The 60,948-nt window shown below is 39.6% G+C and overlaps 2 protein-coding genes across 2 annotated transcripts; one reads left to right on the top strand and one right to left on the bottom strand.

Annotated features, from left to right (window-relative positions):
* Positions 1-7,229: 7,229 nt before the first annotated feature.
* On the bottom strand, positions 7,230-26,199 carry stxbp1b (syntaxin binding protein 1b). Its single transcript, XM_076165159.1, has 19 exons — positions 26,163-26,199; positions 19,560-19,609; positions 19,299-19,380; positions 18,960-19,036; positions 18,608-18,686; positions 18,127-18,230; positions 17,069-17,217; positions 16,149-16,233; positions 15,928-16,058; positions 15,745-15,852; positions 15,170-15,230; positions 14,745-14,810; positions 14,209-14,289; positions 12,410-12,548; positions 11,327-11,436; positions 9,783-9,887; positions 9,514-9,599; positions 8,461-8,615; positions 7,230-7,339 (listed from the first exon to the last, which is right to left on the bottom strand). The coding sequence occupies exons 1-19, from the start codon at positions 26,197-26,199 to the stop codon at positions 7,230-7,232; spliced, it is 1,815 nt and encodes a 604-aa protein (XP_076021274.1).
* A 3,891-nt stretch (positions 26,200-30,090) lies between these two features.
* niban2b (niban apoptosis regulator 2b) lies at positions 30,091-58,302 on the top strand. Its single transcript, XM_076165136.1, has 14 exons — positions 30,091-30,413; positions 39,261-39,391; positions 39,897-40,025; positions 40,279-40,384; positions 42,769-42,936; positions 48,679-48,794; positions 50,292-50,396; positions 51,020-51,182; positions 51,654-51,841; positions 52,724-52,879; positions 55,125-55,238; positions 55,448-55,555; positions 55,823-55,934; positions 56,370-58,302. The coding sequence occupies exons 1-14, from the start codon at positions 30,359-30,361 to the stop codon at positions 57,284-57,286; spliced, it is 2,568 nt and encodes an 855-aa protein (XP_076021251.1). The 5' UTR covers positions 30,091-30,358; the 3' UTR covers positions 57,287-58,302.
* Positions 58,303-60,948: the final 2,646 nt, after the last annotated feature.

Here is a 60,948-nt window from a genome sequence, read left to right as displayed (position 1 = left end):
ATGTGGTCAGTGAAAGACCCGGCCCTTGTTAATGAGGCCGACTGCAGAAGGGAAGCCTCAGCCTCCTGCCAGAGGGGAGGGTTGCAAACAGTTTAATATGTAAGAATAATAGTGTTAGTATAGTATATTAGTTTTAATATGTGCATTGTGGTAAAACATATAACAATTATGTTACCATTTTATTATTTTGCTTTCAGGAAAGTGTGATTCCTCCCCATTCAAAAACCTTTTTTGGCTTCATATTCAACCTTTAAGTCTTATTTTCCTGAAATGATTCTGTCAATGCTATGATTCTGGTAATGAGTGCATGGTTTTTAAGTAAGAAAATATCAAAATGTACCCCAAATTATTATCTTTACGTCTTGTCAAAGACGGTGACAGTAACTCACGCAGCAATGTCTTCCAACCATTATTTACTGTAATATCAGATTTTGTTCTTCAAGTTATGCACCACAGGTCAAAAATTTGAAGTTGGTATTAAAAAAATAAATAAAAAATGTGATTTTAAATAGTAAGAATAATGATCATGCTGCACCTGCATTAATGGGACAGTGGCTGATAGATCAATGTTATTTCTGTAGCTTTTTGCACTCACAATAATGCACATGTTCAAGTTCCACATCTTACCCCACCCGATTCATTGTTACCGTATCAGGCCGTACTGTTTGCTAAATATGTCGAAATGTTTTGGTTGTAGTTATGTATCTGCAGGATGTAGTGGTATACAAATTACTGCTGCTTAAGTACAGATGATAATAACATAAAAACCACAATTGATATTTTGTGACCTTAGTTTTATCACTGTGGCTAGCTGACTTCTTACATAGAGTGACTTTTCCAAATAATAAACCCATACATCTAATCTGAGTAATTCATTTTCAAATAGAACCTTATAATTCGGATGTCACAGTTTTTGTTAGCTGCTTTTCATCAGTAACATTACTTAAATGATGCTACCTGTGATATACAGTACAATGTTAATTTAAGTCTTGTTCAGAACAGTGGTTTTCAACCTGTAGTCAGGGAAAAGACTGTAATATCATTGTAATATCTGTAACCTTGTGAATTGTGAGATGAATATTATGTGAAATTGGAAAACAAATATGTCAACACTTGCAGCAGAGAGTCATACATGTGTGTCAGTTAGTTTTTAGCTGCTGTGAATGTGGACCAAAAAAGTTGTAAAGTTGAAGGGGGAAAACATGCTTTTCATTTAATCTATTAATTTGCTCATTGATTGAGGTTGAGCCGATATTTTAGTATCACTTTTTGTCCTATTTGTATAATACTCCAAAGTCATACAGTTAACCAAATAATCAAATTCAGATAATAGTTGTAAGATCATACAATGTGACATAATGTATTTTGTGCTGATTCTATTTATTGTGATTATATTATATTTTTGTAATCGAATGACATATGCCCGTTACTAATACTAATACTTAATCCTGGAGAGTCACAGGATGTACTACATTACTATTGCAATGCTAAAGTGACTGGACTAAGAGATGACTACAGTTATTCTAGTTTACACCAGATGTGGTATTATTAAATGCTGTGTAAAAATGCAAAGTGTTATGAAATGATAGATTCTGTACAAAACAACCTGCATATAGATTTATAGAGGTGTATATAAATGGTGAGAGGTTATACAATTTTGTTAAACAGGATTATGTAATCCCTTTGTGGCTGATGTAACTGCTAACTCTTGTGTATTTTTATCTTGCTAGAACGAGTCATTTATTCATTTATCCAGTGGTTCCCAAAGTGGGGGGCGCGCAGAGCTTCTGCAGGGGGTGGGGGGATCGGAAAAGAGGAGCGATATGACTGAAGTGCCGCCCCAGGTAAATGAATAAGGCGATACTTCTTCATCTCGCTGCAAGAGAATGACCGTCCAATGGACTGGATTTTATTTCTAAATCTCCCACTTCAATTTATTTAATATGGGCCAAAAAACACTTCAGCTCCTTCTTTTGGTTTGTCAGAGACATGTTTTTGATACAAACTTAAAAAAGTAACCACGATGTGTGATGAAATGAATATAAATATGTGCAGCTAGTAGATATACTGAGCTACCAGAGCTACTGTTAGACATATTAGACAGACAGCTAACTGCAGAAGTCAATCAATCTAATGAATCATTCTTGAATAATTTGGTTGTAATGTGGCAGTAATGGGCAGTTGCACAGCACATTCTGGAGTCCATGTGAAATTGTTGCTTATTGTTGCTTTTTTTTAGGTTTTTGTTGGGTATTTGAGCAGGAGGAAAGATAGATTTTTAGCTGACTTCTTTAGATTCCTGCTGCATAAATAAGACTTGTCAACACTGTTAAAATAATGATTCAGTAATGTTCTTCGGTCAAGTTCACTTGCTCTTGAGCAGTTGTTACACTTTACTATCTAGCCTGTTGAACTGCATCTCATTAAAATGTGGTTGCAATGTGGTGTCTGCATGATTCAAATGCTGCCCATACACAAGCATTCTGCTGTGTCTTAATTCCTGCAGAAAAGCTCCTTTACACTGAGCTGACTTTACCTTTTTTCAAACAGGAATGTGCTGAGCTCACCAAATGCATTGCATGCAATTTCTGTTTCTCTTGTTAAGGAATAAGAAACTGCATTGATGGTATTCTATTCAACCAGCACTAAGGACAGCGCTCTTGCTTAGCGGTTAGAACTGTTATGTTTCCATGTTCTCCTTAGGTTTGTGTGGGTTTTTGGTTTTCTCTTACCTCAGAAAACATGCAGGTCGGTTGAAGTAGAAAATGTATATTGTGTGATTGACTTCGTGAGTGCGTGTGAGCTCTCTGATCAAAAGGTTAACCTGCTCACTCGGGATGGTGAACACGCGGTATCCTCACACATGCATTTATAATGGAAAACAATTACTTCATTCTCTCTGTGGCACACACATTTATTATTTCTCTATTTTATCTGCAGAGGCACTATAGCCAATGAGGGCAGAGTAATCGCAGGTGACCTTTCCAGGATGCATGCTTCCTCTCACCCAATGATTTCTAGGTGTGAAGTGAATGCAGAGAATGGTAGAAAGACAACAGACTACAGAGAGAAAGACTTAAACGTGTTTGCTATTTTTAAAACTCAACATTGGTAATAAGATTTTAGTACAGTGATACAATGTAGTGAGGATGACAACTCGGACACAAGTAAAATAATGTCCCTGTTTGATGGATTTACTTACTTACTCTGTGAAAAACAAGACCCAAGTAATAAATATCATCTATGTTAGTATATTTTGTGTCCTTTAATTCTTTGTTCAATCAGATAAAATGGGCCATATGTTGTAGCATCTACACCACAATCTTATATTAATTTTCACCATTAACACCTAAGAATCAGATGTAAGGGAAAGAGAACGCCTATGGCAAATTCCTAACATTGGTTTCCAGTACCAATGTATTCAGAGGAAAGGAACAAAGAAACGGAAGAATGATGAAATTCCCTCTTCATGTATTCAATGGGGTACCTGTTCCTATGTTATGTAAGCTGACTTGTAGTCCACTGTGTGTTACCTCAGCAGAGGCGTACACGTTTCTGATGTTACATGGTTTCTCTGTAGAAAATACAGGGCCCCATAGCATTTAAATGACTCAGAAGAAAGTGCCTCTCTGCCTGTGGCTTTGAACGCACAACAGTGTTGCATAAATGGAGGTTGTACCAAATTGATAGGAGAGCACTTTTCGCAGAAGATTTCTAAAGGGAAATGGAATAGCTTGGCTGTAACTGTTTAATCCTCAGGCTAAATAGTCGCTACAACAGTAGAATATAGGTCTCAGATTGTGAAAAACAACACAACTGTACCGGCGCCCACTACAGAATGAAGCAACATCCTGGTTGACTGAAAGCTTGACAGCTCAAGGCCCAACTAATTTTAAAGGTTTTTTTTTATCAATACCTTATTTAAACATCAACACAGTTTTTTGTGCAAAACTACTATTTCTAGTTCTCTCAGTCATAATGGTCATCGTCTGTGTACCAAAGGCTCTATCTGGTGGCTGTATAAAGTATTACATCAGTCATTTTTCACTGGTGACAGATATATTTACTCCATTCAACCAAAGCAAATTTCATCAGAAAAATAAAAAACCTGCATTAGAGCATTTCCCTGAAGAAATGTCCATAAACATTCAGTACGTGTTCCTCATAGAGTCTATAAATCCAATTTGTCCTTATCTAAGAGGTGCAAATTTGAAATAAAACACACAGAGTTTAAGTTTAAGAAGCCACTTTATTAGTCACACACACTGCAGTATACTGCCAATATTGTTCATAGATGTACATACAAGCACATGATAATACTGAGATCTATCCTCACGCACTGTGGGTTAATAACAATCACTACATAACTGGTCAATGATGAATCCAACTTAACATTAAAACTAAATCATAGTCAAACACAGAAAACAAAATCTCTGGAGGACAAAATACAATGAAAAACACGCACAGGAGATAGGACATACAAATCCTTATCTTTAAAATGAGTATTGATAGGATAAATTTAAACCTAAATTGACCATCACTTAAAATGGCTTTAGATTGGCATGTCCAAGGTCAGACACAAAATTGTAAATCAAATTATTTCTAAAACAAGACAGAGTTGCATACATTGATATGAGCCTCAGTTTGCATAGAGTGTAAGTATCAGAAGGGGACAGATTACAATGTAAGTTTTGTTCCTCTATAATTCTAAAGCACTGCAGCAGTCATAAAATGAGCTTCATAGGATTTCAACAAAACCTTTAATCTAATCCCTATAATATCCTATACATTTAAAAAGACAAAAACAACGGGTGAAAGTCCTCCATTCAATGCAACACAATACAATTAACATTCAACACAAATCCAATCTCTGCTTCCAATAAAGTTTGATCAACTATTCAAAGAGACCTACACACTCAAAAGATTCAACACATGGTGACTTCAGTCACAATTTGGAATCTACAGTCACTGAAAAGTATATATCATTAACTCTAAATGGTTTATGACTGAAATACATTTTACTTGATGTGTGGTGCAGAGGGAAGGGAAGCACAGGACTGTGTGCACTGCACTGAACTGTATGTATCTGTTGTAGGAGTGATGAGAGGAAGTGGGAGCTTTTATGCTGCTCTACTCTGTTTTCTCCAAGTCAATGAGGGCTTTTAGAAGGCGAGGAGGGCTGATGATTTCAGTCGATCCTGAAAGATGGAAAAAAATGTATCGTAAGAACATGATAGTCATACTTAAAGGGACATCTCAAGGCTTTCTGGTGATGTCCTGTTGGATATCTGTGGTCAACGTAAATATTAAAATTATCCATGTGTCCCTTGCTCATCAGTTACTCCACCTTTCCATTGTAAAATTTTAGTATACAATCAATCACGTCTGTGGATAGCAAAATTTGTGAAAGTCAAAACCACTGCATGAAGCTCACAAATATATAAAGAGGCTTATACCATCAAATGAATCTGGCAACAGTCACATTGAGTTTGTATGTAATTTTCAATGAATTTAAGATGATGTCGTCAAAACCTCTTGGAACTTCTTCCAAGTAAAAAAATAGATAATAGTGTCAGCACTCATTTCTGATGTTTGCATCAAAATTATGATTTGTCGCACATCATTGCAACTCGAGTCCACTTGTACTCTACCTCAGGGTCTATTCAAGTTCAACAACAATAGTAGGGACAACACAACCTTCCTCCCTTCTCTCTATCTCTCTCTCTCCTCTTTCCCCTCTTTCTATATAAAAAAATTATCTCCAAAATACCCTACACCTGTATGCACAATGTCATGTACAATGTCTGCTTCAATAAAAACAAATTGCAAAATAAAGTTTGGCGTATGACTAATGATTTATGCTTCTTTGCATGTCAGATTGCCAACTTGTTCTGTACAATGCAAAGTGCACACATTGAGGCATTCTTTGCACTTCGTTTTTATGACTTAATATTCAGATCTGCTCACTGTTTAAAGCTCAGACCTGCAGTCTTAAAATAGGTTGTTGTGGGTGATGTGAAGCCTTGAAACTCTAAATATATCTTGTACCTGTCATACATATCTATGCTCAAAATGTGACACACTGTTAACTATTGGCATGTTGTTCAGCACCATGGAAAGTGCTCCAAATATAGTTAAGTCAAGCACTATGTTGTTATTTGATGTGTTATAAATGCAGACATCAGTGGTCCTGGCAGAGATTTTACCAAGGTCAGGGTCCAGGGTCAGTTACACATGGATAACAAGGATGCTAATGGAAAAAAGACAATGTACCAAAAAAGTGGTTGAAGTGTCTGGAGAATTCTGAAAGCACTTTTAGTTCATCCCTTTCATTCCCAACAGATGAACATGAATGATAAGCCATTAGACAATAGGGCTAAGTCATTAAACATCATGCCAAGTGTCAGGCTAAATCAGAATTGTGATAAGTGAAGATTAATCATAAAATTCCCCTTAGTGCAGTGGTGACTGGTGACTGGTGTGAGATCAAATCCAAACTTAACAAAATAAGCGCGCTGATATAGGACATGTATTGATCAGTAACAATAGAGAGCAGCATAAGACATCACCTACATGTCATGAACTCTACCATCAAAATGAAACAGGGCTGAATTTCTCAATAAATCACTTACCCTTGTCCTTACAGACAAGTCAAATATGCAGCTGTGAATTACCCAAGCTAGTCATCTTTCAGGAAATTCTCCAGGTATATAGATGAATTCATTTCAATGAATTGTATCTGTTTTTGTATTTTATATCTTGATATAGCTGTACACAATAGGAAGGAATAGGGGTGGAAAGGTAACTGCTACCATACCAGATACATCAAACAATAAACAACAGAAGAAGATGAGCTGGGGGAAACAAATCACAAGGTTGGTCCAGGAGGAAATGGAAAGAGTGTGAGGTACAACACAGGACCACAGGGCAGACAGGAGGCTACATTGTTTACACAAGACAAGCCACTGCAATATGAATCACAATCAAAGTCATTGTGCTTTGTGACCCCAGAAAGTAATGAGGTAATATTAATGTTTTTTTCTTTTCACATCAATGATTCACAGGGGTAAAGCTCAGCTAGTTTACAGCAGTTTTAAGTTTCACAACAAACTCTAAGAGGTGCGATTAATTTTTCGCTGGTGGCACAGTTGGGAGGAGAGGCTGATGTTGGGGGAATGTACACAAAATACAATCACACGATAGCCTTTATTTACTTCCAAATGTGTTTCTCATTCTGCAGGCGGCTCCTCAGTGCCTTCTGGTGCAGCGTTGGGGTCCAGGAAGTCTGGGTGCTGCAGTTCCTTGAGATACTTAGGTGGAGTAAGTATGTGTGTGGAACCTACAATGGACAAAAGCCTCGCCTGTTTACAAGATGTCCTATATAAAGAGATATGCAGTAGAGTAGTTTTGATCATATAACAATTATTCACAGCAGAATTACACACTGATCGAAAACATCTCCAAAACTAGGCTGTGCTCAACCGGCGCACCCCTTGAATGAAATGCAGCTGAATTTTGTAGTGCTTCTTTATCCTGATACTTCATAAAGTATAGGTTTTCTTGGAGAATGTGATTTATGTTACACATAAAGCAAACTCTGCTGAGTCAGCTGCAGAGGAATCATAAGTTTAAGATTTCCACTGGAGCTCAACTCAGCAATCAGCAAACATTCAGGGTGGTCTATGTAGCTTTTACTGCTTTATTACAGCATAATATTGATGTTGGGTGAGTCATGACAAATGGAATTATAATACTAAACCATAATAAATAATAAATAGTGATAGAGGAAGAAAGTGATATATATGTTAAATCAAAGAGGCATAAACTCAAACTGCAAAACATTGATTGAAGATTGTTACCTGCTGACAGCAACCTGAAAAGTCACTTACAGCTGCAGACATCCGATTAATGAGTAGTGCAACAGATCAAAAAAAAAGTAGCCAGAAATACCTGCAAATTGTACTTAAATGAGTGATTTTCCACCTCAGATTTGATGAAAAACTACAGAATATCAGTCAGTGTGGTTAGCCTCTGATAAGGTAGAATATGACTGACTGCCTTAAAACATTTTGCAGATTTAACCGAAACCTTCTACTGTTGTCTATAGGAAGCCCTCTGCAAAACCTTGAAGTAAGTATAACAAAGGTTTTAGTAGTAAGATATTATTATCCAGAGCTGCAGTGGCAAGTTTTAGTGTTCCAGAACTGCCTAATTCATCTTTCCACAAACCCTTTCTACCATTTAGAGCTTTGAATTATGTATATATATATATAATATATATATATATATATATATATATATATATATATATATATATATATATATATTATACTGGGAAAACATTAAATGTCAACAAATGGTCAATTTAAAAATATTGAACATTAGTCCAATCTATCAGATACTAACTTCTTCACTAAACAATAAACAATATTAATCACTCTTGATATACAGGGAACTCACCAATAAGGGCCTCCCACTTGCCATTGGTTTGAGTGACCTCATAGACACATCGCATCTCACTGTATGTCAAACCTCCAATAATGAAGACAATGATCCTGGGCCCAGTCTTCATCTCTGTAGGAGCCCTGTTCTTGTGCCAGTTCCCATAGCGAGCACTGCAAGGTGACAGAGATTGAAAGACTCTTGTTTTATTCAAAATGTATGTGGTGATCTAAGTATAAAACACTACGGTATATCTTTTTACTTTTCTTTCCCGTAAAGTTGTATCTATACTATAAAAAAAACAACCTATATTATTTAACGCAGTAAACAGGCCGTAGGGGTACAGAGGATGCAACACCCCCTGGTTGGATGATTGTCCCTGTAACACTGTAGCACACAACATATCTGTGTCTATATGTGAAGCTGCAAACATTACAAAACTATGCTCATATTTGCACGTCAGCTGCTCCATCTTTCCATGTGTCAGCTAAAAAGTTAACACAATTGTGCCACTTCTTGCTCTCCTGCATGTTCATAGTGAAACTTTGGACAGTCTGGACACACCAACCCAGAGATAAAAGAACAAATGCTAAATTCTGGCCGAAATGTTCCAAATCGTTGCTGATTGGGCTTTGGCTAAATGTGTTATTTTTTCTGGTTTACAGCTCAAGATAGATTTGGATCAGTGCTATTATCCTTCATCTATTTTCCTTCAGCTTCATTCTGCAAGGATATATTGCAATTCATTTTGGATCCAATATTTACATTAGCCTTTCATTAGGTTTTTGTGGTAGTTGATGACAAATTTAACAGACACATATATTATAGAGAACTCTGGTATAATTTATACATATGTGCTTGAAATTGGCCCCTGTGTCACATAGTTTTCTGTGGTCAGTAATCAACCGACTAGTATATTTTATCAAGCCTCTTCATGCACATGTAGTCCTGCTTCAACTACAACCAACATCCCCACACCTTATTTTTCCAAAATACCCCTCTAGTTTGAGCCAACTATATAGCTGTTTATTATGCTTTAGGTACATTTGCACAATATGAGTGATTACATACCTGGAGGGTGCACTGGATTTGGCTGAAGCTTGTCGCTGGGAAATGTAAGGGTACAGCTTTGAATCAAGTTTGTCTTCAATTGCATCCTGTGGAAACAAATGATGGCTGTTAGATTAGAAAGGGATTTGTATGCATTAGAAAATATACTGCAACAAATGTCTTCTAACAAAGCATTTGATGTTATTTTTGTCTCTGAATGTTACTTTTCATTTAACAAGTGAAAAATGTCAACAATGTTGTGCGGGTGTATAGCAGTAGATGAGAAGTACTTCAATGAGATCCTTGATGACTGGGGTCCATCTGGAAAGCTGGTAGGTCTGCTCACTGATTCGCTCTTTGCGGTCAGGCTTTTTGGTTTTCTTGATGGTGGTGCCCTGTGGAGAGCAAACGCTGAGTACTCATTGTTTCACTATTCACAAACCAAACTTCTAAGCCGGGTTGTTTTTAACAATTCTCTGCTCAGTAGTTTGGAATAATTTTTCTTAAATGAGAGCAGCAGACGACAGACATGACCTGATTTTCTAGCACTGTAATTACTCAGATTAATAGGTGAGATATACAGTGGAGAGATATTCTGTCCATGCAAGTGTTATGTGATGTATTGTAAAGTTTAAAACATCTAGCACAACATCTATGTTCTCGAAACAGGTTGCTGATTTTTATGCAACAGATCATTTTCTGCAATCCCTTCATTCCTGTTCCTCCAATGGTTCTGTTTGTGTGTCTGCATTGAAATAAAACCTGGAAAATGAATTTCAGGTCCATTCAAAAAGCATAGAGGAGAAAGAAGAGAGGTGACATCTGGTGTTACTAAGAATAAGACTGGTGGCAACATAAATAAGGCCACAAATGTAACACATGAACACAGGATAATAATGCTGGTCCTGGCGCCACCTAGTGCTTGTGCAGGTTTTCAGATGATTTTCCTGTTGATTAATGAACTCAACCAATTGTTTGTTCACACAATGTGCCAAAATACAGCAAGAATCTACTTTGATTGTGCATTTAAGGTGGTGTAGGTTCATAATAAAGGAAGAGACCCAGATCCCAGAGACTGCCTTCTGCCAGGGCTGGATGTGAGTCAGAGTGCTTATTATAACTCATGGCCACACGTTATTTAGCAGCTCAAGATGTCACCTCACCTGTCTCTCTCCTGAGAAAACAATGCAGGCAAACGTGATCCTTTTCCTAAAAGTTAATTCAGGAAAGTTCTTCAAATATAAATTGTCAGCATTTGAAAAGAAACACTGGGAAATTAATTGTGAAGGATCATGAAGTCAAGCAGATTTGATGCACATGGTGTACTAACTGTTCAATACTTATGCTTCTTTCACTGCTAGACAGAATTGGGTAAAATTTAAGATAAACTTAGATTTATTAACAGGAAAGACACAGGCAAATATTCTTATCGTTCCTGTCATTCCATATTTCAAATGTATTTCCTATTTATCACATACCCTTGGTTATTTTTTCGGTCATCTGGTGAGAAATAATGGGGATTTTTCAACATTTCATTACAGCACCAAGAACTGGATTTTCAAACATTTCAAAACATTGGAATGTAACTTAATTAGTGCTTCAAAGCTGAATAATTGATTTTGTTTTTATACAGTAATAGCACAGTGTTACACGCTGCACACAGAGGAAATTACTTCATTTGTATAAAGTATAAGAGCGGAAAAATTCCTGATACTTGAATTGTATATGCTACTGTATTATTATTTATTACACAAAGTTTGAAAAACTGGAGTAGCCAGTTTATGGTTACAGCTACTCATGAGACATTGAGCCTGTCTTGCTCAGGGTAGCTTACCTCTGAGATAATGGGCATACCCATATGAGCCATGTTGGAAATGATGTCACTGTCCTCAGGTGGTATGTTTGCATGCTGAAGGAGTTTACACAAATTCTCCTCAGTCACACCTAACACACACATGTAGACACACAGGAACATTCTGCTTATATTTCCAGTTAAGACATGCAAAACACATCAAAGGGCACACTCAGCACAGTACACACATACATGTGATGCCATGTTTGCAGCCATGAAGACAATGGGGACTAGCGTAAGATCATTTCTGTGTCATCTGAGGTTACTAAACAAACAAGTTCTGCATAATGAAATAGAGTGTTTACTTTACTGATTATAAAATGTAGAATTTCAGAGTAGCCTGCAGTTATGCAGTAATGGCACAGTAAGTTAGAAAGCTCCATGCAACACAAGTGTTCTTTTAATTGGCCAACAAGGTGATTGTTGGCCACAACCTTTGAGAACATGTTTGTGAGGGTGCATTTATGTTTACATGTTCAAGTTTCAACTTTCTTTAATGTCATATGCTCAACAATTACAGCAGCAGCTGTTGGCAACAAAATTATTAAGTCTCAGGCTCCATCCAACAGTGTAACAGGTCTAATAATGAGCAATCATTTCTACAATAAAAATACAATATAATAGTAAAATACGAAATTTAAAATGCATTTTTTAGTATTATATTGTTGGGAAACTCAGTGAAGTGACTCGGTCTTAGCTACACTAAGTACATGTCACACATATAAGATATGAGCATGTAAACAAAACGCACAGATTGGATGGACATCTAAACACATTGGAAATTCCAAGCCATTTGGACTTGAACTTTGAACTTGGGTTTCTCATAATAGAAACAATGTAAAGATATTGGATGTGTGCCTCTTACTGTACGGACTACTGAGAAGCTAAAATATAAGGGTAAGCTAAGGATCAGAGGTTAAGATAACAGTGTCTAAACAGAAACCGTTTATCTCCATGTAGTCTAATTGTAATTGCATAATTTGTATTCTGACTGTGCTACTGTATATTGTAATGTGCTTTCCAATGATGTAATGTAACAGTGTGAGATGTAAAAAACTATCTTACCGTTCTTAAGGAAGATGTAGAGCAGGATGATACGGATCTTGTCAGAAACAGAGACATTGCTGTCCAGTAGAACAGGTACAATGAGCCTCATGGGATCCTTGATCTTCTCTCCCTCTGCATCTGTGCCCATGGCAAGATCCTTAGAGACAACAACCACAACAACAACAGGAAAGGCCAGACAGACTAATGGTGAGTTACATTTTAACAACACACAGAATATGATGCAACTAGCTAGAATGTGAATAGTAGCAAGTTAGATCCCTGTAATCTGTTAGATCCCTGTGATTCCATGACATTATTTAGGTTATTTATTCTTTTAATGCTGATTGTTTTAAATTTATACACATACAGAACATGCTAGAACAAAGTCTGCCATACAGCCACACAAACACAGTTACTCCTCTGATTCATACCTCTAAATATATCTGTGAAACTGCAAATCATGAGCTCTGACACAGTGTTGAAACATGACACTCCTGCCATCAAATGCCGATTTTTAGGCCCCATTCCCACTTTGCACCGACATGTATCTGCATACATTACGCCGACAATGAAAAGCACATATTAATGAAAGATGTAAAGATACAGGTGTGGTCTGGCTCATATTGTGGTCAGATCTCTGACATAGCCAGTAGCAATAACAGCTAGTATCCACGAGCCAGGTGTGAATGCAAATTGGGACACATTATGTCCACAATTTGCAAACATTATCCTGTCTTACACGTTTAAATCTTATTAGAATAGAGGGATTCAAACAAATCCATCAGTGAACTAGTTACACACGCACACACAAGTTCAGACTATGATTTCTTCCAGCAATGTGACAGTGTTCTGTACAGTCTGTGCTGTTGTTCCAGTTGCCGATTCAGGTTATCACAGTTGTTTTGAAAGAGGATCTGCATCTTCAGGTACCTTTGAACAGATCTGTCAGCGTTTCAGAAATGAATTGTATCAGCACACAGTGAGCTTTATTATAGACATAAGACAAGTCCAAGGTTGTATGCTTGCTCAATTCTTCCAACAATCAGACCAATGACCTAGTTTAGAACTTAGAACTACCTGATAACGAATTCCCAATTCACTTAGGAAATTTGTAGTGGCTGTAGTTTCACTCAACATCACTCATAGCTGGCTCAGCTTCTCTTTCCATCATACAGTGAGATTCATAGCTTATTCAGCATTCTACCACAACACAAGGGGAAATAAATCATTTTAGGAGGTTGGCTGAGCTCCTTTAAGTGTGTTCTTCTCTGTGATCCTACACCAGGGGTGAGGAACCTCCGGCCTCAGCTGTTTGGTCTGGTCCGCGAGACAATTTCGGCTTTTTCGATGATGGCATATAAATAATTACACTGTGGTCATAATCCCACCGTCAGACCGGCAGATCGCAGCGCAAATTTTGAAGTGCACTGTTGCAGCGCAGATTTCGAAGCGCTTAAGTGTTAGTATGGCCCCTGAAGTCTAATGGGCAAACTCAAATTGCCCATTAGACAATGATGGGCCTGTGATGGGAAAAAGGTTCCCCACCCCTATACTACACCAATCAAATAATTCATCAACATCTTATAAAATTTAGTGCATGTACTATATACAAATGTCTTCTTTAAGGCAAACTCCATCCTTGTTCTGCTCGGGGTGGCTGTCTCCTTTCCTGAGTTTTTGAATCCAAAAGTATAAGCATAAAGATTTTGTATCAAGATTCCATTTATAATCTCACCTTGTAAAATGAAAAAACTAAAGGTGATTTCAGAGCAAAACTCATCACTTTTGTAGGTGAGAAAGGCTTCTTGCTGCTTTACCTGTTCAACACGACAGAGTTTGTCCACAGTGCCCTGGTAGCGGTTCATACAGTCCTCAGCCAGGTGGAGGTGGGTTGAATACTGAGATCAGAGAAACAGACACAGTCAGTGATAACTTTATTAGCCCTACCTGTACTTATGGCCAAGAGGTCAAATCTGAGCTCTTTTGCTGATCTACTCATCTCTCTCACGAAATGAGAGAGACAGAAAGCAATGTTCTGTCCTGTATAGCTCTGTGAAGATGCACAAAAGGCCCCCATACCAGAAGCAGAAAAGATAAAATCCGAAATAGAAAAGGTTCTCCTTGGGGGCCTTAGAAAAAGAGTTGCATCACTGTGTGTTGAGATCTTTTTACACAGAAAGTTCATCTTCTTATTGGGGTCTCTGCCCTGACAAAAGATCTACTCTTGTTACTCGAATCATCAAAATTGCAGCCCTCCTTTGCAACCCAAATGAACACATCAGCCAACAGTAGAGATACCATGATGTGCTAAACATTAAGGATTAAAGATGTACAGTAAAACTTCACCTCCTACCTTGCCGAGCTCTTTCTGATATTGTGGCATCTTCTTTAGCATCTGTGCCAGTTCCTTCATGGTGGTCTGAAACACAAATTAAAGAGAAGCACCGCTTATCAGATGTGATGAATAGCTCTGGTTGGCATCATTGAGTGTGCTTTTTTGGAGCAAAATTTTTGGTAAGGCAAATCCACTTATTTGACAGTTATTTTTCAAGTAACTAGTTATTTTACTCTTAACAAACAGTATATTTTAATTGACATATTGAGAACATCTCATGATTCCTTAAGTCCTATAGATGCTCTCATCAAAATATAAAGTAGATTAGAGTAAAGCACAGCACTTCTGTCTGATATTGTGGTTTTCCTTTCACCACTGAGTGAAGGGCATATGGGTAACGTAATACAACCTGCAGCATGAAACCAGAGCTCTATGCCATCTACCTTTTCTCCAGTGTTCATCTTTTTGCTGGCAGAGAATTCTTTTAAAGAGCGAGTCACAGCCCTGTTGAAACAAATGTGTCAGCATCATAAGCAGAGAGAGAAAATGGCGTAATAATGAGACAAATGAAAGAAAAATAGAAATCCATAAATGGAAAGCACGGGCAAGAGCATATAAGATACTCAGTAAGACATAATATGATTCTGTCATTCGCTGAATATATATCAATTATTGTGTAATTGGTTCACGAGAGGAAGTCGGCAAGTCAGCATTTACATGCTTGAGTATATTGAAATAATCTCGGCCAGTTTGTTTACTGAGAATGCGAATGTCAATTTAAGCAGATTTCAATATCATTATGGAGTTTATCCAACATCAGCTTGTATAATACTTGATATTTTATTTTTAAGTGCAAGTAAACATACTAAGTGTGAGGTCACAGGGGGAACGATTAAGCCACATCAATGTTAACCATCTATTATATTGTATTGTAATTCTGGTTCAAGTTACAATTTGGGTTAAGGTAGATACAGAGGGTTTGAATATGTGTGTGAGTTCAACAGTTCAGTCCACTCACGTTGATACTTCAGCGATGTGTTTGTGTCTGAGGCTCAGCCACAGGTCGTCATCCTCATCCAACAACACCTCCTTTGTCCTCACTTCGCCCATCCCACTGGTCTCAAAACTGCCCACAAAGGAGAGTGCTCTCAGAGACGTTGAAAGTCCTACATGTTAAGTTCGTTTTTGTGTGCCTGTCTACCTGTAAACATCATTCTCTACACCCAACAGGTCGTAGGCCATGGCCTGCAGTGTGAGCTCATGGAGGAGAGGTGAAACAGGATCAAACCCACGATCCAGGATCAGAAGCTGTGAACGAGACTTGTCTGGACCCTGGAAGCATTTGCAACAGAAATTTAACACTGTAAATACGAGTTGTTTTCACAAATCCACTAAAATCCCCATTACAAATATTCCACTTACTTCTCCCAAGGTTGGGTCATCAGCTTTGTAGCCATCCATCTTCTCCTGAAGCATTTGGGCCATAACTGCACAGTCTTTGTACTCCCTGATAGAGACATACACAATAACACGTCAGCTTTTCAACCCTCACAGTTTGCCGGTCATGGCCATTTCTGATGTGAATAGTTTCTCAGAAAGCAAAGTGAGCAAGCAAATGACTCAGAGTGAACACAGGCTGAAGCTTGTAAGAAACAATTTTGATTCAATTTTTGAGTTGTTGAAAAGTTGTGTGTGTAAAAGGACTAGTCAAGGTTGACAGCCAGTGATATACAGCATTTACAGCCAATCAAAAATATTTAACATTGTAAAATCAATTTGACGTGGAGCCCCATTTACACTGTGCAATAAAACATGATCCCTGTATCTGTATGAGCTTCATTCATTATTTTTTTAAATAATTAAAAATATGTTTACATGAGTTGTTGCTGTCCAATTTCCACACGCACCCACTTTATTAACTGTGTCTAAGCTGCATTGTCTGCATTTACATCTGTTTGGTTGTGACCGAGATCAAACCAGAATGCAATGTTTGTGGTCTGACAGGCCAGATTACATTCCAAATGCAATGCATTCTGGTCTAGCCTAGTGAGACCAGATGGCTGGTAAACCTTATCTCACACCACTGATATTGCAAGAACACTGACTAATAACTAATAACTATCAGCCTATTTAGAGTTAGTTTGATTTAATAAAGTCAAATTGCACATTTCCATCAATTGGGCAATGCAACATAGTGAATGACATCTTTCAGGGTGTTGATGATGACACAACATATTAAACAGAAAGGACTACGCTGTGTTCTGCCCACACTAACTAAAGGAAACAAACAAGGAAATCAGTCAGAATTAAACTCTTAACAGTGGTTGAGCTGCTTGTCTCACCCTCTATATCGTATTCCAGGATACTCTTTCAGTGTGGCACACAGGGTGGCGAGCTGCTCTGCACATCGCTCCAACATATTATTCTTCACATCAGCCTTGAGAGGGCTGTAGAAGTCTTGAAAGGCATCCACTTTATCCAGGGAGAAGACCTTAACACAAGGAAGGCCATAAAAACACATTACAATTTACAATTGACATACACACACTATATGCAGTTGTCAATCAGATGTCGGTTATGACTTGGCAATCGTGTGTATTGTCTCTCTGATATGATATTAATTATTTGATTGAGAACCTGAATTGATCAGTGCACTCACTGTTTCTTTCTATATGATATCTTGGGTCTGGAATTCACTGGATATCTTTAGTTTCCCGTAATATTTTAAAACCTGTCACAAGAAATATCCGATTCTAGGTGGAAGAATACTTTCTATAGTGAAAATTAAAGAAAACAAAAACTGAAAATTGGACACCTTCCAAACAAAAATGGCTATTGGCAACGTTATCAGAAAACTCATTGCCACAAAGCCAATGTTAACTGAGCCCTAATACACGCACACACTCGTCACAACACACTGTATATATGGAGCCATCTGTTGCTGACTCCGTCAGATAACAATCCCTGCGCTTTCTCTTGAAACACATCCAATCTGCATTCCCATTGGCTGCAGAGCATGAGCATCAGTGCCATCAGCCACTGAGATGAGGGATTAGAGGAAGGCAGGGAGGACGTGATGGTGCAGCATGCCCCACCCCCTCAGGATTAAAATCACAGGACAACAGAGGATTGAAGACTAAAGCTGATCTGGAACACTCCAATACAAAACACAGTCCACTTCTCCTCTTTATCACCGTTCCTCCCTCCAGCTTCATTTTTTCAAAGTAAAGATGTGTGTCAGATCATCCAAACTCATATAAAAGCTATATTATTGAAATCACTTAAGTGTATAGGGCAGGTTTTGCAACATGCTTTTCACACTGTGAAAGGAACAATGATAGTGTTTAATTGAGTGTGGTATTGGCCAATTGCTCTCTTATCCCAGTCCATAATCCCTTACCTGAGATTCGTAGGGCAAGAAGGCGATGTGGATCTCAGTCAATGCCTTCATGGCTTTGGAGGCTCGGGAATTGGTCAACAGGCCAAAGAGTGAGTCTGGGATTGCTGTGGACACAAACACAATTATAACAGGCTGGGATACTATGATCAATTGCTAAGTGACCATTTTGTAGGATTTTATGCTGATCTTGAAAAGTATTTACGAAGGAACAACAACAACACGTTTCCCTTGTAAAAGTCTGAAAAAAGTATTTTATTCATTTAGTCAATACCAATTCAGTGTTAGTCAGTAAACAACAACTCTGATGCTTCTGTAGACACTGTTGGGGTATATCTCCAAACAGGATTCATGCAAGCATGTACACTTTGGCTGCCTGTTAGGAAAAATTGTGGTTACTGCATAAGTTAAGAACCTGCAGACTACTTTTGCATCTGCAAATGTCCTGTTGTGTGTTTTGTTAGTGTGGAATGGAGTTACTCACTGTCTGTGAAGAAGACGTGAGCTGCTCGGTACCTTGGAGACTGCGGGTCTCTGAAGTCATCTATCAGACCCTCCACAGACTGGAACAGAACACAGAAAAATATTATACCTCATGAGTGGATGAGAAAGGGAACAACAGCTTGGGCTGGATAACGAGACATCCATATGGCCAAAATAATGTTGGCTCCATCCCATGTATAGTCTGACAAATTACGAAAAAGTGACATTCTTCAGTTGTTGGAGAAAAATGTAACTAGAGCTGCACCCCAAAATAGCAAACAGCATGTGATAATGGGAGATGAGAGACTGGATGTTCTGTACCACAGCAACAAGAGGAGCCCTGTATCAGTTACCTCATCTGAGGGTGTTATCAGATAAATGGCCTCCATGGTGGGCAGAGGCTCACGTCGCTTGGTTATGTCTTCTACAACTGTAGGAAACATTAAAACACAATCATAATCAATAACTAGCCATGCTGACAACAATGTGTTCTCCACGTAATACAGTTATAGAATAAAAATGTCTTTGACTGAGAAAACTAAATTCAACTTCAAAACTTGGTTATATTAATACTTACCAGAAGATACATCTAATCCTGTCTTCTATTGAGCCGATAAACATGAAATTTATGCACCTGATAAATGTAAATAGATACATTTTGCAAGGGGTGAAGGTTACTAGACGGTACTTACTGGTGATTCCTTCAGACATGATGTCTGTCATCTTGCAGCAGGAGGAAATCATCCTCATGCTCAGCTTGTCCACCACCAGCACCTACAGGAGCAAAGGGGAACACATATCTGACTTTAGCTTGAAATTGTTTGTTTTATTAAAAATTTGAATCAGGACAAAAGAAAGCAATAAGCCGTATTCAGATCAGTGGGGATACAACATATACACATACAACACCAACCACACCGGTTGTGTAGGGCTGTAAAATAAAGGGGACTTACCTTCCATTTTCCCTTTTCTCTTGCCTTCTTTATCACATTATTCATTATTTCTGTCAAAAAGGATACATAACATTTAATTTCAGACAAAACACAAAACATTTTCACAAATACACATACAACAAACAATAAACAGATAATATAAATTCATTTCAAAAAGAATCATTGATCACTACGGAATGATTTCTATAACACTATGTATTTTTTTTTCCTCGACTGGATTGCCAAATAATGAGCTTTGACTGTGCAGGACCTTTGCTTATCTTTATTGAAAGGAAAACAAATCACCATTGTAGTTCAGTCACAACAACAAAACTGAAATACTATAGCATCAAAAGTGTATGCGCTTTGTTCCAGTTTCTAATTGGCTATAGATAACTTGGATTTGATTGCGTAGTTTGTGTGTATGCAAAGTTACTGTCACCATGCTTAATCTTACAGTAATTGCACTGTGAACATAAGCTGAGTCAATGATTATTTTATTGAGGAAAGCATTTGACATGACAATGAGCATACAGTACAAAACATTTTGCAGATTGTTGAGCTGATTATGATTCACGACTTGAGACTTGAGTTTGGGTATATAAGTGAACAAACTTCATATGATTTGTGTTAAATATTTAAGAATCGATTAATCACAGAATCAATGAATGTTCTCTCGAGAACCTTTTCTAGCCTGTCCCTCATTCTATTGGGCTGAGCAGTGTGATCCTGCTGCTCAGACACTCTGGGTGCTGCCGAATTTCAGTGCTACTTCAGTCCAGGGAAAAGCAAAAAAGATTTGTTTGTAGTCTGTGTGTAGTTCCGCAGCTACACCTTTGAGTGTTTCCAAACATACTGCTTGATCTACTGTGCGTCTCCAGTAGCAGATAGAGATGGTAGACTATCTGACCACACACACATACTGGACATCCCACACACACAATGCAGCCATATATGACATAAGCACACAATCACACAGACTGTGTAAGTGCTTTTCCACCAGGGAAAGTTGAACATCGCACTTATAGCTGCACTCCCAGGAGGAGGGGGGCAGAGAAAGACAAACGATAGAGAAAGTGCAATGCTGCCAAAAACAGACAAACGAAGGAAATATATGTAAATATTGGATTTTTGTGGCAAGGTGATAAAAAAAGGAATTCCCAAACATGTATTGGGAACATACTTGGCCACTTACTGGTTATGGCATCTAGTCTTTTATTTCCCTGTTGAGCATGGCAGATATGTACAAATGCATGTATGTGTGGACTGAGCCTATTTTGAATTTAGGAAACAGATGTTACAGACTGAAAGCAGCAGAGCACATGAATGTGTATATCAGGAGCTGCATGACAAATGTGCTAAATGAAAGAGTATGAATAAAGACCTCAAGAAAACACTTCCATCCATTATGTTTTTTGGATGGAAATATTGGGACAACAGCCAACAGGTATCTTTGTCAGGATGAATGTTGATGATGTCATGATGATCATTTAGCCAAAACAGGGCATGAGACTCAGCTGCCTTTCTGTCCATCCGTGTCTCATTTAGATAGACTTTAGTATTAAAAATAGTATTATCTTGCCCTATACAAGCTCTCCTGTGCTGTTGGAAGTTACCAGCATTTCTGAACATTTGGTAACTTGGTTTTTGGTGCTTCCTTGTTTTTCCAACTCAGCCTTAGCCTAGTGATTTTCCTACCTTCTTGGGAGAGGTGACAACAAACACTTGTTTTTTTTCACATTCAAAAATAATAATAAGATTAATACTAGAACACTGTTATTAATAATAGAACACTTTTTATTCATTTGGGTTGGGAGGTTACATGACTGAATTATGTGATTGGGCCGAAAGTGTCAATCCAAATCTTTGCAAAGGCCAGTTATCAGTCTGAGAAACATGAGCAGCAAAATACATTTCCAATCAAAGCATTGAGTACAATGCTCTTCCAAAACTCACATTGCCTAGAAATGCTTTGTGAGGCTGTTTGTGTGCAGGTAAGAACTGCTTTAACAGCAAATTCAATTAACTTTCTCAGAATTCAATACTAAGGAGACAGACAGTGGGGGGGGGGGGGGGGGGGGATTCCTTTTTTAGACAAAATGATCAGCTTCATTTGGGGTGCAAAGCCTCCAAGGATACGCAAATCACTGCTACAAGGATGTAAGTCAGTGGAGGTCTCGCCTTTCCAAACTTCCTATCCTATTACTTGGCAATTCATACCGATTAATTGCTCTACTGGAATCTACTGTATCGTCACTTTAACTCGCAAACGCATCTCCCCTAGGTCCAGTTCGCAAAAACCACCTGTTTCCTCCCTCATTCTTGGACTCTTTCTTCTCAGTATGGCATCATAAAGGCATAAGACGTCTCCTTGATCTGAACTCAGACGGTAGTTTGAACAGGTTCTCTAGCTTGTCAACACAACACAGATTACCTGCAACTACTTATTTAAGTACCTCCAAATCAGAAACTTTGCCTTTACCTGCTTACGTTCTGCACACCCCAAAGAGGGACTGTCTCTGAGATCTACCGCCGCATCATACACTATGCTACACAATACACTATGAACATGACCTAACATGGCATGACATAATATGGACATTTATCTTCAGGGTTTCAGTTCTCTTCTCTCTCTCTACCTCTGCCTCTCTCCCCTCCTATATGTTAGTGTTTCGGCCGATATTATTAGTCTCTTCGAGGGTCTTCTTCTTTGGGTGGGTGTCAAGCAAGGCACGGGACTACTTCTCCTTCTTTTCTCTTTATTAACTCAGCATTAACAGTGCTCCATCACATACATCCACTCTCACCTTTGCGCCACTCTCCTCTCTCGTCCTTTGCCTAAATCATTCCCCCATCCTTAGCACTCTACATGTAACGTTCCCTATGGACAGATAACTAGTTCCTATTAAATGTATTACAAACTACAATAAATATTGTAGAATAGAATAGAATTTAGAATATCAAATGAAATACCACCATCAAAGATGTACAACTCAATAAATGAAAAAAAAACTCACATTAATAAGTAGTAAAAGGAAATAAATAAAAACAAATAAATAATCTTTATATGACAATGTGCTACACACATGTGCTACACACAAGGACCCAACTGACAGAGCTGGGACAATGTGTCGACCTCGTCTCTCGCCGCCTGCCCTCTGATCCATTCTGCCTGTCCCGGACGCCGCCTCCAGCCTGCTCCTCCGGATACCTCTGTCATTATTAATAAATCCTGTTGATACTGTTAATCTGTGCTTGGGTCCTCTGTTCCCTCAAATCCTGACAACCTCTACGTATATTAAAAACAATCTCCAAACTGTCCCATACCTGTATGCTCATTGTCATGTCAAATGCTTTCTTGAATTAAAACATTTAACACAAAATGTGAAAAGTGTCTGATGCAAAAGTAAGAATTTGGAAATTTTAAAGATATTGAGGAAGTGCATATTCTCTGATAAGAGGTCTTTACGGAGTTGGCAGAGAAGATCAAACGGATGTTCACATAAAGGAGAATGTTAGGTTAACTTGACACTGAAGAGTGATTTTAAAATAAAATAAAATAAAATGTTCTGGTGTTCTGTCACTTCTATGAAAGGGAAAAACCCAGAGCATTGTCCATCTTTCCTTCCCTGAGAGTTTAATTGTCCAGTCAGAGGGACTGGACATGAACGATGGGAGTAAGAGGCCCATCGCAATCACCAGCTCTAATCTCTTCCCAATCCTCTTATACCACAGCCACCCAACCACCTCCACTATTTCTGTGCTGTTTCTGTGTCAGCGGACGTGGCATCACAGAGAAGCGTCACACACACTGAGCCTCCTAAATATGTCAACATGTCCCGTTTCCACAGCAGGCAGGGTGACATTTCTCTCTAAGCGGTGCTCATCATCAGGTATCATTACCACCACTTAAAATGAAATGTTTGTGCATGACACTTATCACAGGAAATCCCCAATACCAGGAGTCCCCTATTCTGACGGAAGCATGACAAACAAGAACAAATATCTCTGGATCCAAATTTCAACGATAATCCATGCAATTTCTATATACTGCACATCTGATGCTGGATTCATGTGATGATTGTAGAAGAAACACACCAGTCATTATTGCAGAAACCACAGCAGATGACTGCGGACGCAATACCAGATCATTTCAACATATATTTTATATATGTTCTGTAAAGCCAGGAATGCTATGGCTCTCACAGGCAACAAAGACAGGTATGCATTTTGTAAGAGCACAATTTCTAGGAGAACAGTACTCGTCACGATAATAAGTAATCCTTTTGGATGCAGCTGTACCAACGTAAGGAGACACTCAAAATCCATCTTGGTAAATGTTGGGGGCCCAACCACATTATTTTCCAAGATCCAAAAACAGTGCTAGCAGTGCAGCAGTCCTGATACTTTCGAAGACTCAATGTTGATGCATTTTTAGAGTAGAGGTTAAAATTATTGTTAGGGTTAGCTAGATTCATGCAAACAGAGAAAGAAGTACAACATACACACACCACACCACCAAACTTATTGCACCACAATCCACTGGATAATGTATCTTCATCTTCTGGAATGGCTGAATCCACACCTTATTCTCTGCCTTTGTGAAAGTAGAGATGCACAAATTATGCACAAAAGGATGCACAAGAGGTTGCAGCCAACATACTTCCACTCTGTGTCTCTGTCTTTCTTTCTGTCTGTCTGTCTGTCTGTCTGTCTGTCTGTCTGTCTTTCTTTCTTTCTTTCTTTCTTTCTTTCTTTCTTTCTTTCTTTCTTTCATCAATGCAACTGGTCGTCATACCTAAACAAAATAGGTAATTTGTCATATACACTTCTAGACGGTCCATATGAACCTTGTCTAAATCTGCATTAGCCCACCTCAGTTATCAAACTCAACATTTTGTGGACCTGCTATCCATACTAACCCTAATCAACCTCAACCCACATACACATAACACATTAATATGTTTCAACAACCAACTGATGCTGCTTTATTTCAGGTGCAGACAGCTTCCCCTGTGTATCAGTCCTCATTCCAGCTAGCACTACCTGTGGCGGTACAAAGGCACTTTGTGTTGACTGGATTTGTTTTGTGGGTGTTTTAATGTATTTTTTATCATTTGCATATTTCTGAAGTTGCATTTCTCGTTCAGTAGCTGCTGTTGGCTCATGTAGTCTGTTTGCATCTGCTCACTAGTGTATACAGGCCTCTGCAGTCCAGGCTCTATCAGCATGCCTACATTTCTCGGGAGTTGTCAAAGGTAGTCAGAATCTGCTGAATTCCCTTTAAGTTGATAAGTACTTAATCAGAGCTGAAGCAACCTTTACTGTCTCACAAATTACATCAAAAATGCAATTCGCTGAAAAAAATTTTCAGCGAATTGATCATTTTTATGCTTTTTCATATCTACCAAATGATGCTGTGATTCTTTCACTTATTAGAGATGTGCACACAGACATGTAACATGTCAAGAGAGTAGGCAACAGAATCATCCACCAAGCACAACCACAGACTCCAAAAGAAAGATGGAGAATATATTTTCACTATAAAGTTATCTGCTATGACATCAGTACATTAAATTATATGAAAGCATTTATTCTAAGATTCTGCTCAATAAATACTATTATTAAATCCATCTAACTTGGTGCTATGGTCAATTATTTAGCAAAATAACCCTGAAGTCATTAGACCTGCTGTTAGCTGCTGTTGTGTTTCAAGTTCAGCAAACAACCATTTCTTGCTTATCCTCAGCAGGAAAGTTGGAATGCATCATTTTCTGCCACATTATGCAATATAAATTCACCCAAAGCAACATATTAAGAGAATAATGTGTCGTTATGCATTATCCCACTACACTGTACTGTTCTTTTTTCTGTGGCTAGTTTGAGTGTTTGTATGAATACAAAACAGCAAACAGTGTAAGAAATATTCACTGTGTATCAAGACTGACTTGGGAATCGCTACAAACTAAGTTTTTAAATGAACAATATGTAAATCACTGCACTGCAATATATCATACACGCAATACACATTAGGTAAAATCAATTTAGGTAAAGAATAAATACATTTGCCACAGCTACCACCTTTTACTGTAGTCATTTGCAAATTTTGTTACCATACACTGCAGCATAAATATCCATCAGAACAAGTTATTAAGAATGGCATGATCTGTCTATTGAGTGAGCATGCAGAATATAAAAGAAACAGTAAACGTTTTGGAATGGTTGTAATTTGTTGTGAGTTGTATCTTTATTCCAGCACCCTGAGAATCCTATGAGAATGATATGAATTGAAGGACTTAATCCGCAGAGAGACAGATTAGTGGAGGATTTACGAGGAACTGTTGAGGGTCATAAAACGACGGAAAAGTCATTCGATTCGGTATTTTTTGCGCCTGTGGGTCTTTTTCGCAGCGACCTCCCCAAAAAAGACAACCAGTTACATTGTTACAAAGTATGATTAAAAACGATCGCAACAGTCATGGAGCAATTTTAGAACATGACGAACTAAAATTTCAAAATGTAATGTTTGTCCCTCCGTGTAACTATTCGCCTTGCTTTGGAGTTCTCAATAATCATAGCTGAATGAAAATTAAGGCAACATTTGTATATAAATAAATTACTTACTTTCTCCAACAATGGATTTTAGTCCAAGTGGTGCCATGATGAATCCTGCGATGCGTCTTCACTTCACCCGCTGTAAACCTCAATTGGTCTCAACCCAGGACTATGACTGCAGTTAAGCCCGCAAATATAAACAACTACTCGTTTCCGGCTAAATTGAATTCAGGATTAAAGCCTGAAGTGGGTGAACGTGTGATGCCCCATTGAAAAATATAGTAACTGTACAGTTTCACAAATACTGGTAGAATAAACCCCGAAATAATTTATCGGCTTGATACTAACATCAACTAGATCTGCTATATGAAATATGGACAGTGGTTTCGGTAGATATAAAATTCTAATCACAGAAATAAATGTCAAAATGTATTTGCCAGATGCTGTATTTGCAATGTTGAGTTTGCAGTGTGAGGTTATAGACATATTGTAACATACTAATATACATACATACATATTGCAAGTTACTTTTATTTTGAAGACACAATGCTCAGCCCGGAAGTCTTAACCCTGTTTTGCACTTCTGACTTGCTGCATTTGTAGTCTCGATGTGAAGCGTCTGCCGAACAGCACAATTTAGTGAATAAATAAGAAGGGAAATAAGAAGCGGACATCACATACAGTTCTATTCTATTGTATTCTATTCTATTCTATTGCTTTGTTACGTAAATATACAATTATAAAACGATCCCAGATGTAGGCCTACATATGCCACATGCCCACTGACAGCTGTAAAGATACACAAGTTATAAAAACTCATGATGAGAGTCATAACACAGTGCATTGGAGAACAAATTCCATGGCAGAGTGATTTCCATTTTTGTGGAGGTAGCAGTTTCAGAAATAAGGTCTGGTCTACTCAAATGGGAAAGCCTAACATTTGATTTTTGTTTCGGAGTTCGGAATCGCAGACTACAGATTATATCAAGTTAAATCAAGTCAAATCAAGTTTATTTGTAAAGCCCAATATCACATACAATGTCTCAAAGGGCTTTACAGACCCACAACATCAGTACAATTCCTGACCCGGAGCGCGATACGAAAATGCTCTATTACCAAAGGTTTTTGTCTTGACCTTCGAAATGACAAGCAGGCCTGCCTGCTGGGATCTTAAAGGTCGGGCGGGAGCGTACCTGGAAATAAGGTTAGATAGATACACAGGAGTTAGGTCATGTAGTATTTTATAAGTAAGAAGTAATACCTTAAAGTCGTCCCTAGCACTGACGGGAAGCCAGTGTAGCGACACTAGAAATTAAATTAAATAAAAAATTAGAACCAGTGTAACATGATCAAATCTCCTGGTTCTCGTTCTCGTCTTGCTGCAGTGTTTTGAACAAGCTGCAGTTTCTTAAGGGCAGAGGAGTTCAAACCTGAGAAGAGAACATTACAGTAATCCAGTCTGAAGGTGACAAAGGCGTGAATTAGGGTTTAAGCATCCGCTTTGCTAAGAAATGGTCTGATTCTGGCTATGTTACGGCTATGGAAATAAGCAACCCTTGTAACGTTGTTAATATGGCTGCTAAAAGTTAGAACCTCGTCAAATGCTACACCTAGGTTTTTAGCCATTGCGGAGTGACGAATTGGACCATTGTCAAAGTTAACAAGTAAATTTTGAAGTTTCTGCTTCTGTTTCTTTGGTCCCAGGATCAGCATTTCTGTCTTATCAACGTTAACTGCACCCCCTCTGTAATGCATGTGTTTGCGATATGAGGGGGTGCAAGATGAATTTCAATTGCATGCGATTTGCTGTGAATTGCATGCAAAAGGACGATTAATAAAGTATCTCAAATCTTAAATCTTAAGAAGTAAAAAGTTTGTCATCCAGCCTTTAACAGCTAAAAGACAGGACTCCAAATCGGAGAGCCCAGAGAGATCATTGGGATTTATGGAAACATACAGTTGGGTGTCAACAGCATAGGAGTGAGAATCTATACCAAACTGACGAATTATGTTCCCGAGAGGAAGCATATACTGTAGATAGAGAATAATAATGGGCCATGTACAGAACCCTGTGGAACGCACAGGGTGGCAAGATGAATTGATATTGTTTAATGAAACAAATGAGATCTATCTGTTAGGTAGGATCTGAACCAGAAAAGTGCGAGACCACAAATTCCAATGTGGGTCTCAAGGCGATCAAGTAGGATTTTATGTTTATATCAAGAAGTGATAGAACACTGTATCCCTATGAGATCATTGCAATTTCAATCTACTTGTATTCTACCTCAGGGTGTACATATAAAGTTTAACAACAACAATACCATTAATAATACAACCTTCCTTCTTTCTCTCTATCTCTCTCTCTCCTCTTCCCCCCTCTTTCTGTAAAAACAAATTATCTCGAAAATATACTACAATTGTATGCGCAATGTCATGTAAAATATTTGTATCAATTAAAAAAAAATAGCAAAAAAAAGTGATAGAACAGATAGAGCAGACCTTTTTTTAATTGTGGAAAGTGAAACAATAACATTTATTTTGTCAGAAACACCATACTAATGTGAGCATCATTACACATTTTCTGAAACTTCACATTATCCAAAAATGACTTCACTTGGAATTGAGTGTTTTGAGTCGATTTATGACCCTCCCACCATTTATATAGTTATATATGTGTATTTCCATCAGATAATTAAGTATATCCGGAGAGCAATACATGCAAATGACACAAACATTAACTATTTCTACAAATTCACTAAAAGAAAAACGTGCCATGGCATTACATTTCGTACAGAACTCTTAATGCTTCGATGGGACTTGAAAATATTGAGTTTTGACTTATTGCGACTTGAGACTTTGGATTCTTGGAGAATCCACGGGGGGGCAGCAGAGGAACAATAACTGTCTCTCTCGACACATTCGTCAGTAAACATGGCAGAAAATCACACAGTTGAGAAGATCTAAGATGTTATATAGGACCAGACATATTCAGGCGTTTTCGTAACGAAATGCTGTTATTAAAATGCAATAAACCGTGATAAATCGATTGGGAAAGGTCTAAACACCATAACAGACAAAACCAGTAAGCTTGACTCAAAATGAGAAATTAAAACAGGTTTTTGTCTAGAATTCTTCTGCATTGCCATTTCCTTGCATCACTTTTAACATTGCAAAACAGTTTATTCGATACCCATAACATGTCCTATTACAATCCACCAAACTACACCCCCTCTGTAATGCATGTGTTTGTGTGTGTGGTGTGTAAGAGGGGGTGCAAGACAAATTCCAATTTGCATGTGATAAACATTGTAAATTGCATGTGACCTGACAAATAAAGTATCTTAAATCTCTCTCTTAAATCATACACACTGAATGTCCAGAGTATTGCATGCAGTCACTAATAAAGCTAGCCACCTCTCAGAAATAACAATTTGACCTCAAACAACTTAGACTGCCCTTTAGGCTTAACATTCATTGAGTTTTACATTCGCCTAATAGTTTATTATTATTGTGATGTAAAAGCCAATCTTGGTTGTTGGCAAATCAAAGCAAACCAGGAAAACTTGTTTGCCAAATGTTACATTTTATTGTTCTAGAAATGTACTTGCAATGCAAAAAGTAGGTTAAAGGGACTTCTTTGGAGATCTTTGGTCTGCTGAATTATATATTAACCTGTATTTTACTTATCTAATTAAAGTCAGTTTCAGTAGAACAAATCTTTATAGTTTACAGGTGTACAGCTTTTTTGTGAACAGAATTGAAAGGCATTATAATTTTTTTTTTTTTTTTAGTTTTCCACCTTCCCATATGGAATTCCTTAGCACTGACAGTAGAATGTCATACATGAGTGAAATTGGATTCTATAGTTTCATCGAGGTAAAGAGCTGAAGGGAGGAGGACATTCTCATGTAAATGCTGAGATAAACAGGTATTCTGAGTTTGGAGTCTAGTTTCTACCATCTTTACAGCCCGCCCTGAATGCATCGCCGCAGTCAGGAGGGAGTTTCTCTGGTCCACATTAAGGAGGAGGGTGTGTCTCACTGAGGAACAGAACTCTGCCTGCTGCCTGTTTAACTTTACCCCTTTTCCCCTCTAAGGCGAACCCAGTCCTGCCACCGCCCGTTTTACTCCAGGTTATGTTGGAGAGCTAGACGCAAGGAGTTCGACTTTCATACAGCGGATTTTTTCCTCCTGCGCTCAACTCGAAACCAGTTGTAAAACTACCAAGTGGACGGATCAATCTGGGACTTTAAAGTTCATCCACGATGGGGGACGTGGTTTCCAGTCACCTGGATGAAGCCAAACGAGAGATTATCACAGGTGAGGAGGAGTTGAGGAGATTTGTCACGCGTTATTTTGGCACATGTGCGTTTTTACGCAGCAGTCAAGTTGACTTGTAACGATTCTATGACCGTTTCTTTATGTAGCTCATAGTTTCTCTGCTCATCACGTCACTTCCACAGAGGCTAGTTCTTACTGTGGCTTTGGTGTTATTTGCTCACCTTATCACTCTGTGGTATCAATATAGGTCGAACGTAGTCCTCGCTATGCATATGTAGGTCAGCAACAAGGTAGAGACTTAATGATCCACTTTAGTCCCCAATGTAAGCACTTCTCGGATATAAAGTAACTTTCAATAATATATTGATGAATTGTGAACTTAATTTCTTCTCAACATGGGTGGAGTTCCAGCCCCACCCCCTCTATTTACTTAATCACACTTTCTTCATTCAGGTTAAAGACGCTGTCATGGTCACGTGGATGTTGATCCGACCTTAAATCATATTGTACATGACCTTTATTTTCATATTAAGGAAAGGTTTCAATGCTCTGACCCTTTTACCCTGTTTAACAGTAATACTTTATTGCGTTCCACATTCTAGTGTTTGCCAGCTGTCTTCACAGATATGGAAATTACCCTGAAAAGCAGCCACAGCTAATAGAAAAGGGCATTTGGCTTGGTATTCATTTTCCACCCTGTCCTCAGGCCAGCAATAACTTGTGTATTCAATAAGTGAAGCTGAGTTGAATCCCACTCTTCCCCTACCTGACTCTTAGGAGAGCTTCTTTTTGTACAGTTCAGTATGGTACAATTTCTTGAATCTTGCAGCTAAGTCACTACAGTTGACAGACAGCCGGCCTAAATCCACTGCCTTTCTGCATCACATGTAGCTTTGAACGTCCCTTCCAGGCACATGTGGCATATAAAAATACTCTGATCTCCGATTAGTTTTCCCACAAAAATGTCTGTAAAAAAACAAGAACTGTTAAGTGCCAAAATTCCAATTCCAAATGTGACCTACGAATGTACAAATAGACAACTCACTAATCTAGTTCATTCTGTTAACTAGCTAATGCAGCCATTACAAACCTAAACCTTTTAATGTCATTTAGAGAAGCCATGAAGCTTTATCCATGATACACATTCACATGACTATGACTCAGATGGACTTCTGCACTACTGATGTCACAGATTGTGCTCATTTATGCATTTCATTAACTCAAACTCTTTTCTGTTCCTCCCGCGAGGAATCTGACTTTTTCAGCTACAAACTCTGTATTTACTGTCCCTCAATCTGCCGAGGCAAAGTCACACACCCAAGGGTAGTAACGAACACATTTTTGAGTGAAGGGTGTCTTAAATTTTTTGTTGGAACATGCACAACTGAATCCTTCCCATGACTAGTCATCAACTGAAGTATCTTCATCTTATTAACTAGCGTTGTGTGGCCAGTTCAGAGTAACACTCACACATTCGCACATATTTGATTTGGAATCTGAGGAATGCATGAAAAAAGCATGTGTGCCTGTGTAGCTGGATGGAAACCTCCAGGCCTTAGGTTGCACAGCAAGCACCAGAGTGTCTTTGCAGCCAAGAAAAGTTTCTGGATTTATCATTAAAAAGTCCCCCACACACACACATGTCTACACCCTCATTTGTGCATTCCTTTTTCTTTTAGAGGTCAGTATGTTGCTGTTCCAGAGATCCAATTAGTCATAAACGATATGGCTTCTTATCAGAGATGACATTTCTCTGTTGTAGATGGCTGTCGCTCACTTCCGTTGTAGACAATACATGTATGATAAGCTGCTGAATGGGCTGTGCCTACTTTCTGTAATGTCTGTTTGAAAAGAAACTCAATAGCTGATAAGAACTAGTGTGGGAATCCCTGAGCGTAGTCACGTTTAACTCGTCTGACTTCCGCAAAAAGCTCCATTATGAGGTCAGGCTTGGAGGGTTACAGAGGATAAATATGAATGTGATCACATGTCCAACCTCCCATTCCCCTCCAAAATCAAGAGCCAGTCTGCGTTGCCCACTATAAATGTGATGGTATAATGCAGTTGATTTGTTTGAAACTGGCTTGTCTATAGAGGACGTGAAGCCAAATTGATTTTGCAATATTTTGATTAAGTCATACACATGAATGCTTACATTTTAGATTTCATTCTTTTAAGGTTTTTATTATCCGATAATTGTAAAAATATGATGCATATGAAATGAGCAATTATTGCTTAATACTATTCAGTTTAGCCTTCTAAAAAAACGTATTGGCTTAAAAGACAATTAAAATGACATCTCACTGGGCTTATGGCACACACTTTGACACAGATCCTCCTTATGTAGCACGTGGCTCTGTGGTAGCCTTTTGTGGGCGAGGGGCTGGGAAACAGGAAATCCTAATGTGGGGTGTTTTCCCTGCACTGTTGAAGCTGGTGGCTCTGCAGAGACTAACAGGGCAGGTCTGTGTGGCCTGTTGAGGTGTGGCCCTCTCACCTTCATCACACAGAGGCTTGTTTTAAATAGTGTGAGATCTATCTATGATGCCATAGCTGCCTACACTGCTGTTTGACATGATCCTGTTAAAACTGTACCTATGAGATCATCGAACCAACAACACTGATGTCATTCAGGACTCCACGTCCACACTACTGTCATGTTTACACAACCTTCAGCGGGCTGTGGCTTTCTGTCTGTCACCTTATTGTTTCAATTTACTTGAACATTTCATCGCCTATGTTGCTCCAAAATGTCCAATGACTATGTCATGTCAAATGCTTTATTCAATCAAAAATATACATCACAAAAAAAAAATGAACAGTGCGGCTCTAGATTATATATGTAGCCATGGTAAATATGCAAGCGGTGGATAACTGGAATTCCAAACATAGATCAAATGAAACAATATCATACAGCAGCATGTGTTCCTTTTAGCTAGTTTATCTTTATTTCTGTCACTCTTAAATATGAGTATCGACTTGGTATTTCCTGTAGGTAACAGTCTCTTCAGTACACAGTACACACATTCTCAGAGGCACAAGAGTTATTTCACTTATTAAATAAATTCTTATTGTTTGTTACTATTTTTCACTATTTGTTTACTGTTGTCATAAATTGTATGTGTCAGCCGAAGTTAACTGCATGGCTCTTACACGCACTTCCAAAAGCTTTAACAGATCTCAGTTGGTCTTAGTTCGCTTGCATTTCTCCACCCGTGGTCCACCATGACTCTCAATTCCGAGCCAGGAAAACCATGTTGGCTATCGCACACTCTGCAAAACTGCCTTCAATAAGTGTTTGTTGATCTACAAGCCATTTTCTGCTTCTAATTTACTTTGCAAACATGTTTAGATCTAACTAGATTAGCTCTCATTTGGTTCTCTAGCTCCTTAGAAATGCACCGCCGCTGCTCTTGTTCTGCCTCTGCTGGGAATGCTGTCTAAATTTATGAGTCAGCCTATGGCTCTATCTCAGTGGAATGTTTTTGTTAAGGACTGTGGAGGAAGGAGGGAGTTTGGTTGGAGAGTGTGGGGGCTCCTCGTGTGAGTCTATTAGAAAGAAGTCTGGTCTCTATTATCAACTCAGACCTCTATGGTCAAGACGCGCTGAAAGAGTTGAACTAATATGAATGATAAGGAGGGTTGGCAGTGCTTGGTTAGATTAGATTACCCCAGCAACGTGGGACATCACAGGAGCATCATTAGGGCTGATAGCTGGTCTCAGCACTGCTGAGGGCCCCTGGACAATTAGTTTGATTCGTGACTGCTGCACAACAAAGGCTAAGTGAGATCAACTCAGCTTATTCTTCATGTCGCCGTTATGAGTTCTAATTTTTGCATTCCCTTTGCTTTACCTAAAATGAAAATGGAAATATTTCCTTTCTCTATAGCTCTATCACAAAGGTGCTTCCAGGTTGTGAAGGCCTTGTAGTAAAAACATTGTAGGTCTGTGGAATTGAACAGATGAAGGAATGTGGCCCCAATTTACAGTGTGTGACCTCACCCCAGGTCCTCCTTCAGATACACACAATCGGTTCAACAGTGAGCAATTGAATACATCTGCTACCCTGCATGTGCAGAAAGGTATCTCGCAAAGCTCAACACACAGTGATGAAGGCTCCTTTGGTTTTCTGAGTTTAGGGCCCCCGAGGAGAACATTTGTCTCTTGTTCCGATACCTCGCCCTGGCTGTAAATTGGTGCAATTATCACATGACTTGCATCACTAGTGAGTGGCCGGTGGTCAGAGCTCAACCAGCCATTGGATAGTTGGGCCAATTACATCCAGGTGGAGGTCTCAGAAGTACAACAGAGTAGTAAGTTTTGATGTCATAAAGCTACACTAGAGGTATAGCAGAGTAAAAGCCTTACAAGCCAGGCAGGTGTGTTGCTGGTGTCAAATATACACTCAATTGAGATGATTAATGTGTTTATGTCTGACCTGGTACAGTTTATCTCAAACCTAAGAACAGTCTGTACTGCACTGTACTTTTAATGCAGTTGAATTTCTCTTGCACTGCAGTCGTGATAATCAGTTTTGTCATTGATCTCAGACAGTTAAAATGGAGAATGATATGAGCTAGTGAAGGTTGTGTGTAGTTTGTGTGTACAAGTACATAAACATATCGGCTTAATCACCGTGTGAAGAGTTTAGACGGGTGTGAACATATTGTTGCCAAAGTCTGTTGGCAGCGCTCGTTGAATGTGATGAAGATCCACGCCCTGCCCTCACTCACACTATGAAGAAAGCTCCACATGCAGGCCTTCACGCAGTCCCAGGCAACAACAGTGAGAAACTTTACATTTTTTTGTCCGAGTTTGGGCAATGGCTTTGAGTCATTGGAGGAGTTCTCAGCTGGGAAGTCATGGTCAGTGGAAAATTTCGCTTCTGTGAACCAGTGGATCCAGGCCACTTCAATAAGGACAGCACTATGTTTGGAGTACGAGGTCTTCTTTTGTCTGACATTATTAATATCTTAAAGTGTAACTGACTGGCGCTGTCATATGATTTTTGCCAAGTGAACTTTCGAAAAGAAGCATGTCAACCATGTCAACACAATGTGACCTCTCTTTAGGAGACAGCCTTGGTTGATTGATTGACTGGAATGGAATTTTGAGTGGCATCTGCTGGCAGGTAACATATTGTATTTACAGCTTGTCATGGACGATGTAAATGCTGTTTGAGATAGTGGTCATATACTGATTCACCATTCATGCATGTGGCCTTTCGATGGGGTCTGTATGTATACAAAGCCTTTTCCCATCTGTATCCATGGTCATATGCAGATTAGTGCTATGTGACTAAGTTTACATGTCAAAGACAAACGGACCATTGTGTCCTAAGGTCTGCTGTGGTTATCAGATGAATAACTTCTGAATCTGCCCATGATTTCTGGTCCCCTGCCCATGATAAACTCCTCTTGTAACCCAGGTGGAGTAAATGGACTAAAGCAGGGGTGGGGAACCTCCGGCCCGTGAGACAATTACGGCTCTTTCTATAATTTCACCTGAATGGTAAGGAATGAAAATGGAATGGAAAGTTGCTCTTGCTTCTTTTAAGTTAACAGGTTTAAAAAGCTTCAGGACAAATATGACTCCAGGCTTTTATCTGTAGAGTTAATGCCTTGACAGTATGGTGTTTAGAAACCGTAACATGCAGGTAGTATGTTCTCCTCTTGGCATTTCTCACTTTCTCAGCTAAGGGTCTCATTCCACTGACACTTCCTGTCCAAGTTGCCAGCTGGCTGATATTTCCCCTGAGCTTTTCTATCACCACGTGCCGGTTCAGAAGCGAGGTACAATCAGTTGTATTCATCTTGGAGTTGAGGCCTAGAATGTGGACTCCAGATCTAGTGAAGTTGTGTGAAGGATATGATCAGAAACATGGAGGTGTACAGAAGGGAAGGGTCTGTAAATTCCAGCAATGACTTTAAAACCCTACGCTCATTAAAAAGAAATGAGATGACCGATTGTTAGTTTTGACTTGGTTTGACCTCTGTGACACAAACGCTGCCCTGTGGAAATAACACTCCCCTGCTGACAATGTGTGACATGTTCTATGTGGGAGAGAATTGAGTCAAGGTTTCTGTGGTGACAGACACGTACTGTTGGGAGAAGTCGTCACAGATCGTCTCTCTTTTTGCCTTCAGGATGTTTTGGGTGGTTTGTGTCTATAAGTCATCACTGTTCAAACAATTACGTCAAGCTCATTTCAGGCGTCTCTCTCCCCAAACTGCACCGCATCTATGCTCATGTAAACAGTATTTCTTTCTTTCCGTTTAAAGATTGAATGCTTAACCTTGTGTCCCTGCTTGTACTGCTTTAATTCCCAAAGAATTCCCCAAAAAAAGAAAAATACTAGAAAAAGTGGTGAACAATCCCTGGTCATTTCCCCAATTCTTTTCTAGACGCAGTCCATCAGCCACATGCCTGGCTGTTTCCATAATGGCTTCACCATAACACTTAATTATATGCTTGAGATGCTTGGAGAGAAATTCTGACCCATCTCAGCCCCCCCACCCCCCTTTCTCCAAATACAAAGGCAACATTTCACAACCACAATGTAGAGCAGATGGGATCAAATGGGTCCTTCCCCTCAGTAAGATATTAAAACATACTTCCCATCAAGTCCTAATGGAGAGAGACATTTGTACTATTTACTACTGGTGTATTATGAGCTTTATATTGCCATTCTTACAGTACATTTATTATCATGAAACTTCTGACTTTTTTTCTAGATCTTGATGTGGGAGCATCCCAGGATTCGATCCTATCCTGTATTAAATCTTGTAGGATCACTATCCACTTCATTCATCCATCTGTCCAGCAACTATTTTGGCAGCGGTCTAGATCGAGCCAGTGCTAGTGCCGCTTTAGAAGTTTGGAAATGATTTTGTTATGTAAAGTGCGTTATCACAGATCTGTATTAGATTAACTTCTCAAAGGCATCAGGACACAGTCTCTGGTCCTGATATGATTTGTCTTACATGGCTATTTTGACCTTTGAAAGGTCAGCTGTGCTATCTTGTTAATCTATAGAAATGTTAGTTACTTTGGTTGCATTGTTTTTTTTGTTTTTTTTTTACATATTAGCTTTATACCATTTTCCTTTTTTCACCCATCATACCAATTGTTATACCCCCAGCTGTTAGCCTTTAAAGAATCAAACTAATGTTTCTTAAGTTATTAGTGCACCTAATTCAAGTGAATAGAACTACCTACAATACATCTTACCTGTGTGAAGTGTATAATGCTCAGTTAATGTTGCCGTATTGTCAGTAGTGTTAAGTATTGGCATTTTCACACCTACGTGGTTTGGTCCAGTTCAATTGGATTCATGTTAGTTTCTTTCCTTGGTACAGTCCTTTTTGAGTAGTGGTGTGTACTACAAAGGAGGGAGCCATTGTAACGAATGGCTCCTTGTGTGGTGCAGGTTCACATAGATGGCATCCTGAAAATAGTCCATTGATCGGATTAACACCAAGAGCCACTTCATATAATGAAATGAATCCAAATTTTTTCCCCCAAGTAAACTGCGCATAGCAATTCAAAGTAATGCTGCAAAACAGTCAAACCTACCCAAGATATCTTGAAGAGAAATGTGCACTGTGCACATGTGAACCACTCAGATTATACAATAGTCTTTCCTGTAATTCTGACAAAATGGTGCACACGCTATGAAATAGACTTGCTGCACAAATTATAAGATCTCTGAAATGGGGGGAGTTGACTCCTGAAATTGACACTCTACACTACCTGAAATGGTCACCAGTGAGAAATGAATACTCATTGTTTGTGATGGGCACAACCATTGATTTGGCTCTGGCTTTGGAATTTGATCAGGAGAGCTTGTCTGGGGCTGGAAAACTAGAGCTTAAATCATGTAGCCTGAACTGAGAAATCCTTATTTTCCTACTCACAGCTGCTGCTCTCTAGGCCTGCTGCCACCATGCTGGGAAAGCCAATCTTACTGCCATTTTGGCCCATTCCATAATGTCTAAACTTATTGGACATGGACATCTATAGTCAAAGAGATGAACACAGCACAGTTACTGATTCAGTGTATAAACAGGGTTTAACTACATACTGCCGTGTAAGAGGTAAGTAATGTGGAGGTCAAACCAGGCTTTAGCAAACAATGATGTGAACTTGCTGATAAAGGACAAGAAGTACAGTGTGAAAAGTCGTATCGTTTATTAAAGCAGTTTTCACTTTTCTCTTGAAAGCAATTCAACACAAATAACAGTTGCTCAAAAGGGTACAGTCAGGAAGGAGCAATGAGCAACTAAATTATAACACAAAATACTGAAACCTTTGTAAATGGTAGCCTGCCATTTGAACCTTTTTTCACAATGTCAAATAAACCAACTACAGATAGACGCAGATTATTTTTTGTGTGTATTCTCTTGCACTCCTGCCCATTTCAAGGAGAGGGAATATCTCTTTGAATTTTTCTCCCAAGGTTTCTCCCTTTTCCTTATACATTAAGTTGGAGAGCTCTTGGCTTGGTCAGGGTCCGTCTGCTGATGTTTTGATATTTGGCTGTACTGCTAAAGTTGTTTTGAATTATAGTAGCTTTGACACTGGGACAACAATGCTTGTCCACTGTGCTCAGGTAGGCTAAGCACAGTGGACATTTGGTCAAGTATTGCTAGTGCCCAATTCTGATAACACTGTGACAGAAGATCTTGGTTTCTTTATAGTCCTTTTGCTGAAGGAACACCCAATCAGACATTTCATCTCTGAGCCATTGAGAGTTGTACGTCTGGTTTGTTTCATTCATATAGGTTAAACTCCCCACTCTTGATCACTGAAATCTATTCTAAACCACTGAATATAATTTCTTGGGCTCAGTTCCATTTGTTCTTAACTGTTTGTCTCTGTTCCAGCTCGGACCGGACAGGTGATGGGGGAGTTTGGCCGACTGTATGAGCAGCAGTATGCTGTGGCTCTGTTCAACAAGGTCCGCTTTGACATAGAGGGTGGAGGAGGCCCGCAGCCCCAGCTACTACACCGCAAGGTAGAATGTCCTTTTCCTCCGCTCTTGAATCCCAAATATGAAGCAGGTCATGTTGAACTGTGGGTTTGTAAGCTGTATGAAAAGAAACTTAACGTATGAAATTAAGCTGTAGAGCTTGGGTTCAAGTAGACACGAGCATATTATAGTGTTTTTTTGCCTGTAAAAACTCTTGTTGCTGTTGACACTCGCCTGCATAAAGCTGTGCGCCTGAACTGGTATAATGGCCTGCATTAATAGAGTTTATTAAGGAATTCAGGCAGCTTCTCTAAAGAAAACAATGACAACAGGGTGACTGGCTGGGTTTAATAAGACAGCCACTCATGGATCCATTTATGTGTCTTTCATAAAACAAATACAAGGAGCGTCTGTCATCAATTTCCAAGAAAGGAAAGAATTTGTAATTCATCAGTCTTTTCCACTCCCTGTACTTGCATGAAAATATCATCAGTTTCTTTCCCATTTGTGGTTTATTTATTTTGAGTTGGATGGTGTACTTTCCCCACAGATTCCACTGGAGAACAAGTCCATCTTCTCTAGCTCACTTTTTCAGTACCTGGAGGAGAATAAGAAATGGAGGAACCGCTTCCTGTTTGTCCCAGACTCCTACAACATCAATTATTATGACAACAAAGCGGTGAGGAAAAAACCTCAGATTTCATAACCTGGTCATAGGTCTGGAACTTCTGCAAATATACAGACCTTGCCACCAAGAACCCAGAATATGTCAAGCCGTTACCATTGTGATGTCACTGTCAGTACGATCCGTGGATAAACTCTGAAAAACTGTGAATTATTTACATTTTCAGTCGTGGAATAATCAACTTTATATTAGGCTTGTCTGAGTCACTATCTCACATTTACGGTCTGCTCCCTCTCTTGGCTACTAGTCCCATGACAAAGGGCTCCATCCCAAGGGAAGCATCAACTGCGCTGGCTACAAAGTGCTGACATCTATGGAGGAATACCTGGATCTGATCAGCAACAGCCTGCCTGGTAAGGAGGAGGAGGAGGGAAGGGAGATCGGAAGGGGGTTTTATTAATCATACATTAAAATGATAAATACATGAAATAAAATGTATTTCAACTGCGATTGGCAAATGCCATATTAACAGCAGGATGTGCTTTTTATCCCCAGCTGTGTGGGGAATCCTCTAAAGCAAATGCTAAAACTCCAGCACAGCCCAGAAATGGAATAGAGAAAGTGATGCACAATGTGTCTAAGTTATGGAATTTGTTCAAGTATGTGTCAGATTAGGGCTTTCCCACAGATATCGACCACAGTACAGATAAGTTTGTCTATCATTATGTTTATATGTAGTGTCCGGGTTCGTGCCAAAGTGTGGGAAGTAGTGTGGGAGTGCTGAGAGCTGGGGAGAGTAATGGAGTTACAGTAGAGGTTTGGGGTCTGAGAGGCCCACAGTGAGGCTGCTCCTTGCCTAAATGTCATGTTTAATCCTCCAGACATGAGAGCAGACCGGCTGTGTTTGAACCTGCCTGATGCTGTTTAAACCTAAACCATCCTGAGTGTGTGTACCTTAACTTTATTTGTAAATTAGATTGTGTAAACTCTGCAAATGAACTACATGTGTTATACCATTAACTTTGGTTGCAACAGTGTTGAAACGTACATCAGGGTTTCCACACTTCTTTGCCCATTGAATTCCCGGACTTCTCCTTGACTTTCCAACACTTTTTGTGGAAAATGAATAAGCCAATCTTTATAATGTTTATGGCATTGTAAACTAAACCCAATGTGTTCATGCATAAATTCAGAGAATAATGATGTCGCGGGGTTCTACCTCTAACCTCCACAAAACACCAGGCGTAGTTGGAAGATAGCGTTGTTGTTCTTTTATTTCCGGCCTCCAAGGTGCAAAAGATACAAAAGAAAAATGCACAGGACTGCCAAACAAAAATTACCTTACATAACAGGTTTCACACTCTAAGGAAAAGAAAAAAGGTGTTCCTCAATAATGGGGTAACAGGTTTCCAATGTTTCCCAAAAACTAAACTTGACTCATTATAAAGCACGTCACTGTTACCTTCGGTGTAACCCCACCAGGACTGCCCGCTCCCAGGCTGAGGCAGTCTCCTTTTATTTCCATAGCCCCTCCCACTAGGCTTTAAACAATTTCTTAAATCAATTAACACAATTTCTACTCACAAAAACAGCAGTCACAGTTACCTTAACCTCAAATATAAATTACACAAATTATCCCTACTATATCTCATTCTACAGAAATGAAAAGCAGGTCATTTGTAACTCAACGAATGGATTCTGCAAACAAAAACAAATTATTCCCTTTCACGTCACTGTGCAAGGGCGCGAAACCATTCCATTTAAACCAAGCAAATGTCACGCCTCTGGTTGGCCAACCCACTCCGGCTGGGGCATCGCGGAGCGAGCGCGCAGCGCACCTCAAGCCGCATGGTGCGTAAATGTAAGTTGCGATCACCAGTGTGCCGCTTTGGTCGCTGTGAAATTGTAACGGGGTTATTCAAACTGAGGGAGAACGGATAGAAGGGAGGGCGAAAGTGCGTGTGTGCGCTGACCAGAGTCATTGTCGGGGCCGCGCTGGCACAGTGCCGCTCCGTCACAAATGAAGAATCATAAACTGCCCACATAATTACAGTGGACTGTTCTGTACTCGATTAATGCTTGAAGTCAAGTTAGTAACACTACCTGTAGGTAACCAGGGCTGTTTCACTCAGACTACTAATATATCATTATGATATGCTTACATTCACCACTTGCTTACATTCACCACATCTTGTTTAAACCTTTTGCCATAATTTATTGTTTGGCCAGATGAACAGTTGAACTAAACTAAAACAAAGCAAACGTTATCAATATCTGGTGAGCAATGTGGAAAGAAAATTGAGTTTTACCACATAAGGGGCCCAAAGAGTTGTAAAATATAAAAATTTGTGTAACTTTTTTTGTGATTCCCTGACTCGTCTCTCGTTTCCCTTAGTAAATCTTTGTCTGATTGGTCAAGATGTGAAAGAATTCCAATGACATAAAAGATCATTAATCATTTTGCAAAACATTAATTTGCCGTGAATGGAAATATTTGTGTGTGTTCAAGTCAGTGGATCAGCCGATCAGCTGTCCCATATTCTTATTGTTTTATATCGTCCACCCCCCTCTTTCAGACCGGCTGATCAGACGTATGGGGGGGGCTCGAAAGAATTCGGACCTCTAAAAGGGAGGCCTTGCAGAAAAAGTTTGGGAACCACTGCTTTAAGTTAATGCTAGACTCATACGTACATACCTTATGAGAAGGGTAAAACGATGCACTTATCAGAAAAACCGCAAAAAAGGAAATGTAAAGTCTCAAGTGTAAGTTACCATCTGTCTTCTTTTTTTTTCCTAGATGTGAAAGCCAAGGTTGGAAGTTCACCTTTCCTAAAGTTTGCCACCCAATTCCCTCTGATCCTGTGCCACCCATACGGCCATCACTATTACTTCTGTGTGGCGACTGAGAAGGAGCAGCAGAAGTGGCACGCCGTCCTCCAGGACTGTATTAGACATGCCAATGATGGTGAGTCCTGTAAGCAAATGATGAATGCAGAAATCCCTGCAGCAAAGACGCTATGATATACGTTAAGAAGAGGACTACTGCTTCAAGGTTTCATGGCTTAAAGCCTTTGCAATGCTTCAGTTATGCATAAATCACATTGAGCCACACCTGCCTCAGTTGCCCTTGCTGCAGCAATGCTGTGCAGACTGAGTGAAAGGGGCTTTTTAAGGGTACTGTCCCTTTAAGACCTCTTCCAGCAAAACTATGCTCTGCTCTGATTGCCAGCTGTGTCAGGCCTGGGAAACATGGATGTTGGCAAAATGCTCACTAGTTGTGTATTTGTGGCTGTGTCTAACCAGGTGCATGGGCACATAAATAAAATGTGACGTAGTGATGCAAACATGTTTACAGATCCAAAGGACCAATCTAAAAATCTTCAGCACAAGAAGCACGTAGAAACCTTTTTGAAAGGCAATATCTGTGTGTGAAATTGGCTTCTTCTTCACTTGTCTTATTGTGGCAAAGACATTATGGGAAAATTATGACTACAATGAGAGCATGAATTCACTTTCCTCAGCTGAGTGCCTTCTGTAATCATTGATCTATGTTGGTAAGTAAATATGGTTTCCACTGACGAAACGGCACAATCAAAATAAAGTTTGTACTTTTTATAGATTTGGAAAATCTTGATCCTTTGAGAGAGATAATAATTTTGCAGCAGATACAATCAGTCCGCTGCATTTGTTTTGCTCTGTGTAGCAACTCAGATCCACTTCTTCCTGCAATGCCATATTTATTTTGAAAAGCATTCCTTAAACAATTCACTTTTGGATGTTCTTCTATTTCCTAACATATAAGTTTGAGCTTTTACCAAAAATGGTTGAAAAACTAGAAGTGCCTTGAAACATCGTTGATCATCCTGTGCTATGCAGGGAGGGATCACATTTGATGCGTCTTGAAGCCGGCCATAGCTCTACACAAGTGCCATAAGATATATCAGAGGAGCGTGTTGTCCTCTGTTATTCCTGGCCAAGGATATTCCTCGCATTCCTCTTAAGGTTGTCTAAAGGCAAAACAAACTCTTAAAGGCACTCAAGGGCCAGCAGTGAGCAAAGGTCATTCCCTAGTCACACAGCTTATCAGACCGCAAACCCCATTATACACTCATACTGACAAGATACATGCATTACCTCATCTGCTGTGCTTTTCCTCATAAATTGATTTCTCAAGGCTACAGACAAAATCTTCCAAAAATGTGCATGTAAATGCAACTCAAATCGAGATCAGGGCCCAATTCAGAGTTGAGATACCCGCACACAAGTGGGATGTTGTGCAAAAGGGGGCAGAGTTTCAAGAGGAGTGTCTGCAACTGCCCAGGATTCAGACGGTCCTCTTGAGACGGGAACTGTTTTAACTTGTGACTGTCTTGCTGTTTGATAGGCACCAGGAAACGCTTTGTTTTGCCTGAAATCCATGTCCACAAGACAACTTGCACACAAGAACATCAAGCAAACTCCTGCAATAGTATTCTGGAGGTCTGCTTCAACGATTTTATTAAGACAATGCTGAAGCACAAAGATGGTGAAGCGTTCCTTTAAATGTACTGGCTTCCCAAATGCTTTGGGTGCAAATGACTGCACACGCATATTGGTGAAACCACCAGCACTTAATGTCTCTAATTGTATTGTTTTTAATTCTCTGTTCTTCACAGTTAAAGTGAAACATGGAATATGTATTCATTACTCGACATTCTTTATATCAAATTCTCAAACAAAATCCCACTTTTGGTATGATTTTAATGTTTACCACATCGCTTGGAAACATTGAAAAATCTCATTCCTAAATGGTGAACAGCCAACAATCCTGGCGATCTCAGAGGCCTGGACTGGACGCAGCTGATTTAAATAATGTAAAGATACCGCCCACAAATGGAGCGAAGCACTTGCGCAACTTTAAATCTGAATACAAATAGGTTCCCCCACTGAGCTTTTGACTTAAACAGTCCCACTTAAGTCACCAACTCTGATTTGAGTCCCATGAGTCTTCCTTTAGATTCCCTGAAAAAAGTGTATGGGATAAACAGCAAACCACCCAGATAAAGCTTCAGGGAGATGATGTCTGAAGTACTACACACATCTAGATCTCACCTAAATCATGTCCCTACCTGCCATACTCCCCTCTTGTTTACATCAAACATTTTTCCAATGGCTCTTCTTGTTGTTGTTCTTATTGTATTGTTTGCCAAGCGATGATGTAATGACGGAGTGAAGAGAGTGATATATACTTGGCTGGTTTTGTCATGTTTGAATCAAGGTGGGGGTGTTCTCTGCTTTGAAGTTGGATTCAGATGTCACTCTGGAATTGGCATAGGGTCAAAAGTGACTCAGATCACTATTTACCTGGTTGCCATAGTGCTCAAATTAAGAAGTTGTGCAAGAAGGGAACATGTCACTCATGACTGGTGGCTTTGTTCTGACTTAGATGACATGTTTACTTTAGTGGAGCAGCTTTTATTAAGTGTTTTAGCTGCCAGAGTTTATCCAGTCACCGTTTGCAGTTATTGCTGAAATGGATATTGACAAATAGATGTTTGTTACCATGTTTTATGTGACTGTGTGCTAGTTGTGTCCTCGATAACTTGAGTGTGGATTACTAAGTGCACAGCAATGCAGCATTACTCACAAATGGAGGTTTACGGGAAGTAAAGAAAGCTGTCAGATCTTAATGACAGGTTGTTTCCTCTCTTTTGTGTGTTAGTCTATTATAATTTGTCGCATCTAAACAGACAGTGATTATTCTAAAAGATTCACTGCTTATGGTACATTTTCATTCAATTTAACCTGAGATAAGTACAGTTTGCAACTCGTATACATTTGTGCGAAATACAATACTAGTAAGAGTTGAGTGTCTGGCCTATTAACCTGGAAATGCAGGATTATGCACCCGTCACATGGATTATGGTAAGATTGATACTGTGTGTTGGTTCACCTAGATGGGAGGATCAAGTCAAGAAGTACACAATATACAGTGTGCACCATACACAGTTTAGCTTTTAGTTCAACAACATCGTAGTAAATCAGTAACTCCACAGCTGCACTGTGATATCTAAAGCTTATTCAAAATCTCCCCTTAGGGATATTACCACAGATGTGCCATGAACAACACGTTAAGAAATCTAATCGGCATGTTAATGAGCTGCTGCATATTTTAAACTCGCACTTTGTAATTCTGCAATATTCAATATACACACATGTGAGACTTATAGTCTATAGGTACACTTGATCTGTCCGCTTTATGTTCACTTTACCCCAAATATAGTGATGCCTCTTTTGATTTGAACACTTGACGGGCATTCAGGAATTCAGGAACATCTTGCACTGTTTCATGAAATAACCACATTGTATTTACCTTCTCGGATGAAAGCAGAACATCTAATACAGTATGGCAGCATAACACATTCGGTGGCATTAAGTAAGCAAACTTACCAAAGCCACATTTTCTCTGTTGTTGGCAAAATTTAGATCATGTTTTTTGTGCCACGCCCTGCTGCTGTTGATCTTTCTGCTCACTGAAGCGTCACGGCAACAAAACAGCTTTGTGCCTCCACTGTTGTTTACACAAAGTTAAAAACCACTATGGCACTTCTGTTATACTTCCATTGTATTCAGCTTGGTGGTTAGTAGCACGATTGGATATATTATGCCAGAGACAGCTGTGTTTTTTTTTTCTATAGTGTGGTACCATGTTTAGACTTCTGTTCCCTAAAGGTTTATTGGAGTAATTCATTTCCTCACTGACTCGGCTTTCATGTGCAGTTCATTTCTGTGCATTTTTCCTCAGACCTCATTAAAGGAGTATGAGCACAGGCTTGCAGTTAGTGTGTCTTCTTTGTTTTATTGCTTTTATAGCTTCACTAGTATACCCACTCTGGGAAAAGCTTTGATTTCAGGACAAGTACAGAAGAATCACGCTGGCACAAATTATATTCACATGCGTGTAAAAACCCATATTACTGGCAAGGTCAATATGAGGCCATATGCTTTAATGTGGCATCAAAACATTAATGAAAAAATATCACACCCCAGAGCAGAGATTTCAATATAGGGTGTGGATTTGAAAGTTGTGAAGGCAGAGCCTGTGAGGAACCTGAAAGAGGAAACGACTCCAATAGTTAACATGCCTGCACTGTGACACAGGCCAGCTGTGCTGAGCATGACTGGCTGAATGACTCCATGTGTTTGCTTTGTGTGTCACATAGAGGAACTTTTCATTGACTTGCATTGAGTTTCCTGTACAAGCTCAGTTAAACAAGGTGTGGGTGACCTAATCTCCTTTCTCTGGGTCAAGAAGCCATTCTTCTACCTCTCAGATAGTTATGTCACCATAGCATGTTGTGTGTGAGGTCGTAGTCTGGGCTTGTGGCTGGGGGAGGAGCCCCCTCTTTCAGATTTCACGGGTTTGATTATTCGATTATGATGTGGTTAGCTGTCACATGATGTACTGTGGTGTCGGCCTAAAGACAAGTGAATTTAGGCATTGTTGGGGTAACATGGATGTTGTCAGGGGTCTTGAGAGGCACACATTTCTTCTTGTTAGTTTCCCCTCACTGGTTGTATATTTTTTTCTGATTTCAAATGGCTTTGATTCGAGTCGATGCATTAACACTGTTACGGCAATCCCTTCTTGTCTTGTTACTGAGTGTACATGGCAACAGTAAGTCTGAGTGAGTTCTCTTGGTGTACACATAAATGAACAGTCTGACTGACTTAAAGCTGAAGTCATTTTAAACATCTGGTCAAAGCCTCGTGAAAGAGATCTCCAAATGCAGGTATGGATCTGTCTGAGTTTGTGTGTGTGTTTGTGTGTGCGCCTGTGTCAGTGTGGGTGTTCCAGTTTTAAGGTTGCTCTGAAATCCCCTGATACCATCTGAGGCCAAGTCAAAATATAACTCCATTCCCCCCTTTTTGAGCAGGTCCTGTGACTTCCTGTCTCTGGTACTAGTAGGAACTCTGGCCCCATCACTGCCCTCCCCCACACACTTCCTGTCGTTGTCATTGTTCTCACACACAGTTCAGTTCAGTAAGGATTTATGCTCATTTCTGCCTTTTTTTAATAAATTTCATAATGCTCACGCAAAATGGTTTTGGGAAGAGTTCCATTTTCCTTGGAGTTGAGACAACTCGAGGAATGTTGAAAGGTTTAACGTTTGATCATTAGCGATTCTTGCTTTTGCATGAATCATTTCAATCAAGCTACAGCATTAAATACGCTCAGTCTCATTAGTTTATATTAACTATTTATAATAACCACACTAACAACTGAAAAATGATGTGAAAAATTGAGGGAAGATTTCACTTCCTTAAAATCTGCTTGTATTACCAATGTGATGCTGTTCTGGCCAGCAGGTCTTACATCAGATATATTTTCAGGATCTACTTTAAAGGGAAGGATGGTTGCTGCAGAAACAAACTGGATTCAACAAAGAAATGTAGAACAGAAGTGAGAACAGACAGGGTGGATAAGGGCGTAGGTTTACTGCAGTTATAATGCTTTGTTTTTAGAATCTTCTACAGATTTATTAAATAAAACCTCTCTTTCAAATGTGATTTACACCAATATAAAGAAATCTTGATGGCACATTATTATATTGTTGCAATGATGTGTATTGTGTTTAAAGTCATTTATGGTTGCCCAAAGCATCATGTGTATTATAATTATGTCTCTAAATGATGTATGTTTCCAATTTCCTTATCCTTTGTCCAGGTTTGTCAGAGGAAAACAAGGTCCAAACACCGGCTTTCACTGATGCAGTGCGACTCTACCGCCAGGCTCATGGGCACTATGGCACCTGGGACATGATGTGTGGTGTACAATCACAGGTAACGCATACTGCCAATAACACCCACTGGCAGTGACTATTAATGTTCCTTATTGAACCCTACAAAATCTCTCTCTTGTTGTATAATATAGATTATGACTCAGAGGCCATGACAAACAGTGCAGTTTTTGGCTGTTGGAGCCAAAAGTTAATGATTATGTGAGAGAATCATGCTAAAATATTTGGCTATCAATGGCCTGTGACAACAATCTGACGCAAAGTCTGCAGGACAAGTAAGTCAGCCGTGACCTACAATCTTATGAATACATTTTACAACACATGGATTTGTTCACAGGCACTTAATAAATTCTTAAATAAGGCAGAGATAAGCCGGCTTGCTAAGTGGTTTCATTAATGCTTTGTGTGACCTTAAGCAAGATTATAAAATGCTAGTCTGTAATCTTGCAGGCATTGCGTAGCCAAAGTGAACAGGTTTTCCAGGCTTCTTCAATCCACAACGCCATCGCCCTGACAATTACTGATTCATGATTGGTATATTTTTAGGCTTTAATTTCCAATCCCTGACTCAGCCTGCAGCAACTCTGTGCCCTCACCAGCCAGTGCACTTTGCACTGTTGGAATGTGCTTTGATCATCTGCGCTGTCTTGGCAGTACCTTCACTCGGCTCCAATCCATTTCACTGATGTTCCACTGAGTTGCAACTCTGTGGATCCCTCTGTGAAATGTAAATGTATTGAGTTTGTAACATTTATGTGTCTGGCAGATGATACAAGTTAGCTACATGAATACATTGGATACATTATAGTAGGATTCTGTCACAGAATAGTGGAATTTGATTCCACTATTAATTATGTTCAGCGCGCATGCATTTGGCAGGAGTGTTGCTACAACACTAAGAAAAAAGAATTGACTTAGGTGTGTCCAAAATGCTCCATTATTTATCCATTATGCATCATGATTTTCTAATTTAAGAGCCATAACCATTTGGTTATCTTAATGTTAAGTTTCTCATTCAATCTCAAGCTTTAAGCCTTGCTTTCAGTCATATGATAATGATACAGGCATGAATAGTAACATTATTGTAACTGTGGATAATGGAGAAACCACAACCATGGAGTTCAGTCATGTAGCTTGCTCCCCTGCTATCATGCTCTCCATAAGGACTCTTGATGTGGCAACAGTTTTGCCACACTCCCTCTGAGGCTCATCACAGTCAGCATCTTCTTGTGCATAGGTCACATATTGTCGTACACTCTAGCACATAGTGGGATTTGATTGAAACCAGAGCGGTACTGATGGTCTCCTTTGGAGAGGCTCTCCCCACATTCCACTAAAATATTGCCCACTGTGCTCCACTCTCATGCTCTGCTACAGAGTGAATGCACTGTTCAACATGCTGCTGGAAAGTCAATTCTTCAGAGCTGCTCTGACTGAATAAATCTGAATAGAGTTCCACTTTTCTTCTAATGATGAAGATGCAGTCTATCACGCTTATACTGACTGAGATGATTAACTTATTGTGATCCTGGTCTTACAGATCCTGTCTAACCTGGTGATGGAAGGCCTCCTGCCTGAGCTGAGGGAACTGATCTCGCCTCGACTCAAAGGCAAGATGCAGGACAGGCAGAGGAACTGGATGCTGGTAAGAGGCTCTTCAACCTGGGCTCTGTACAAGAGTCAAATGCAGATGATTTTTTTCTCATTCAAACTTAAACTAGAAGCTTCCTCTGCCACAAAACCTTCAATTTGAGGTATTGCCAATTCATTTGGAGTCCCACGACGTGGGTTAAAACTAGGGTTGCACAATGTTGCCACAACATAATGCTGTCATTATTCTGAAAAATATTTGATCTACAGAAATGAAAGTGACCGAATCTTAAAGACCATTTTTAACATAACAAAATGACATACAATCAATGAAATCGATTTAACAACCTAAGTTATCATCATTTAAATTACATTGAAATTCAGCATCAACAGTTTGCCTACATGGACGCAATGACGCGCTGCTCCTCTGTGGCTCAAGCAGTGTATCCAAACATGATTTAGTTAGATTGGCGGCTTTCACAATGTTGTAGCCATATCAATGAGATATAAATGTGTCATTACTGCAACAACATCCTGAATCCAGAGCTTTGTAAGATATGTTTTCACCTCAAAAGTAGTAACAGACATTGTACTTGTGTTAGGTACAATGTCAGGTACAATTAGACACTGTGTTAGGCCATGAGTTGCATTATTGAAATGTGTGTCTTCTGGATCCAGATCAGTGATGCGGTGTACAGCCTGGTACAAAAGCAATGCCAAGCCCAGCATGAGACGGTGGTGCAGCAGTGTGAAGCAGCGCGCCCCTCACTGGAGGCTTCCATACGAACAGACATGGACCAGATTATTACCTCCAAGGAGCACGTCACTAACAAGATCCGAGGTCAGGGGATGTCACCTGCCGTGTGTGTGTGTGTGTGTGTGTGTGTGTGTGTGTGTGTGTGTGTGTGTGTGTGTGTGTGTGTGTGTGTGTGTGTGTGTGTGTGTGTGTGTGTGTGTGTGTGTGTGTGTGTGTGTGTGTGTGTGTGTGTGTGTGTGTGTGTGTGTGTGTGTGTGTGTGTGTGTGTTCGTTCCTGTTTGTCAGCATGTTGACAGCTTTACAGTTACATAGCTGAAGCCATGCAGATGAACAGGATTCCTCACACAGTTGATGTAGTAGTTGAACAGCAGTTGTGTTGTAGCGATGGTATGGAAGGAATTGTAGTGACTATGAAAATAATGGTTATCTGTAGGATTTAAGAAGAGAATGGGGTTAGCAAAATCTAATTCTGCAAGTCTTCAAATTGGGTCTTGAGTGAAGGAAAGGTTCTGCTTACCTACCTGCAAAACCAACCTTCCCCTCTTCTACCCACAGAGGTCGTCCTCCCCAAAGCAGAGAAGCTGCTGAAGGTGAGCATCCAGCCCTATATCAGCTCCATCCTGGACGCACTGATGGAGCCGACAAGCCGCGGGTTCTTTGAAGTCCGTGACATTTTCTTCAGGGAGCTGGTGGACATGAGCAAGAACGCTCTCAACGAAGGCACCAAGGAGACTGTGGCACAGGTGAGAGGAGGAACGAGGGGCTTGTCACTGTGATCTCCTCCGAAAGGACTTAAAGCTGCAGCACTGCAAATTAAAAAGACTTGTGGTATTATTGTTATTATTATCTACATCCAGGGAAGATGACCTCACACTAATCTTGAAGCTTAAAAGGAGCATAATCACTAAATATTAAAATATTAATTTTGGTCATTTGCCTCAGTAAACCAAAAGAGACAAAAGCTGAGAATGTGTTGTTGAATAGGCTGGGTTTACTTTACACCTTCTAGCTTTTGTGTTATTTCATTATTGAATGTACTTTAAGCTCATTTGACATTTTTTGCCATATTTTGTGGTGGGTAAAAGTCAATGTTCTTTTCTTTTGCTATTTGTTTTTATTGAAGCAAACATTTTACATGACATTGCGCATACAATGTTCCAAGATAATATTATATAGATAAAGGAGAATCTGGGGAATGGAATGTCAAATTGGGTCCCAGTCTTCGCAGTTGCAGCCTGACTTTGATTCAACTGAACTGAACACTGAATGAGATTCTGAGATTGGTTTCTCATGCTTGTGTGTGTGTATAGAATCAGTCCAAGAAAATAAACCACATATCGAAAGTGCTCACTGGAAGCAGAATTTAAACCTGCATCTCCTTTGAATTTGGCAAAAATCCTCAACACACTTAGGCACCTCGATAACAATACAGACATTCATTAGCACACACTAAAATGCACTATATTTCTACTACTTCTTGGAAAAATTGTTGGCATATAAACACTCTGTTGAATACAATCATTCAGTGATCCAGTTTTGCCTGGGGTGAAATTCTACAGTTCCCCTCTCTATCTTATCCCCTGTATTTACCATCCATCTCTCTTCCTTCTCCTCGCCCTCCCCAGCACATGGAGAAGATCTCCATGCTTGCTTTCCATCCAGTGAAGATGCAGAGCTGCTATGAGAAGATGGAACCGCTGAGTCTGGAGGGTCTGCAGCAGAGGTTTGACGTCTCCAGCCCCTCAGTGTTCGTCCAAAGGGCACAGATCCTCATGAGAGAGGTGACTGCGCCCGCACACTCTTAACATCCATTCTCTTTTAGGACAATTGGCGTGTGTGGCTTGCTTATCAGTCTAAAGCAGAAATATTTTTGGAAAAGCCTTGAAACTCCACCAAATCTTTCTGTTCCAAAGAATTGGTACATAATGACTAATTTGAAATGAGTTGAGTGTCTTTGTCTAAGTGCCTTTTATTATTAACAGTAAGAAGTTTTTTATATGAAATTAATGAAAACTTCAATCACTAAACTTTATTTATCTAAGTCAGTGGTTCCCTAACTTTTTCTGCAGGGCCCCCCTTTTGTAGATAAGAAAATCTTTGGCACAAAAAATGTTGAATGGTACATTTAAATCCAAACAACAATGGCATATTTCAGGTAAAAATTTTAGGGCTGTAAAGTTACAATTTTGCATATTTAATTTCTGAAAATGGTGGTAAATTGTCTGGAAGAACCTGATTACCGCTGCAGCTGCTGATGCAACACACCAGCAGTGTTGTTCCACACATTTGATATTTTGCACAAGAGCCATGAAGTAATGTCATCAATCTTCCACGAGTCCAGACATGCACAGGAAGCCTGTCTCAGGGAAATCATCCAGGCAGACACTCAGGCATTCAGCCCCTACAGAGAAATCCCTTTTTCTGACCTCCTCAATGGGCGACTGAGGAGGGGGGGCGGGGTATTTCCTCAAGGTCACACAGAGTTCAAGTGCTGTTTAGACACTGCATACCCCAAATCCACTAGCGTTTCCTCAATCTACACAAACGGACTTAAACACAATTTCTACTGCTGTTATTTCCCCAAAACTGATTATCTGATCTCATTTCACTCATCTACTCTCGTGTTAGTTGAAATAAACAAGTGGCGTTTTTTGGGGATTAGTAAGTATAACAAGTCAGCTGGTGCTTCTCTGGATGTGTCGTCATTCACATAACAGACTGGGTACCTTATAGCATCAGTTTTCCTTGTACTGTAGGTCAAAAAATATTTTCTTAGTTTTTTTGTACAAGCAGGTGCTGCCTTTTAAATACTCTTGTACTGTTAATATCCGAAAATGTTAAAACATTCAAACGGGAACCATGAATTTTAAAAGTGATGGAAAAATCAGATGTTTTCTGTGCCACATGTCAATGTAGCGTTGTACCAAATGCTCTCTGTAATAGTCACAGAGCTCTGTGAGAGTGTTAAATCCAGGAGATAATGAGGTAATATCCAAGTTTTTGACCCACAGTGTAATTGTATACTAAATACTTTGATGATCCTGTAGTTTAGTAGATCGGCGTATTTTGTTTCTCTTTTGGATAAAAAATTCCACATTCCCTACCACTCCAAATATTGTACTACAACTTATTCGATGTCAAGAAATAGACTAGTGTTGGCAGCTAACCAGCATGCTTATCTTATGATAAAAAAATCTAAATATCCTGTTGGTATATTCCACTTAAGTTTGATTGTGCACAAGCGGACTGCATTCTGATCGTACAGTATCTTATTGTTCAAGCCGTATTGTTGCTCACAGGTCTAAAAAATTAAATATGTGGGGTTTTTTTTAATGTTGCACTTAGTATGTAGTTTTTTGCAGTATGGATTTGTGTGGTTCAAGTTCAGATATGAACTGAATGAGTGAAACTTGTTTCAGAGCTTGCAGGCACTGTAGTATTTCAGGATGATCGCCTCCTAGCGGTGTATCACAAGAACAATAATTGGGTTGGTGCACAAACACAGCAGCAAAGTATTGCCTTTTTGTGAACAAAGTAACTTGACCTACCATGGAATTATGAGTAATACATATTGTGCACACTAGACTCAGTTAACACATGAGCTGCTGTCACACACCCACATTGTGTCGATCAATACCCAGCTTATGGTGAGTCAAACAGTCCAGTAGAGGCTAAAGCAGAAAGAGGACCCGTCTAAGAAATGACAGACTTAATGGGGGTTGCAGCTAGTTTTTTGTTTGAGATGATGCTTAATTGAATGTGTGCCTGTTGTCATAAGTGACACACTGACTTGTAGTGTTACTGTTTATTGGTTAAATTGGAGTTGATTCCAAAAAATGTTTGGACAACACAAGTGTGTTAAGGAGGTAATCACGCACTCCACACATGCAAGCAATTTGTCCCAAATGTGTACGGGCATTAACTTATAATGTAATGTTACCATTTTGAAAACTGCAGCGGCCAGGACTCACCATTACAATCATCATTGCAGTGAACTTATGAGAACTCTCTCTCCCCTTTTTTCAGCAAATGGATGATGCCGTGTATACATTTGAGCAGATTCTTCACCAGAGTTTGGAGTCTCAGGGTACAGAGGAGCTCTGTAAGACCATCCAGCGCTGCCAGGACAGAGTCATTAAGGTGAATGAGCCTCACAGAAAGTCACCTCATTTGTTTGAAAAGGTAGAAATAGTAGTGGGTTAGCAGGTTTCATTTAACAATTGTTACACCTATTTTGCAAGTGGAGGTGTCGCCTTTGTAAAAGATTGATGGTATTTATCAAGAATCCCTGCCGACTGTGCAATTGTCCCAACAATTTCCTCATAAATTCATATTCTTTTGTTGTTCAGAAATTTGATTATGACAGCAGCACAGTGCGGAAGCGTTTCTTCCGTGAGGCCCTCCTCCAAATCTTCATCCCGTACATGCTAAAGCAGCTCAGCCCTTCCTTTACATCGGTGAGTACCAGCACCCACCATTACCACAAACTACAGTCAAGAGATGTGGGGCTAATTGTGGAGTTGTACATTTTTATACTTTTGCAAGTAAATTACTTTTTTAATGGTGAAGAACTGATAAGTCGCAGTAATACAATTTGTCCAGCAGATGGTACCATATACACACGGGTGTGTTAGAATTCTATTTTATGTTTTTAATCCAATTACAGAAAATGTGAAATTCATATTTTGAAAAGCATCATTAATTGCTGATCTTGTGGCTGTCAGGAGCTGCCGCGCTTCCAGGAGCTGATCTTTGAGGACTTTTCCCGTTTCATCCTGGTGGAGAACATCTTTGAGGAGGTGGTGTTGCACTCAGTCATGAAGGACATCATGATGGGTTAGTCTGATACAGGATCATTCTGCTTCTGCTTCAAGACTGCTCAGGATCCATTTAATTTATATATGTACAATGTGATGTGTGTGTGTGTATATATATATATATATATATATATATTATACCTCTAATATGTGCCAGAAATCATTTTGTAGTTTCATATATCTAATTAAATGCAACTGTTAATATTAATTAACACAAGACTAACATGATATGAGAGAAAGTTAACTAGGGCTCAACCTGCATATATTCAGTACAACCAGGTCCTTCAGTCCATTCTAATTAAAGTCATAATTCTTCAATACTTTCATGTGTATAGCCACAAAAACAATTTTGTGTTCTATTTATTTTGTATTGTAAGATAATGGTTTGTACTCCGGATGTCACATTAGAAATGCAATTGAAGCACTTTGTAACAAACCTCTTCTCCATTTCCAGCTGTGAAGGAGGCAGCGGTCCAGAGGAGACACAACCTGTACAGGGACAGTATCGTCCTTGGCAACAGCGACCCCAGCCTGCACCTGCTCGAGGGAAACCCCTCCATTGACTGGGCTGGCGAGTATGGAGCCCAGGAGGAGGTGGATGGAGCTGGGGAGGATGACGAGGGTGAAGACAAAGGTGATAGTGAGGCTTCCCAGAAGAGGAAGAGGATGAAGCAGGTTGTATCTATGGTCCAAGTAGAAGGTTCTCCAGTCCTACCTAATGAGTCGTGTATGGAGGTGCCTGGCATCGCAGAAGAGGAGGAGCAGGAGGATGGAGAGGAGAACTCGGATGCTAAAGCGTCTCCTGATAAACGGCAGGATCAGTGTGGGTCACCCAGTTTCAAAGCACCAGAGAGCCCTCCAGTTTTGGTGAATGGTTCGGTCATGAAAGAAGAGAAAGCCAAGCCAGGGGAGGCGGATAAAGAAACCCCAACAAGTTCTGAATCAACAACAGAAAGCTCCTCGGCTGTAGAGGAAAAAAATGATGCCATGCAGGGAGAGGACCGCAAGCCAGAGGTGGAGGAGGCCACACAGGATCAACCCCAAATCGCAAAAGAGGATGTGACGGCAGTTTCAGAGGAAGTGTTGTCGCCGCCACCACCTCCTCCTGAGGAAATCCCACCTGAAGAGTTGGAGAAGAATCAGGTCTCTGCAACACCAGAAACCTCCCCAGAGGCCAAAGCAGAATTTCCCCCACCTCCACATGATGACAGCGGCTTCCAGTCCCCCACCACTGAGGCCGTGAAGACAGAAGAGGAGGAGGCTGCACCTCCAAGCATAGAGACCCCACAGCCTGCAGAGGGACACCCACAGGAGGAGATGACAAGTGTCCCTGCAGAACCAGAGTCTGCACCCAAAGCCATTGACTCTTAATGCTGGAAACCACTGAGGAAAGGATCTTAAAGTATATTCTGCCTTCTTTTTTGACACATTGAAAGACGTTCCACACCGTTTTAGTAATGGGACTCATCAGTTATCAGTTTCCATACTGGTTTTGGTTAATAATCACTCAGCATGTTGACACACTAACTGTTTTCACTGAGCAGGGCTCAAGTGCTGTTGTCATTATATTTCCATTTTGTTTGTAATTGTCTCCACATTGCATTTGCGTCTGAGAATCTTCAGCTATGCAGGGAATCTTTAAACTTTGCTTTTAGTCCACGCACCACTTTATTTCTATTCACTTGGTGAAAAGTTGAGCACAGTGATCGACCATGAGTCCATAATGCCATTTTTGTAAATATGTGATAAGTTAAAGAACACAGCAGTTGAGGTGAAATACATGTAACTGAATAGATTTTGCTCTTAAGCTGAGAAGACAAGTACTCTGTGGGTAAGTGATCTGCAGATGATGTCAGAAATGGGTTGCAGTGAACTTTGGAACCTATTTGGGACCCCAGTAAGGTAATGAGCAGATTTAACCAAGCTCTATTGCAAAATCCAAAATGTTACTTGCTATTGTTCCATAATCAGTCTTCAGAAAAAAAAACCTTGTTTTAATCTAAAATTTCATTGATACTTTGTTAGATATGTCTTTATGGATGTACACACTAATATCTCCAGGGTTGACAATTTCTTTAGTATCAGAGGGAATAACACCTAAGTTATAGTTTATCCCTTATCAAAGAAAGCTTATGTATATTATGTATAAATGCTTCTATGGGCCGGTGAACTACCACAGTTATTTTACATAGTTTTACGTCTTTTCATCAGTGCCTAAGCTGATCTCTCATCCCTGATTTTATTTATTATGTTGCACTCCGCTGAATGTCCCTGTCCCCTGTTCTTTTTGTTCAATGTCCAATATTTTTGTCCAATTTTAGATTTATTTTACCCTTTGTGCTACAAATGACTGCTATTGATAATAAAACATTATCGATTAAATATTATCACTTTGTCTTGTATTGTTATCAAATGACGACAAACCTATATGGAAATGTGCACTAAGGTTTAATGACCTTTGTTCAAAGAAAAGCTTCACGTCACTGAAATGTGATCATGACATTTTTTTCAGTGAACTGACAGGAAGCTGGATGTAATGACTCTGTGTAGTTGTATACATACTGTATATACGTAAATGGGACCGGAAGGAACTGTTATCTGCAAGAACCCACAGTTCCCTTGTTTTCAATAATGCTGAACCTGCATCCTCACCTGCTCATTTAAATCTTTTGGCACAGTGTATTTGGCTACTTTGCATTAAGGTTTCTTCAAAATATGAAATGTTTTTACGGGCTCCTATCACAGATGGATAGGAACTTAAGATGAAGATGGAACTTAATTTATCCAGAGGGAAATTTTTGTGCAACAGTTGCAGTACAAGTATGAGCTGGAGAGAGATTCACATCTTGTGCAAAAAAGGCATAAGAATACATAAGAGCAAGATGCAACTAGAAAAATTAATTTCCTAAAAATAAATAAATAAATAAATAAAAATATGCATCGTCATTTCCAATGCAGTAATTATTGCCCAGAACCTTCTCCCAGAGAGCTGCTGTACCAGCCGGAGCCACGCTGCCCAGTTACTCGCAATCGACGTGACAGCTTATATCCATTGAAGTTGCTAATGAATGCCAGTATGCAGCTTGTTGATGAACACAGGTGCACGTAACTTAGTAGAGACACAGCGCTCAGTCGGTGTTTGAAAGCTTTACATACCTGAAAATACATCAATACCTGAATGCTTTAAGACCCTGAAGGATTTTGCTGTAAAACCATAAAAAAAATTAAATGTTTAAAATGCTCTGTGTCTAGATGTCTTTAAATGCTTTAAGGGAGGAGGGGACCGAGATCGAACCTTCCATCTTCTGATCCACCCAACACCCAAAATGCATACACAGGGAATTTGTATCTGGAAAATGCTTAATATTTCAAAAACTATGATTGCCAAGGCAATCACAGCAATAAACACACAGAAGAACTAACCCGCGACTGCCTGAAGGCAATCGCAGCAATAAGGGGTACAAAGTGTATACAATAGAGGTACAAAGTAGAGAATATGCAAGCTGGGTATAGTTATATAATGTGAATATAAACTTTATATATAATGGACATGTGTGATATACAACTACGTATTGTGCAAAAGTACATGCTGTAAAAACAGTTGTGATAACAGAAATAAAATGGAGCGGGGCTGAAGGGAGGGTGTAGACCTCAGGTCCCTATACAGTGCTGCTTGAAAGTATGTGAACCCCTTGAGCAGTTTTGAATTTTCTGTCTTATCACGATTTTTTTATTTTATTTTTTTTAAGTTTCTATATATGAAATGTCAGGTTTATGTTTATCAATTGCATGTACTTAGACGGAAATTGTGTGAGTAGCCCAAAAACTTAATGAAACATGGAATTAGTGCATGTGCAAAGTGAACCCTTTTAATTAGTAGCTTGTGGCACCTCCTTTTGCACTTTACTTCCACCAAACGTCTTCTGTAGCCACTAACCAGTCTCTCGCATCTGCTTTTGGTCTTTGCCCACTCCTTGCAGAACTCAGCCAGTCGAGAGAGGTTGGAGGGACATCTGGCATGTACCGCCTGCTTCAGGTCTAGCCACAACATTTCTATCAAAATGAGGTCCAGACTTTGACTGGGCCAATCCTTAAACTCTTTATCTCAAGCCATTCCTTTCTGACTGATGGCAGGAGATTCTGGTCAAGAATTTGCTTATAGGCCTGAGAACTCATGGTTCCCTGGGTAATATGGAGTCGTCCAGCTCCAGAGGTAGAAAAGCAGCCGCAGACCTTCACATTTCCACTACCATGCTTCGCCGTTTGGAGGAGGTTCTTTTCTTGGTAAATAGTGTTGGCTTTTCTCCAAACATGGTGGCTTTGATTCTGACCAAATAGTTCTATTTTGGACTCATCTGTCCAGAGAATGGACATCTAGAAGGCCTCTGTGTTGTCCAAGTGCATTCTAGCAAAGTTGAAACGGGCAGCTTGGTACTTTTTTGAGAGCAGAGACTTCCTCTTATCAACTCACCTATGAATGTCATGTCTATTCAATTTTCGTCTGATGTATGAACATTTACAGTACCCTAGATGCTGTCAGAGAGGTCTGCAACTCTCTCGAGGTGATGTGTGGGATGGCCTGACCTGATTTATTATTATAGGCGTCCATTTCTAGGCAGAGTTGCGGTCGTGTTGAATGCCCTTCATTTGTAGATTATTTGTCCTACAGTGGATTAATGGTGCTGGAATCTTTTGGAGATGGTCTTATAGCTTTCCCCAGACTGATGGGCTGTCACAACCTTCTTCCTGACGTCCTCGAATATCTCCTCTCCTCTCTCAGTGTGGGTTTGCCTTGGCACTATAGTGGTTTGGCTGGTTTCGGCTCTCTTTTATTCAGTGCTGCCCAAACCCTTTCCCAAAGATGTCTCATTGGATTGGTCTGCTTAATTAAATAATTTAGCACCCAAATATGATCCCCTGAAGCTATTACCTACTGCATTTTACAAATGCAGCAGGGGGTTCACTTACTTTTGCACATACACTAATTTCATGTTTCATAGAGTTTTTGGGATACTTACACAAGTCCCTTGAAA

This window comes from Genypterus blacodes, unplaced genomic scaffold, assembly GCF_046128005.1.
Source record: "Genypterus blacodes isolate CSIRO-AG114 ecotype Tasmania unplaced genomic scaffold, CSIRO-AGI_Gbla_v1 ptg000141l_1, whole genome shotgun sequence".
NCBI lineage: Eukaryota > Metazoa > Chordata > Actinopteri > Ophidiiformes > Ophidiidae > Genypterus > Genypterus blacodes.
The sequence above is the reverse complement of the archived record's forward strand: the minus strand, read 5'-3'. Positions and strand labels throughout refer to the sequence as shown.

Excerpts from the sequence above, each read along its gene's own strand:
- niban2b (XM_076165136.1), top strand. The coding sequence starts at position 30,359 with ATGGGGGACGTGGTTTCCAGTCACCTGGATGAAGCCAAACGAGAGATT. Across the intron at positions 48,795-50,291 it reads TGTGTGGTGTACAATCACAG|ATCCTGTCTAACCTGGTGAT; the intron begins GTAACGCATACT and ends CTGGTCTTACAG. Across the intron at positions 50,397-51,019 it reads GGCAGAGGAACTGGATGCTG|ATCAGTGATGCGGTGTACAG; the intron begins GTAAGAGGCTCT and ends TTCTGGATCCAG.
- stxbp1b (XM_076165159.1), bottom strand. The coding sequence starts at position 26,199 with ATGGCACCACTTGGACTAAAATCCATTGTTGGAGAAA. Across the intron at positions 19,610-26,162 it reads AAAATCCATTGTTGGAGAAA|AAATAATGAATAATGTGATA; the intron begins GTAAGTAATTTA and ends CCTTTTTGACAG. Across the intron at positions 14,811-15,169 it reads AGATGAACACTGGAGAAAAG|ACCACCATGAAGGAACTGGC; the intron begins GTAGATGGCATA and ends TTTGTGTTTCAG.